General features: G+C 45.6%; 10 non-coding genes across 10 annotated transcripts; 3 read left to right on the forward strand and 7 right to left on the reverse strand.

Moving 5' to 3' along the window:
• The first annotated feature begins 2,440 nt into the window (after nt 1–2,440).
• Nucleotides 2,441–2,512, forward strand: trnam-cau (transfer RNA methionine (anticodon CAU)). The gene has a single exon. It is a non-coding gene; the product is annotated as a tRNA-Met (tRNA).
• Nucleotides 2,513–6,204: 3,692 nt separating this feature from the next.
• Nucleotides 6,205–6,287, reverse strand: trnal-cag (transfer RNA leucine (anticodon CAG)). Its single transcript has one exon. It is a non-coding gene; the product is annotated as a tRNA-Leu (tRNA).
• A 277-nt stretch (nt 6,288–6,564) lies between these two features.
• On the forward strand, nt 6,565–6,636 carry trnam-cau (transfer RNA methionine (anticodon CAU)). Its single transcript has one exon. It is a non-coding gene; the product is annotated as a tRNA-Met (tRNA).
• A 3,692-nt stretch (nt 6,637–10,328) lies between these two features.
• Nucleotides 10,329–10,411, reverse strand: trnal-cag (transfer RNA leucine (anticodon CAG)). Its single transcript has one exon. It is a non-coding gene; the product is annotated as a tRNA-Leu (tRNA).
• A 4,041-nt stretch (nt 10,412–14,452) lies between these two features.
• trnal-cag (transfer RNA leucine (anticodon CAG)) lies at nt 14,453–14,535 on the reverse strand. Its single transcript has one exon. It is a non-coding gene; the product is annotated as a tRNA-Leu (tRNA).
• Nucleotides 14,536–22,700: 8,165 nt separating this feature from the next.
• On the reverse strand, nt 22,701–22,783 carry trnal-cag (transfer RNA leucine (anticodon CAG)). The gene has a single exon. It is a non-coding gene; the product is annotated as a tRNA-Leu (tRNA).
• Nucleotides 22,784–26,779: 3,996 nt separating this feature from the next.
• trnal-cag (transfer RNA leucine (anticodon CAG)) lies at nt 26,780–26,862 on the reverse strand. Its single transcript has one exon. It is a non-coding gene; the product is annotated as a tRNA-Leu (tRNA).
• Nucleotides 26,863–28,034: 1,172 nt separating this feature from the next.
• On the forward strand, nt 28,035–28,107 carry trnak-cuu (transfer RNA lysine (anticodon CUU)). Its single transcript has one exon. It is a non-coding gene; the product is annotated as a tRNA-Lys (tRNA).
• A 2,763-nt stretch (nt 28,108–30,870) lies between these two features.
• On the reverse strand, nt 30,871–30,953 carry trnal-cag (transfer RNA leucine (anticodon CAG)). Its single transcript has one exon. It is a non-coding gene; the product is annotated as a tRNA-Leu (tRNA).
• Nucleotides 30,954–34,961: 4,008 nt separating this feature from the next.
• On the reverse strand, nt 34,962–35,044 carry trnal-cag (transfer RNA leucine (anticodon CAG)). The gene has a single exon. It is a non-coding gene; the product is annotated as a tRNA-Leu (tRNA).
• Between the last annotated feature and the right edge of the window lie 36,410 nt (nt 35,045–71,454).

Raw genomic sequence — 71,454 nt, forward strand, 5'->3', positions numbered from 1 at the left:
GCTGGACAATCTTCTGAAGTTGCAGATTCAGCTTTGGGGAAATGGACATTTTATGTATGCAGATGCTTTTCAAGCGCTGGTTTAGAACGTCGCTGTGCTTCCAGCATCCTTTTCAGCCTTCTAACTGGCTACCGAGGTGCCGATCACATTGTAAAGCGGTTGAGAGGCCGGAGCTGCTCAAACCGCTCTTGCCGTTTCCCATCAATCAAAAGCACTATGTTGTTTCTTTGTATGGAAAGCTTTTCAAGTCTGGCATCGACACGCACCTTTCTGAAACGTCCAAAAGGTGAATGCTTCGCAAAGAAATCCCAGTCTACCTTCAGGGGGCATGATGTTGAAATCGGAATGAGCCCTGGGGTGGGCTTGAAGCAGCAGCTGTTCAGTTAACAGCTGCACAGAAACGCACCCCGCTTGCTTTGTATCATTCGCAAGTTTCTGGTAAAGAGTAAAAAAGGCTGGAATTCTTCTGCCAGCCGGCAGGATTTCTTCTGCACTCACCAGAAAAGCCAAGAATTGTATTTCATCTTTCCGCAAGCTGTATTTTCCAGGAGGAGAATGAATACTTGCATTAAACTGAATCAAGCCGACAGAGACGCACAGCCGTTGTTTTTCTCCATGGGAAGTTTTTCGTTAAGGAAAAACACCGTTGTCATTTTCTTGCCAGCCGGCGGTATTTCTGTGCAGCGATGAGCCAGATTTGTATTTCGTATTTCGCAAGTTGTGTGAATTTCTTGAAGTTGAAAGTGAATTCGCTCAGAAAAGAAATGTCCAGTCGCATGAAAGCCGTGGCTGTTTGTTAAACCGCAGGACCTGAGCTTGCGTTCTGTTTCTCATGGCGTTCGCAAAGGCGATTCCTGCCTTTAAAACTGCTGTGTCTGCGACTGAAAGTGGCGTGTGGCGCAGCTTCTAAAGTCTTGTTGACGCTCCTCGAGTTGCTTTCTCTCTGCCTAAGGAAGTTCGATTGTCGCGTCGGAACGGGGAGACCTAATCCTTCCAGCTTTAAGCCACCCTTCAGTCTTCTGAAGGGTGTCCGAGTGCTAGCATGTCATTTGGCTTTTTTTCTGGGGAAACGGAGAGCGACATGAAAAAGGTTACCTCCGCCGCCTCGCCCTCCGTGTTAAATGATCGCAAGCCGGCGGCGCGGCGGCCTCCCTGTAGTCGTGGCCGAGCGGTTAAGGCGATGGGCTAGAAAGCCATTGGGGTCTCCCCGCGTCGGCTCGAATCCTGCCGACTACGGCGCCCTTCTCCTGTCCGCTTCGGCCTGCCCAGAAAAAGGCGGAGTGCTGTTTCTCTCTTCCTGCTTCTTGTACAAACGCTAAATCGCTTGGACCTGCTGCCTTGGAAGTAATGTCTTCAACATCCACCAGTGACATTTCACAGCTGGAAGCACACAGCCACGCTTTTGGCATTGGCATGTCTTGCGCCCTACTTCCAGCCTTGAAGACCTAATTATTCAAACTGAAAGAACCGGCTGAATGAGTGTTTGCAGTGCACCAGGAGGAGCAGGGACCATAGCATTTGGAGGGGGTGAGGATGGCGCAGATGGAAACGTTTTTCATGCGCTCCTCTGGGAGGAATGAAAAGAAAAGACGAAACCGGAAACAGTAGTAGCCGCAAGAGGAAGTGTCTTCAAGCGCCAAGCAAGCGCTCCTCGTTAGTATAGTGGTGCGTATCCCCGCCTGTCACGTGGGAGACCAGGGATGGATTGCTTGACGGCGAGCCAGGTTGCTTTTCCTCCATCAGATTCCAACCGCTAATGCTAACGCAGTGTGTGGGAGCTTACATGCTTTTCCTTTCCCGTCTTTTTCGGACGACTGTTCCAAAGGGGGAAACCTGAAGGAATAGGGGCCTGAAGACACGAGGCATTCTTAAACCAGCACTGGGCTGCACGGCCTTCTGTTGTGATCAGGTTATATTCGAGTCAAAAAGCCAGAGCATCCGCTTCTATCCTATGGAGCACGAGCTAAATCGGAAGAGGCAGGGGATACACCTACGCCTATCGGCGCACGTTCCCTGCGTCAGGCTGCCTCACCCATTTGCACCCATTTGCACCCGACTGGAGACGGCACTGAGCAAGCTTTTTGTCAGGAGTGGGATTCGAACCCACGCCTCAGGGGAGACTGCGACCTGAACGCAGCGCCTTAGACCGCTCGGCCATCCTGACGCGGACCCCCTGTCCCGGGCGGTCTGATGAGCCACCGCGATCCCACTACGCTCCTCGAGTATCGCACTGTTATTAATACTACAGTGTGACTCCAGCATTAAAATGTTTGGAAAATGTGTCGGCTTTTATAATCCAGTGTAGAGCAGCATGTGATGATTTGTGCTACAACACCAAGCGCTCAAAGTGACGTCTGCGTTTGTCGTTGAAACTTTCAACTTTCATCACTTATGTAGGAAATAAAAAGAGCAGTTGTGCGCCACACGCAGAGAGGCCGTCAGCAGAGTGGCGCAGCGGAAGCGTGCTGGGCCCATAACCCAGAGGTCGATGGATCGAAACCATCCTCTGCTACATGTGTCCTATGCACGATTCCTAAGCATGCCATTGGGTTAGCAAAGTGCCTTCAAATAGTCTGCATCTCCCTTTCTTTAAATTCTGTCCTGAGTTTCTCTCTCGTGTGTGTTTGTGCAAGCTTGACACTTGCGGGACTCTTTAATCTTCACCAATACGGAGATGACCAAATGTGTCTTCGGTTGTTCTGAGGTCTTTGATAGTTTCTTTGAAAGCTTCAACTGAACCTCGAAATCGAAGCAGTTATGTTTATATTGATTTCTCGCGTTAATCATTACGAACCAGGAACAGCCAGCACACTCGGTCGCATTAGTAATTATGTCACGTCTCTACTTAGCAGAGCATTCAAAGGCCCACTGGAAGTAGTAAAGCACTAAAACACTGCAAAACTGAACTCGGGAAAATCATACTGGGAGCTCTGAGCGATGTCTGCATCCAAGCCATCCAATACGGACTCTGAAACCTTGGAATATCAACACTATGATGCGCTACCTTTTACCTGGAGCAAAACGATGGAATTAGAAGAATGCTTACCGCAGGATACAACTGTGCCGCTGTTATTTGGAGCACGGTTTTCACTTGCATGAAAACTACAGCAGAACGTAGAAGGATGATCACTGAGGAGTCCACGCGGGCATGCTGAGGAGATTGTAGGTCGTACATTTCAATGATTACTGACATTTGCGCTGCTGGAGGTACAGTAATCAACAAAGAACAGGGTGTGCTACTCTCGAATCCGGTCAGCACATGATGAAAAGCCAGGAAGTATACCTTGTCAAATTGCCGTCAACAGGGACAAGTTAACCACCAGCTCCACCGGCGCCTGGCTAGCTCAGTCGGTAGAGCATGAGACTCTTAATCTCAGGGTCGTGGGTTCGAGCCCCACGTTGGGCGGTGCCCGTCTCCTTATTAACAAAGTTTCCCGCTCATCCTTGAACCTCTTACACCTCGATGGTACCGAGCACTGCGTTTTAATGCACAGGTGCGATCAAACCGAGATGAAAAGGGCGTATCTAGCTCCTTGCCCGAGAGATAAATCAGAGGTTCCGCAGATAATCCCTTGGCTCCGGTCACCCGGACGCAGATAGGAGCTGCAGCCATCATAACTTGTATGAAAACTAAGAAGAGCTCCTGTCTATTTACAGTTTCATTTACTCTAGCGTTTCCTTAAACATTGCGTGTACGAAGGCTAAGAAATTGGAGAGCTATTCTAATACAATAACTATTAGGAATCTTTTCGCCATAACAGTTTCACTGTGATTTTGCAGGTAACACGTACGTTGGGAAAACATTTTGAACGCGATCAATAACCGCACTGGAAAAATGTGGGAAAGAAAGGGCGAAAAGCGACTCTTCAACATGTGGAAATATCTTCCTGAGCGGAGCCCTCTTCTCGAAGCTCAACACTCTGCAAGAGTCACTTCTCCCAACTTGCGCCCGCAGGTTTCCGTAGTGTGCCTGCAAAGAGCCATCCGCTTGAGACAGGTGCACCTCCCGATTTCATTGAACTAAGCTAGATGCACAATTTCTAATGCAGCCTTCATCACAATAGACAGTTCATTTCTCGAAAGCTTGTCGTAAAAAAAGGAAACAAAGAACGAAAACGTATAGCTGACAATCTTCTGAAGATGCAGATTCAGCTTTGGGGAAATGGACATTTTATGTATGCAGATGCTTTTCAAGCGCTGGTTTTAGAACGTCGCTGTGCTTCCAGCATCCTTTTCAGCCTTCTAAACTGGCTACCGAGGTGCCGATCACATTGTAAAGCGGTTGAGAGGCCGGAGCTGCTCAAACCGCTCTTGCCGTTTCCCATCAATCAAAAGCACTATGTTGTTTCTTTGTATGGAAAGCTTTTCAAGTCTGGCATCGACACGCACCTTTCCTGAAACGTCCAAAAGGTGAATGCTTCGCAAAGAAATCCAGTCTACCTTCAGGGGGCATGATGTTGAAATCGGAATGAGCCCTGGGTGGGCTTGAAGCAGCAGCTGTTCAGTTAACAGCTGCACAGAAACGCACCCCGCTTGCTTTGTATCATTCGCAAGTTTCTGGTTAAAGAGTAAAAAAGGCTGGAATTCTTCTGCCAGCCGGCAGGATTTCTTCTGCACTCACCCAGAAAAGCCAAGAATTGTATTTCATCTTTCGCAAGCTGTATTTTCCAGGAGGAGAATGAATACTTGCATTAAACTGAATCAAGCCGACAGAGACGCACAGCCGTTGTTTTTCTCCATGGGAAGTTTTTCGTTAAGGAAAAACACCGTTGTCATTTTCTTGCCAGCCGGCGGTATTTCTTGTGCAGCGATGAGCCAGATTTGTATTTCGTATTTCGCAAGTTGTGTGAATTTCTTGAAGTTGAAAGTGAATTCGCTCCAGAAAAGAAATGTCCAGTCGCATGAAAGCCGTGGCTGTTTGTTAAACCGCAGGACCTGAGCTTGCGTTCTGTTTCTCATGGCGTTCGCAAAGGCGATTCCTGCCTTTAAAACTGCTGTGTCTGCGACTGAAAGTGGCGTGTGGCGCAGCTTCTAAAGTCTTGTTGACGCTCCTCGATGTTGCTTTCTCTCTGCCTAAGGAAGTTCGATTGTCGCGTCGGAACGGGGAGACCTAATCCTTCCAGCTTTAAGCCACCCTTCAGTCTTCTGAAGGGTGTCCGAGTGCTAGCATGTCATTTGGCTTTTTTTCTGGGGAAACGGAGAGCGACATTGAAAAAGGTTACCTCCGCCGCCTCGCCCTCCGTGTTAAATGATCGCAAGCCGGCGGCGGCGGCGCTCCCTGTAGTCGTGGCCGAGCGGTTAAGGCGATGGGCTAGAAAGCCATTGGGGTCTCCCCGCGTCGGCTCGAATCCTGCCGACTACGGCGCCCTTCTCCTGTCGCTTCGGCCTGCCCAGAAAAAGGCGGAGTGCTGTTTCTCTCTTCCTGCTTCTTGTACAAACGCTAAATCGCTTGGACCTGCTGCCTTGGAAGTAATGTCTTCAACATCCACCAGTGACATTTCACAGCTGGAAGCACACAGCCACGCTTTTGGCATTGGCATGTCTTGCGCCCTACTTCCAGCCTTTGAAGACCTAATTATTCAAACTGAAAGAACCGGCTGAATGAGTGTTTGCAGTGCACCAGGAGGAGCAGGGACCATAGCATTGGAGGGGTGAGGATGGCGCAGATGGAAACGTTTTCATGCGCTCCTCTGGGAGGAATGAAAAGAAAAGACGAAACCGGAAACAGTAGTAGCCGCAAGAGGAAGTGTCTTCAAGCGCCAAGCAAGCGCTCCTCGTTAGTATAGTGGTGCGTATCCCCGCCTGTCACGTGGGAGACCAGGGATGGATTGCTTGACGGCGAGCCAGGTTGCTTTTCTCCCATCAGATTCCAACCGCTAATGCTAACGCAGTGTGTGGGAGCTTACATGCTTTTCCTTTCCCGTCTTTTTCGGACGACTGTTCCAAAGGGGAAACCTGAAGGAATAGGGGCCTGAAGACACGAGGCATTCTTAAACCAGCACTGGGCTGCACGGCCTTCTGTTGTGATCAGGTTATATTCGAGTCAAAAAGCCAGAGCATCCGCTTCTATCCTATGGAGCACGAGCTAAATCGGAAGAGGCAGGGGATACACCTACGCCTATCGGCGCACGTTCCCTGCGTCAGGCTGCTTCACCCATTTGCACCCATTTGCACCCGACTGGAGACGGCACTGAGCAAGCTTTTTGTCAGGAGTGGGATTCGAACCCACGCCTCCAGGGGAGACTGCGACCTGAACGCAGCGCCTTAGACCGCTCGGCCATCCTGACGCGGACCCCCTGTCCCGGGGCGGTCTGATGAGCCACCGCGATCCCACTACGCTCCTCGAGTATCGCACTGTTATTAATACTACAGTGTGACTCCAGCATTAAAATGTTTGGAAAATGTGTCGGCTTTTATAATCCAGTGTAGAGCAGCATGTGATGATTTGTGCTACAACACCAAGCGCTCAAAGTGACGTCTGCGTTTGTCGTTGAAACTTTCAACTTTCATCACTTATGTAGGAAATAAAAAGAGCAGTTGTGCGCCACACGCAGAGAGGCCGTCAGCAGAGTGGCGCAGCGGAAGCGTGCTGGGCCCATAACCCAGAGGTCGATGGATCGAAACCATCCTCTGCTACATGTGTCCTATGCACGATTCCTAAGCATGCCATTGGGTTAGCAAAGTGCCTTCAAATAGTCTGCATCTCCCTTTCTTTAAATTCTGTCCTGAGTTTCTCTCTCGTGTGTGTTTGTGCAAGCTTGACACTTGCGGGACTCTTTAATCTTCACCAATACGGAGATGACCAAATGTGTCTTCGGTTGTTCTGAGGTCTTTGATAGTTTCTTTGAAAGCTTCAACTGAACCTCGAAATCGAAGCAGTTATGTTTATATTGATTTCTCGCGTTAATCATTACGAACCAGGAACAGCCAGCACACTCGGTCGCATTAGTAATTATGTCACGTCTCTACTTAGCAGAGCATTCAAAGGCCCACTGGAAGTAGTAAAGCACTAAAACACTGCAAAACTGAACTCGGGAAAATCATACTGGGAGCTCTGAGCGATGTCTGCATCCAAGCCATCCAATACGGACTCTGAAACCTTGGAATATCAACACTATGATGCGCTACCTTTTACCTGGAGCAAAACGATGGAATTAGAAGAATGCTTACCGCAGGATACAACTGTGCCGCTGTTATTTGGAGCACGGTTTTCACTTGCATGAAAACTACAGCAGAACGTAGAAGGATGATCACTGAGGAGTCCACGCGGGCATGCTGAGGAGATTGTAGGTCGTACATTTCAATGATTACTGACATTTGCGCTGCTGGAGGTACAGTAATCAACAAAGAACAGGGTGTGCTACTCTCGAATCCGGTCAGCACATGATGAAAAGCCAGGAAGTATACCTTGTCAAATTGCCGTCAACAGGGACAAGTTAACCACCAGCTCCACCGGCGCCTGGCTAGCTCAGTCGGTAGAGCATGAGACTCTTAATCTCAGGGTCGTGGGTTCGAGCCCCACGTTGGGCGGTGCCCGTCTCCTTATTAACAAAGTTTCCCGCTCATCCTTGAACCTCTTACACCTCGATGGTACCGAGCACTGCGTTTTAATGCACAGGTGCGATCAAACCGAGATGAAAAGGGCGTATCTAGCTCCTTGCCCGAGAGATAAATCAGAGGTTCCGCAGATAATCCCTTGGCTCCGGTCACCCGGACGCAGATAGGAGCTGCAGCCATCATAACTTGTATGAAAACTAAGAAGAGCTCCTGTCTATTTACAGTTTCATTTACTCTAGCGTTTCCTTAAACATTGCGTGTACGAAGGCTAAGAAATTGGAGAGCTATTCTAATACAATAACTATTAGGAATCTTTTCGCCATAACAGTTTCACTGTGATTTTGCAGGTAACACGTACGTTGGGAAAACATTTTGAACGCGATCAATAACCGCACTGGAAAAATGTGGGAAAGAAAGGGCGAAAAGCGACTCTTCAACATGTGGAAATATCTTCCTGAGCGGAGCCCTCTTCTCGAAGCTCAACACTCTGCAAGAGTCACTTCTCCCAACTTGCGCCCGCAGGTTTCCGTAGTGTGCCTGCAAAGAGCCATCCGCTTGAGACAGGTGCACCTCCCGATTTCATTGAACTAAGCTAGATGCACAATTTCTAATGCAGCCTTCATCACAATAGACAGTTCATTTCTCGAAAGCTTGTCGTAAAAAAAGGAAACAAAGAACGAAAACGTATAGCTGACAATCTTCTGAAGATGCAGATTCAGCTTTGGGGAAATGGACATTTTATGTATGCAGATGCTTTTCAAGCGCTGGTTTTAGAACGTCGCTGTGCTTCCAGCATCCTTTTCAGCCTTCTAAACTGGCTACCGAGGTGCCGATCACATTGTAAAGCGGTTGAGAGGCCGGAGCTGCTCAAACCGCTCTTGCCGTTTCCCATCAATCAAAAGCACTATGTTGTTTCTTTGTATGGAAAGCTTTTCAAGTCTGGCATCGACACGCACCTTTCCTGAAACGTCCAAAAGGTGAATGCTTCGCAAAGAAATCCAGTCTACCTTCAGGGGGCATGATGTTGAAATCGGAATGAGCCCTGGGTGGGCTTGAAGCAGCAGCTGTTCAGTTAACAGCTGCACAGAAACGCACCCCGCTTGCTTTGTATCATTCGCAAGTTTCTGGTTAAAGAGTAAAAAAGGCTGGAATTCTTCTGCCAGCCGGCAGGATTTCTTCTGCACTCACCCAGAAAAGCCAAGAATTGTATTTCATCTTTCGCAAGCTGTATTTTCCAGGAGGAGAATGAATACTTGCATTAAACTGAATCAAGCCGACAGAGACGCACAGCCGTTGTTTTTCTCCATGGGAAGTTTTTCGTTAAGGAAAAACACCGTTGTCATTTTCTTGCCAGCCGGCGGTATTTCTTGTGCAGCGATGAGCCAGATTTGTATTTCGTATTTCGCAAGTTGTGTGAATTTCTTGAAGTTGAAAGTGAATTCGCTCCAGAAAAGAAATGTCCAGTCGCATGAAAGCCGTGGCTGTTTGTTAAACCGCAGGACCTGAGCTTGCGTTCTGTTTCTCATGGCGTTCGCAAAGGCGATTCCTGCCTTTAAAACTGCTGTGTCTGCGACTGAAAGTGGCGTGTGGCGCAGCTTCTAAAGTCTTGTTGACGCTCCTCGATGTTGCTTTCTCTCTGCCTAAGGAAGTTCGATTGTCGCGTCGGAACGGGGAGACCTAATCCTTCCAGCTTTAAGCCACCCTTCAGTCTTCTGAAGGGTGTCCGAGTGCTAGCATGTCATTTGGCTTTTTTTCTGGGGAAACGGAGAGCGACATTGAAAAAGGTTACCTCCGCCGCCTCGCCCTCCGTGTTAAATGATCGCAAGCCGGCGGCGGCGGCGCTCCCTGTAGTCGTGGCCGAGCGGTTAAGGCGATGGGCTAGAAAGCCATTGGGGTCTCCCCGCGTCGGCTCGAATCCTGCCGACTACGGCGCCCTTCTCCTGTCGCTTCGGCCTGCCCAGAAAAAGGCGGAGTGCTGTTTCTCTCTTCCTGCTTCTTGTACAAACGCTAAATCGCTTGGACCTGCTGCCTTGGAAGTAATGTCTTCAACATCCACCAGTGACATTTCACAGCTGGAAGCACACAGCCACGCTTTTGGCATTGGCATGTCTTGCGCCCTACTTCCAGCCTTTGAAGACCTAATTATTCAAACTGAAAGAACCGGCTGAATGAGTGTTTGCAGTGCACCAGGAGGAGCAGGGACCATAGCATTGGAGGGGTGAGGATGGCGCAGATGGAAACGTTTTCATGCGCTCCTCTGGGAGGAATGAAAAGAAAAGACGAAACCGGAAACAGTAGTAGCCGCAAGAGGAAGTGTCTTCAAGCGCCAAGCAAGCGCTCCTCGTTAGTATAGTGGTGCGTATCCCCGCCTGTCACGTGGGAGACCAGGGATGGATTGCTTGACGGCGAGCCAGGTTGCTTTTCTCCCATCAGATTCCAACCGCTAATGCTAACGCAGTGTGTGGGAGCTTACATGCTTTTCCTTTCCCGTCTTTTTCGGACGACTGTTCCAAAGGGGAAACCTGAAGGAATAGGGGCCTGAAGACACGAGGCATTCTTAAACCAGCACTGGGCTGCACGGCCTTCTGTTGTGATCAGGTTATATTCGAGTCAAAAAGCCAGAGCATCCGCTTCTATCCTATGGAGCACGAGCTAAATCGGAAGAGGCAGGGGATACACCTACGCCTATCGGCGCACGTTCCCTGCGTCAGGCTGCTTCACCCATTTGCACCCATTTGCACCCGACTGGAGACGGCACTGAGCAAGCTTTTTGTCAGGAGTGGGATTCGAACCCACGCCTCCAGGGGAGACTGCGACCTGAACGCAGCGCCTTAGACCGCTCGGCCATCCTGACGCGGACCCCCTGTCCCGGGGCGGTCTGATGAGCCACCGCGATCCCACTACGCTCCTCGAGTATCGCACTGTTATTAATACTACAGTGTGACTCCAGCATTAAAATGTTTGGAAAATGTGTCGGCTTTTATAATCCAGTGTAGAGCAGCATGTGATGATTTGTGCTACAACACCAAGCGCTCAAAGTGACGTCTGCGTTTGTCGTTGAAACTTTCAACTTTCATCACTTATGTAGGAAATAAAAAGAGCAGTTGTGCGCCACACGCAGAGAGGCCGTCAGCAGAGTGGCGCAGCGGAAGCGTGCTGGGCCCATAACCCAGAGGTCGATGGATCGAAACCATCCTCTGCTACATGTGTCCTATGCACGATTCCTAAGCATGCCATTGGGTTAGCAAAGTGCCTTCAAATAGTCTGCATCTCCCTTTCTTTAAATTCTGTCCTGAGTTTCTCTCTCGTGTGTGTTTGTGCAAGCTTGACACTTGCGGGACTCTTTAATCTTCACCAATACGGAGATGACCAAATGTGTCTTCGGTTGTTCTGAGGTCTTTGATAGTTTCTTTGAAAGCTTCAACTGAACCTCGAAATCGAAGCAGTTATGTTTATATTGATTTCTCGCGTTAATCATTACGAACCAGGAACAGCCAGCACACTCGGTCGCATTAGTAATTATGTCACGTCTCTACTTAGCAGAGCATTCAAAGGCCCACTGGAAGTAGTAAAGCACTAAAACACTGCAAAACTGAACTCGGGAAAATCATACTGGGAGCTCTGAGCGATGTCTGCATCCAAGCCATCCAATACGGACTCTGAAACCTTGGAATATCAACACTATGATGCGCTACCTTTTACCTGGAGCAAAACGATGGAATTAGAAGAATGCTTACCGCAGGATACAACTGTGCCGCTGTTATTTGGAGCACGGTTTTCACTTGCATGAAAACTACAGCAGAACGTAGAAGGATGATCACTGAGGAGTCCACGCGGGCATGCTGAGGAGATTGTAGGTCGTACATTTCAATGATTACTGACATTTGCGCTGCTGGAGGTACAGTAATCAACAAAGAACAGGGTGTGCTACTCTCGAATCCGGTCAGCACATGATGAAAAGCCAGGAAGTATACCTTGTCAAATTGCCGTCAACAGGGACAAGTTAACCACCAGCTCCACCGGCGCCTGGCTAGCTCAGTCGGTAGAGCATGAGACTCTTAATCTCAGGGTCGTGGGTTCGAGCCCCACGTTGGGCGGTGCCCGTCTCCTTATTAACAAAGTTTCCCGCTCATCCTTGAACCTCTTACACCTCGATGGTACCGAGCACTGCGTTTTAATGCACAGGTGCGATCAAACCGAGATGAAAAGGGCGTATCTAGCTCCTTGCCCGAGAGATAAATCAGAGGTTCCGCAGATAATCCCTTGGCTCCGGTCACCCGGACGCAGATAGGAGCTGCAGCCATCATAACTTGTATGAAAACTAAGAAGAGCTCCTGTCTATTTACAGTTTCATTTACTCTAGCGTTTCCTTAAACATTGCGTGTACGAAGGCTAAGAAATTGGAGAGCTATTCTAATACAATAACTATTAGGAATCTTTTCGCCATAACAGTTTCACTGTGATTTTGCAGGTAACACGTACGTTGGGAAAACATTTTGAACGCGATCAATAACCGCACTGGAAAAATGTGGGAAAGAAAGGGCGAAAAGCGACTCTTCAACATGTGGAAATATCTTCCTGAGCGGAGCCCTCTTCTCGAAGCTCAACACTCTGCAAGAGTCACTTCTCCCAACTTGCGCCCGCAGGTTTCCGTAGTGTGCCTGCAAAGAGCCATCCGCTTGAGACAGGTGCACCTCCCGATTTCATTGAACTAAGCTAGATGCACAATTTCTAATGCAGCCTTCATCACAATAGACAGTTCATTTCTCGAAAGCTTGTCGTAAAAAAAGGAAACAAAGAACGAAAACGTATAGCTGACAATCTTCTGAAGATGCAGATTCAGCTTTGGGGAAATGGACATTTTATGTATGCAGATGCTTTTCAAGCGCTGGTTTTAGAACGTCGCTGTGCTTCCAGCATCCTTTTCAGCCTTCTAAACTGGCTACCGAGGTGCCGATCACATTGTAAAGCGGTTGAGAGGCCGGAGCTGCTCAAACCGCTCTTGCCGTTTCCCATCAATCAAAAGCACTATGTTGTTTCTTTGTATGGAAAGCTTTTCAAGTCTGGCATCGACACGCACCTTTCCTGAAACGTCCAAAAGGTGAATGCTTCGCAAAGAAATCCAGTCTACCTTCAGGGGGCATGATGTTGAAATCGGAATGAGCCCTGGGTGGGCTTGAAGCAGCAGCTGTTCAGTTAACAGCTGCACAGAAACGCACCCCGCTTGCTTTGTATCATTCGCAAGTTTCTGGTTAAAGAGTAAAAAAGGCTGGAATTCTTCTGCCAGCCGGCAGGATTTCTTCTGCACTCACCCAGAAAAGCCAAGAATTGTATTTCATCTTTCGCAAGCTGTATTTTCCAGGAGGAGAATGAATACTTGCATTAAACTGAATCAAGCCGACAGAGACGCACAGCCGTTGTTTTTCTCCATGGGAAGTTTTTCGTTAAGGAAAAACACCGTTGTCATTTTCTTGCCAGCCGGCGGTATTTCTTGTGCAGCGATGAGCCAGATTTGTATTTCGTATTTCGCAAGTTGTGTGAATTTCTTGAAGTTGAAAGTGAATTCGCTCCAGAAAAGAAATGTCCAGTCGCATGAAAGCCGTGGCTGTTTGTTAAACCGCAGGACCTGAGCTTGCGTTCTGTTTCTCATGGCGTTCGCAAAGGCGATTCCTGCCTTTAAAACTGCTGTGTCTGCGACTGAAAGTGGCGTGTGGCGCAGCTTCTAAAGTCTTGTTGACGCTCCTCGATGTTGCTTTCTCTCTGCCTAAGGAAGTTCGATTGTCGCGTCGGAACGGGGAGACCTAATCCTTCCAGCTTTAAGCCACCCTTCAGTCTTCTGAAGGGTGTCCGAGTGCTAGCATGTCATTTGGCTTTTTTTCTGGGGAAACGGAGAGCGACATTGAAAAAGGTTACCTCCGCCGCCTCGCCCTCCGTGTTAAATGATCGCAAGCCGGCGGCGGCGGCGCTCCCTGTAGTCGTGGCCGAGCGGTTAAGGCGATGGGCTAGAAAGCCATTGGGGTCTCCCCGCGTCGGCTCGAATCCTGCCGACTACGGCGCCCTTCTCCTGTCGCTTCGGCCTGCCCAGAAAAAGGCGGAGTGCTGTTTCTCTCTTCCTGCTTCTTGTACAAACGCTAAATCGCTTGGACCTGCTGCCTTGGAAGTAATGTCTTCAACATCCACCAGTGACATTTCACAGCTGGAAGCACACAGCCACGCTTTTGGCATTGGCATGTCTTGCGCCCTACTTCCAGCCTTTGAAGACCTAATTATTCAAACTGAAAGAACCGGCTGAATGAGTGTTTGCAGTGCACCAGGAGGAGCAGGGACCATAGCATTGGAGGGGTGAGGATGGCGCAGATGGAAACGTTTTCATGCGCTCCTCTGGGAGGAATGAAAAGAAAAGACGAAACCGGAAACAGTAGTAGCCGCAAGAGGAAGTGTCTTCAAGCGCCAAGCAAGCGCTCCTCGTTAGTATAGTGGTGCGTATCCCCGCCTGTCACGTGGGAGACCAGGGATGGATTGCTTGACGGCGAGCCAGGTTGCTTTTCTCCCATCAGATTCCAACCGCTAATGCTAACGCAGTGTGTGGGAGCTTACATGCTTTTCCTTTCCCGTCTTTTTCGGACGACTGTTCCAAAGGGGAAACCTGAAGGAATAGGGGCCTGAAGACACGAGGCATTCTTAAACCAGCACTGGGCTGCACGGCCTTCTGTTGTGATCAGGTTATATTCGAGTCAAAAAGCCAGAGCATCCGCTTCTATCCTATGGAGCACGAGCTAAATCGGAAGAGGCAGGGGATACACCTACGCCTATCGGCGCACGTTCCCTGCGTCAGGCTGCTTCACCCATTTGCACCCATTTGCACCCGACTGGAGACGGCACTGAGCAAGCTTTTTGTCAGGAGTGGGATTCGAACCCACGCCTCCAGGGGAGACTGCGACCTGAACGCAGCGCCTTAGACCGCTCGGCCATCCTGACGCGGACCCCCTGTCCCGGGGCGGTCTGATGAGCCACCGCGATCCCACTACGCTCCTCGAGTATCGCACTGTTATTAATACTACAGTGTGACTCCAGCATTAAAATGTTTGGAAAATGTGTCGGCTTTTATAATCCAGTGTAGAGCAGCATGTGATGATTTGTGCTACAACACCAAGCGCTCAAAGTGACGTCTGCGTTTGTCGTTGAAACTTTCAACTTTCATCACTTATGTAGGAAATAAAAAGAGCAGTTGTGCGCCACACGCAGAGAGGCCGTCAGCAGAGTGGCGCAGCGGAAGCGTGCTGGGCCCATAACCCAGAGGTCGATGGATCGAAACCATCCTCTGCTACATGTGTCCTATGCACGATTCCTAAGCATGCCATTGGGTTAGCAAAGTGCCTTCAAATAGTCTGCATCTCCCTTTCTTTAAATTCTGTCCTGAGTTTCTCTCTCGTGTGTGTTTGTGCAAGCTTGACACTTGCGGGACTCTTTAATCTTCACCAATACGGAGATGACCAAATGTGTCTTCGGTTGTTCTGAGGTCTTTGATAGTTTCTTTGAAAGCTTCAACTGAACCTCGAAATCGAAGCAGTTATGTTTATATTGATTTCTCGCGTTAATCATTACGAACCAGGAACAGCCAGCACACTCGGTCGCATTAGTAATTATGTCACGTCTCTACTTAGCAGAGCATTCAAAGGCCCACTGGAAGTAGTAAAGCACTAAAACACTGCAAAACTGAACTCGGGAAAATCATACTGGGAGCTCTGAGCGATGTCTGCATCCAAGCCATCCAATACGGACTCTGAAACCTTGGAATATCAACACTATGATGCGCTACCTTTTACCTGGAGCAAAACGATGGAATTAGAAGAATGCTTACCGCAGGATACAACTGTGCCGCTGTTATTTGGAGCACGGTTTTCACTTGCATGAAAACTACAGCAGAACGTAGAAGGATGATCACTGAGGAGTCCACGCGGGCATGCTGAGGAGATTGTAGGTCGTACATTTCAATGATTACTGACATTTGCGCTGCTGGAGGTACAGTAATCAACAAAGAACAGGGTGTGCTACTCTCGAATCCGGTCAGCACATGATGAAAAGCCAGGAAGTATACCTTGTCAAATTGCCGTCAACAGGGACAAGTTAACCACCAGCTCCACCGGCGCCTGGCTAGCTCAGTCGGTAGAGCATGAGACTCTTAATCTCAGGGTCGTGGGTTCGAGCCCCACGTTGGGCGGTGCCCGTCTCCTTATTAACAAAGTTTCCCGCTCATCCTTGAACCTCTTACACCTCGATGGTACCGAGCACTGCGTTTTAATGCACAGGTGCGATCAAACCGAGATGAAAAGGGCGTATCTAGCTCCTTGCCCGAGAGATAAATCAGAGGTTCCGCAGATAATCCCTTGGCTCCGGTCACCCGGACGCAGATAGGAGCTGCAGCCATCATAACTTGTATGAAAACTAAGAAGAGCTCCTGTCTATTTACAGTTTCATTTACTCTAGCGTTTCCTTAAACATTGCGTGTACGAAGGCTAAGAAATTGGAGAGCTATTCTAATACAATAACTATTAGGAATCTTTTCGCCATAACAGTTTCACTGTGATTTTGCAGGTAACACGTACGTTGGGAAAACATTTTGAACGCGATCAATAACCGCACTGGAAAAATGTGGGAAAGAAAGGGCGAAAAGCGACTCTTCAACATGTGGAAATATCTTCCTGAGCGGAGCCCTCTTCTCGAAGCTCAACACTCTGCAAGAGTCACTTCTCCCAACTTGCGCCCGCAGGTTTCCGTAGTGTGCCTGCAAAGAGCCATCCGCTTGAGACAGGTGCACCTCCCGATTTCATTGAACTAAGCTAGATGCACAATTTCTAATGCAGCCTTCATCACAATAGACAGTTCATTTCTCGAAAGCTTGTCGTAAAAAAAGGAAACAAAGAACGAAAACGTATAGCTGACAATCTTCTGAAGATGCAGATTCAGCTTTGGGGAAATGGACATTTTATGTATGCAGATGCTTTTCAAGCGCTGGTTTTAGAACGTCGCTGTGCTTCCAGCATCCTTTTCAGCCTTCTAAACTGGCTACCGAGGTGCCGATCACATTGTAAAGCGGTTGAGAGGCCGGAGCTGCTCAAACCGCTCTTGCCGTTTCCCATCAATCAAAAGCACTATGTTGTTTCTTTGTATGGAAAGCTTTTCAAGTCTGGCATCGACACGCACCTTTCCTGAAACGTCCAAAAGGTGAATGCTTCGCAAAGAAATCCAGTCTACCTTCAGGGGGCATGATGTTGAAATCGGAATGAGCCCTGGGTGGGCTTGAAGCAGCAGCTGTTCAGTTAACAGCTGCACAGAAACGCACCCCGCTTGCTTTGTATCATTCGCAAGTTTCTGGTTAAAGAGTAAAAAAGGCTGGAATTCTTCTGCCAGCCGGCAGGATTTCTTCTGCACTCACCCAGAAAAGCCAAGAATTGTATTTCATCTTTCGCAAGCTGTATTTTCCAGGAGGAGAATGAATACTTGCATTAAACTGAATCAAGCCGACAGAGACGCACAGCCGTTGTTTTTCTCCATGGGAAGTTTTTCGTTAAGGAAAAACACCGTTGTCATTTTCTTGCCAGCCGGCGGTATTTCTTGTGCAGCGATGAGCCAGATTTGTATTTCGTATTTCGCAAGTTGTGTGAATTTCTTGAAGTTGAAAGTGAATTCGCTCCAGAAAAGAAATGTCCAGTCGCATGAAAGCCGTGGCTGTTTGTTAAACCGCAGGACCTGAGCTTGCGTTCTGTTTCTCATGGCGTTCGCAAAGGCGATTCCTGCCTTTAAAACTGCTGTGTCTGCGACTGAAAGTGGCGTGTGGCGCAGCTTCTAAAGTCTTGTTGACGCTCCTCGATGTTGCTTTCTCTCTGCCTAAGGAAGTTCGATTGTCGCGTCGGAACGGGGAGACCTAATCCTTCCAGCTTTAAGCCACCCTTCAGTCTTCTGAAGGGTGTCCGAGTGCTAGCATGTCATTTGGCTTTTTTTCTGGGGAAACGGAGAGCGACATTGAAAAAGGTTACCTCCGCCGCCTCGCCCTCCGTGTTAAATGATCGCAAGCCGGCGGCGGCGGCGCTCCCTGTAGTCGTGGCCGAGCGGTTAAGGCGATGGGCTAGAAAGCCATTGGGGTCTCCCCGCGTCGGCTCGAATCCTGCCGACTACGGCGCCCTTCTCCTGTCGCTTCGGCCTGCCCAGAAAAAGGCGGAGTGCTGTTTCTCTCTTCCTGCTTCTTGTACAAACGCTAAATCGCTTGGACCTGCTGCCTTGGAAGTAATGTCTTCAACATCCACCAGTGACATTTCACAGCTGGAAGCACACAGCCACGCTTTTGGCATTGGCATGTCTTGCGCCCTACTTCCAGCCTTTGAAGACCTAATTATTCAAACTGAAAGAACCGGCTGAATGAGTGTTTGCAGTGCACCAGGAGGAGCAGGGACCATAGCATTGGAGGGGTGAGGATGGCGCAGATGGAAACGTTTTCATGCGCTCCTCTGGGAGGAATGAAAAGAAAAGACGAAACCGGAAACAGTAGTAGCCGCAAGAGGAAGTGTCTTCAAGCGCCAAGCAAGCGCTCCTCGTTAGTATAGTGGTGCGTATCCCCGCCTGTCACGTGGGAGACCAGGGATGGATTGCTTGACGGCGAGCCAGGTTGCTTTTCTCCCATCAGATTCCAACCGCTAATGCTAACGCAGTGTGTGGGAGCTTACATGCTTTTCCTTTCCCGTCTTTTTCGGACGACTGTTCCAAAGGGGAAACCTGAAGGAATAGGGGCCTGAAGACACGAGGCATTCTTAAACCAGCACTGGGCTGCACGGCCTTCTGTTGTGATCAGGTTATATTCGAGTCAAAAAGCCAGAGCATCCGCTTCTATCCTATGGAGCACGAGCTAAATCGGAAGAGGCAGGGGATACACCTACGCCTATCGGCGCACGTTCCCTGCGTCAGGCTGCTTCACCCATTTGCACCCATTTGCACCCGACTGGAGACGGCACTGAGCAAGCTTTTTGTCAGGAGTGGGATTCGAACCCACGCCTCCAGGGGAGACTGCAACCTGAACGCAGCGCCTTAGACCGCTCGGCCATCCTGACGCGGACCCCCTGTCCCGGGGCGGTCTGATGAGCCACCGCGATCCCACTACGCTCCTCGAGTATCGCACTGTTATTAATACTACAGTGTGACTCCAGCATTAAAATGTTTGGAAAATGTGTCGGCTTTTATAATCCAGTGTAGAGCAGCATGTGATGATTTGTGCTACAACACCAAGCGCTCAAAGTGACGTCTGCGTTTGTCGTTGAAACTTTCAACTTTCATCACTTATGTAGGAAATAAAAAGAGCAGTTGTGCGCCACACGCAGAGAGGCCGTCAGCAGAGTGGCGCAGCGGAAGCGTGCTGGGCCCATAACCCAGAGGTCGATGGATCGAAACCATCCTCTGCTACATGTGTCCTATGCACGATTCCTAAGCATGCCATTGGGTTAGCAAAGTGCCTTCAAATAGTCTGCATCTCCCTTTCTTTAAATTCTGTCCTGAGTTTCTCTCTCGTGTGTGTTTGTGCAAGCTTGACACTTGCGGGACTCTTTAATCTTCACCAATACGGAGATGACCAAATGTGTCTTCGGTTGTTCTGAGGTCTTTGATAGTTTCTTTGAAAGCTTCAACTGAACCTCGAAATCGAAGCAGTTATGTTTATATTGATTTCTCGCGTTAATCATTACGAACCAGGAACAGCCAGCACACTCGGTCGCATTAGTAATTATGTCACGTCTCTACTTAGCAGAGCATTCAAAGGCCCACTGGAAGTAGTAAAGCACTAAAACACTGCAAAACTGAACTCGGGAAAATCATACTGGGAGCTCTGAGCGATGTCTGCATCCAAGCCATCCAATACGGACTCTGAAACCTTGGAATATCAACACTATGATGCGCTACCTTTTACCTGGAGCAAAACGATGGAATTAGAAGAATGCTTACCGCAGGATACAACTGTGCCGCTGTTATTTGGAGCACGGTTTTCACTTGCATGAAAACTACAGCAGAACGTAGAAGGATGATCACTGAGGAGTCCACGCGGGCATGCTGAGGAGATTGTAGGTCGTACATTTCAATGATTACTGACATTTGCGCTGCTGGAGGTACAGTAATCAACAAAGAACAGGGTGTGCTACTCTCGAATCCGGTCAGCACATGATGAAAAGCCAGGAAGTATACCTTGTCAAATTGCCGTCAACAGGGACAAGTTAACCACCAGCTCCACCGGCGCCTGGCTAGCTCAGTCGGTAGAGCATGAGACTCTTAATCTCAGGGTCGTGGGTTCGAGCCCCACGTTGGGCGGTGCCCGTCTCCTTATTAACAAAGTTTCCCGCTCATCCTTGAACCTCTTACACCTCGATGGTACCGAGCACTGCGTTTTAATGCACAGGTGCGATCAAACCGAGATGAAAAGGGCGTATCTAGCTCCTTGCCCGAGAGATAAATCAGAGGTTCCGCAGATAATCCCTTGGCTCCGGTCACCCGGACGCAGATAGGAGCTGCAGCCATCATAACTTGTATGAAAACTAAGAAGAGCTCCTGTCTATTTACAGTTTCATTTACTCTAGCGTTTCCTTAAACATTGCGTGTACGAAGGCTAAGAAATTGGAGAGCTATTCTAATACAATAACTATTAGGAATCTTTTCGCCATAACAGTTTCACTGTGATTTTGCAGGTAACACGTACGTTGGGAAAACATTTTGAACGCGATCAATAACCGCACTGGAAAAATGTGGGAAAGAAAGGGCGAAAAGCGACTCTTCAACATGTGGAAATATCTTCCTGAGCGGAGCCCTCTTCTCGAAGCTCAACACTCTGCAAGAGTCACTTCTCCCAACTTGCGCCCGCAGGTTTCCGTAGTGTGCCTGCAAAGAGCCATCCGCTTGAGACAGGTGCACCTCCCGATTTCATTGAACTAAGCTAGATGCACAATTTCTAATGCAGCCTTCATCACAATAGACAGTTCATTTCTCGAAAGCTTGTCGTAAAAAAAGGAAACAAAGAACGAAAACGTATAGCTGACAATCTTCTGAAGATGCAGATTCAGCTTTGGGGAAATGGACATTTTATGTATGCAGATGCTTTTCAAGCGCTGGTTTTAGAACGTCGCTGTGCTTCCAGCATCCTTTTCAGCCTTCTAAACTGGCTACCGAGGTGCCGATCACATTGTAAAGCGGTTGAGAGGCCGGAGCTGCTCAAACCGCTCTTGCCGTTTCCCATCAATCAAAAGCACTATGTTGTTTCTTTGTATGGAAAGCTTTTCAAGTCTGGCATCGACACGCACCTTTCCTGAAACGTCCAAAAGGTGAATGCTTCGCAAAGAAATCCAGTCTACCTTCAGGGGGCATGATGTTGAAATCGGAATGAGCCCTGGGTGGGCTTGAAGCAGCAGCTGTTCAGTTAACAGCTGCACAGAAACGCACCCCGCTTGCTTTGTATCATTCGCAAGTTTCTGGTTAAAGAGTAAAAAAGGCTGGAATTCTTCTGCCAGCCGGCAGGATTTCTTCTGCACTCACCCAGAAAAGCCAAGAATTGTATTTCATCTTTCGCAAGCTGTATTTTCCAGGAGGAGAATGAATACTTGCATTAAACTGAATCAAGCCGACAGAGACGCACAGCCGTTGTTTTTCTCCATGGGAAGTTTTTCGTTAAGGAAAAACACCGTTGTCATTTTCTTGCCAGCCGGCGGTATTTCTTGTGCAGCGATGAGCCAGATTTGTATTTCGTATTTCGCAAGTTGTGTGAATTTCTTGAAGTTGAAAGTGAATTCGCTCCAGAAAAGAAATGTCCAGTCGCATGAAAGCCGTGGCTGTTTGTTAAACCGCAGGACCTGAGCTTGCGTTCTGTTTCTCATGGCGTTCGCAAAGGCGATTCCTGCCTTTAAAACTGCTGTGTCTGCGACTGAAAGTGGCGTGTGGCGCAGCTTCTAAAGTCTTGTTGACGCTCCTCGATGTTGCTTTCTCTCTGCCTAAGGAAGTTCGATTGTCGCGTCGGAACGGGGAGACCTAATCCTTCCAGCTTTAAGCCACCCTTCAGTCTTCTGAAGGGTGTCCGAGTGCTAGCATGTCATTTGGCTTTTTTTCTGGGGAAACGGAGAGCGACATTGAAAAAGGTTACCTCCGCCGCCTCGCCCTCCGTGTTAAATGATCGCAAGCCGGCGGCGGCGGCGCTCCCTGTAGTCGTGGCCGAGCGGTTAAGGCGATGGGCTAGAAAGCCATTGGGGTCTCCCCGCGTCGGCTCGAATCCTGCCGACTACGGCGCCCTTCTCCTGTCGCTTCGGCCTGCCCAGAAAAAGGCGGAGTGCTGTTTCTCTCTTCCTGCTTCTTGTACAAACGCTAAATCGCTTGGACCTGCTGCCTTGGAAGTAATGTCTTCAACATCCACCAGTGACATTTCACAGCTGGAAGCACACAGCCACGCTTTTGGCATTGGCATGTCTTGCGCCCTACTTCCAGCCTTTGAAGACCTAATTATTCAAACTGAAAGAACCGGCTGAATGAGTGTTTGCAGTGCACCAGGAGGAGCAGGGACCATAGCATTGGAGGGGTGAGGATGGCGCAGATGGAAACGTTTTCATGCGCTCCTCTGGGAGGAATGAAAAGAAAAGACGAAACCGGAAACAGTAGTAGCCGCAAGAGGAAGTGTCTTCAAGCGCCAAGCAAGCGCTCCTCGTTAGTATAGTGGTGCGTATCCCCGCCTGTCACGTGGGAGACCAGGGATGGATTGCTTGACGGCGAGCCAGGTTGCTTTTCTCCCATCAGATTCCAACCGCTAATGCTAACGCAGTGTGTGGGAGCTTACATGCTTTTCCTTTCCCGTCTTTTTCGGACGACTGTTCCAAAGGGGAAACCTGAAGGAATAGGGGCCTGAAGACACGAGGCATTCTTAAACCAGCACTGGGCTGCACGGCCTTCTGTTGTGATCAGGTTATATTCGAGTCAAAAAGCCAGAGCATCCGCTTCTATCCTATGGAGCACGAGCTAAATCGGAAGAGGCAGGGGATACACCTACGCCTATCGGCGCACGTTCCCTGCGTCAGGCTGCTTCACCCATTTGCACCCATTTGCACCCGACTGGAGACGGCACTGAGCAAGCTTTTTGTCAGGAGTGGGATTCGAACCCACGCCTCCAGGGGAGACTGCGACCTGAACGCAGCGCCTTAGACCGCTCGGCCATCCTGACGCGGACCCCCTGTCCCGGGGCGGTCTGATGAGCCACCGCGATCCCACTACGCTCCTCGAGTATCGCACTGTTATTAATACTACAGTGTGACTCCAGCATTAAAATGTTTGGAAAATGTGTCGGCTTTTATAATCCAGTGTAGAGCAGCATGTGATGATTTGTGCTACAACACCAAGCGCTCAAAGTGACGTCTGCGTTTGTCGTTGAAACTTTCAACTTTCATCACTTATGTAGGAAATAAAAAGAGCAGTTGTGCGCCACACGCAGAGAGGCCGTCAGCAGAGTGGCGCAGCGGAAGCGTGCTGGGCCCATAACCCAGAGGTCGATGGATCGAAACCATCCTCTGCTACATGTGTCCTATGCACGATTCCTAAGCATGCCATTGGGTTAGCAAAGTGCCTTCAAATAGTCTGCATCTCCCTTTCTTTAAATTCTGTCCTGAGTTTCTCTCTCGTGTGTGTTTGTGCAAGCTTGACACTTGCGGGACTCTTTAATCTTCACCAATACGGAGATGACCAAATGTGTCTTCGGTTGTTCTGAGGTCTTTGATAGTTTCTTTGAAAGCTTCAACTGAACCTCGAAATCGAAGCAGTTATGTTTATATTGATTTCTCGCGTTAATCATTACGAACCAGGAACAGCCAGCACACTCGGTCGCATTAGTAATTATGTCACGTCTCTACTTAGCAGAGCATTCAAAGGCCCACTGGAAGTAGTAAAGCACTAAAACACTGCAAAACTGAACTCGGGAAAATCATACTGGGAGCTCTGAGCGATGTCTGCATCCAAGCCATCCAATACGGACTCTGAAACCTTGGAATATCAACACTATGATGCGCTACCTTTTACCTGGAGCAAAACGATGGAATTAGAAGAATGCTTACCGCAGGATACAACTGTGCCGCTGTTATTTGGAGCACGGTTTTCACTTGCATGAAAACTACAGCAGAACGTAGAAGGATGATCACTGAGGAGTCCACGCGGGCATGCTGAGGAGATTGTAGGTCGTACATTTCAATGATTACTGACATTTGCGCTGCTGGAGGTACAGTAATCAACAAAGAACAGGGTGTGCTACTCTCGAATCCGGTCAGCACATGATGAAAAGCCAGGAAGTATACCTTGTCAAATTGCCGTCAACAGGGACAAGTTAACCACCAGCTCCACCGGCGCCTGGCTAGCTCAGTCGGTAGAGCATGAGACTCTTAATCTCAGGGTCGTGGGTTCGAGCCCCACGTTGGGCGGTGCCCGTCTCCTTATTAACAAAGTTTCCCGCTCATCCTTGAACCTCTTACACCTCGATGGTACCGAGCACTGCGTTTTAATGCACAGGTGCGATCAAACCGAGATGAAAAGGGCGTATCTAGCTCCTTGCCCGAGAGATAAATCAGAGGTTCCGCAGATAATCCCTTGGCTCCGGTCACCCGGACGCAGATAGGAGCTGCAGCCATCATAACTTGTATGAAAACTAAGAAGAGCTCCTGTCTATTTACAGTTTCATTTACTCTAGCGTTTCCTTAAACATTGCGTGTACGAAGGCTAAGAAATTGGAGAGCTATTCTAATACAATAACTATTAGGAATCTTTTCGCCATAACAGTTTCACTGTGATTTTGCAGGTAACACGTACGTTGGGAAAACATTTTGAACGCGATCAATAACCGCACTGGAAAAATGTGGGAAAGAAAGGGCGAAAAGCGACTCTTCAACATGTGGAAATATCTTCCTGAGCGGAGCCCTCTTCTCGAAGCTCAACACTCTGCAAGAGTCACTTCTCCCAACTTGCGCCCGCAGGTTTCCGTAGTGTGCCTGCAAAGAGCCATCCGCTTGAGACAGGTGCACCTCCCGATTTCATTGAACTAAGCTAGATGCACAATTTCTAATGCAGCCTTCATCACAATAGACAGTTCATTTCTCGAAAGCTTGTCGTAAAAAAAGGAAACAAAGAACGAAAACGTATAGCTGACAATCTTCTGAAGATGCAGATTCAGCTTTGGGGAAATGGACATTTTATGTATGCAGATGCTTTTCAAGCGCTGGTTTTAGAACGTCGCTGTGCTTCCAGCATCCTTTTCAGCCTTCTAAACTGGCTACCGAGGTGCCGATCACATTGTAAAGCGGTTGAGAGGCCGGAGCTGCTCAAACCGCTCTTGCCGTTTCCCATCAATCAAAAGCACTATGTTGTTTCTTTGTATGGAAAGCTTTTCAAGTCTGGCATCGACACGCACCTTTCCTGAAACGTCCAAAAGGTGAATGCTTTGCAAAGAAATCCAGTCTACCTTCAGGGGGCATGATGTTGAAATCGGAATGAGCCCTGGGTGGGCTTGAAGCAGCAGCTGTTCAGTTAACAGCTGCACAGAAACGCACCCCGCTTGCTTTGTATCATTCGCAAGTTTCTGGTTAAAGAGTAAAAAAGGCTGGAATTCTTCTGCCAGCCGGCAGGATTTCTTCTGCACTCACCCAGAAAAGCCAAGAATTGTATTTCATCTTTCGCAAGCTGTATTTTCCAGGAGGAGAATGAATACTTGCATTAAACTGAATCAAGCCGACAGAGACGCACAGCCGTTGTTTTTCTCCATGGGAAGTTTTTCGTTAAGGAAAAACACCGTTGTCATTTTCTTGCCAGCCGGCGGTATTTCTTGTGCAGCGATGAGCCAGATTTGTATTTCGTATTTCGCAAGTTGTGTGAATTTCTTGAAGTTGAAAGTGAATTCGCTCCAGAAAAGAAATGTCCAGTCGCATGAAAGCCGTGGCTGTTTGTTAAACCGCAGGACCTGAGCTTGCGTTCTGTTTCTCATGGCGTTCGCAAAGGCGATTCCTGCCTTTAAAACTGCTGTGTCTGCGACTGAAAGTGGCGTGTGGCGCAGCTTCTAAAGTCTTGTTGACGCTCCTCGATGTTGCTTTCTCTCTGCCTAAGGAAGTTCGATTGTCGCGTCGGAACGGGGAGACCTAATCCTTCCAGCTTTAAGCCACCCTTCAGTCTTCTGAAGGGTGTCCGAGTGCTAGCATGTCATTTGGCTTTTTTTCTGGGGAAACGGAGAGCGACATTGAAAAAGGTTACCTCCGCCGCCTCGCCCTCCGTGTTAAATGATCGCAAGCCGGCGGCGGCGGCGCTCCCTGTAGTCGTGGCCGAGCGGTTAAGGCGATGGGCTAGAAAGCCATTGGGGTCTCCCCGCGTCGGCTCGAATCCTGCCGACTACGGCGCCCTTCTCCTGTCGCTTCGGCCTGCCCAGAAAAAGGCGGAGTGCCGTTTCTCTCTTCCTGCTTCTTGTACAAACGCTAAATCGCTTGGACCTGCTGCCTTGGAAGTAATGTCTTCAACATCCACCAGTGACATTTCACAGCTGGAAGCACACAGCCACGCTTTTGGCATTGGCATGTCTTGCGCCCTACTTCCAGCCTTTGAAGACCTAATTATTCAAACTGAAAGAACCGGCTGAATGAGTGTTTGCAGTGCACCAGGAGGAGCAGGGACCATAGCATTGGAGGGGTGAGGATGGCGCAGATGGAAACGTTTTCATGCGCTCCTCTGGGAGGAATGAAAAGAAAAGACGAAACCGGAAACAGTAGTAGCCGCAAGAGGAAGTGTCTTCAAGCGCCAAGCAAGCGCTCCTCGTTAGTATAGTGGTGCGTATCCCCGCCTGTCACGTGGGAGACCAGGGATGGATTGCTTGACGGCGAGCCAGGTTGCTTTTCTCCCATCAGATTCCAACCGCTAATGCTAACGCAGTGTGTGGGAGCTTACATGCTTTTCCTTTCCCGTCTTTTTCGGACGACAATTCCAAAGGGGTAACCTGAACCAGCACTGGGCTGCACGGCCTTCTGTTGTGATCAGGTTATATTCGAGTCAAAAAGCCAGAGCATCCGCTTCCATCCTATGGAGCACGAGCTAAATCGGAAGAGGCAGGGGATACACCTACGCCTATCGGCGCACGTTCCCTGCGTCAGGCTGCTTCACCCATTTGCACCCGACTGGAGACGGCACTGAGCAAGCTTTTTGTCAGGAGTGGGATTCGAACCCACGCCTCCAGGGGAGACTGCGACCTGAACGCAGCGCCTTAGACCGCTCGGCCATCCTGACGCGGGCCCCCTGTCCCGGGGCGGTCTGATGAGCCACCGCGATCCCACTACGCTCCTCGAGTATCGCACTGTTATTAATACTACAGTGTGACTCCAGCATTAAAATGTTTGGAAAATGTGTCGGCTTTTATAATCCAGTGTAGAGCAGCATGTGATGATTTGTGCTACAACACCAAGCGCTCAAAGTGACGTCTGCGTTTGTCGTTGAAACTTTCAACTCTTTCATCACTTATGTAGGAAATAAAAAGAGCAGTTGTGCGCCACACGCAGAGAGGCCGTCAGCAGAGTGGCGCAGCGGAAGCGTGCTGGGCCCATAACCCAGAGGTCGATGGATCGAAACCATCCTCTGCTACATGTGTCCTATGCACGATTCCTAAGCATGCCATTGGGTTAGCAAAGTGCCTTCAAATAGTCTGCATCTCCCTTTCTTTAAATTCTGTCCTGAGTTTCTCTCTCGTGTGTGTTTGTGCAAGCTTGACACTTGCGGGACTCTTTAATCTTCACCAATACGGAGATGACCAAATGTGTCTTCGGTTGTTCTGAGGTCTTTGATAGTTTCTTTGAAAGCTTCAACTGAACCTCGAAATCGAAGCAGTTATGTTTATATTGATTTCTCGCGTTAATCATTACGAACCAGGAACAGCCAGCACACTCGGTCGCATTAGTAATTATGTCACGTCTCTACTTAGCAGAGCATTCAAAGGCCCACTGGAAGTAGTAAAGCACTAAAACACTGCAAAACTGAACTCGGGAAAATCATACTGGGAGCTCTGAGCGATGTCTGCATCCAAGCCATCCAATACGGACTCTGAAACCTTGGAATATCAACACTATGATGCGCTACCTTTTACCTGGAGCAAAACGATGGAATTAGAAGAATGCTTACCGCAGGATACAACTGTGCCGCTGTTATTTGGAGCACGGTTTTCACTTGCATGAAAACTACAGCAGAACGTAGAAGGATGATCACTGAGGAGTCCACGCGGGCATGCTGAGGAGATTGTAGGTCGTACATTTCAATGATTACTGACATTTGCGCTGCTGGAGGTACAGTAATCAACAAAGAACAGGGTGTGCTACTCTCGAATCCGGTCAGCACATGATGAAAAGCCAGGAAGTATACCTTGTCAAATTGCCGTCAACAGGGACAAGTTAACCACCAGCTCCACCGGCGCCCGGCTAGCTCAGTCGGTAGAGCATGAGACTCTTAATCTCAGGGTCGTGGGTTCGAGCCCCACGTTGGGCGGTGCCCGTCTCCTTATTAACAAAGTTTCCCGCTCATCCTTGAACCTCTTACACCTCGATGGTACCGAGCACTGCGTTTTAATGCACAGGTGTGATCAAACCGAGATGAAAAGGGCGTATCTAGCTCCTTGCCCGAGAGATAAATCAGAGGTTCCGCAGATAATCCCTTGGCTCCGGTCACCCGGACGCAGATAGGAGCTGCAGCCATCATAACTTGTATGAAAACTAAGAAGAGCTCCTGTCTATTTACAGTTTCATTTACTCTAGCGTTTCCTTAAACATTGCGTGTACGAAGGCTAAGAAATTGGAGAGCTATTCTAATACAATAACTATTAGGAATCTTTTCGCCATAACAGTTTCACTGTGATTTTGCAGGTAACACGTACGTTGGGAAAACATTTTGAACGCGATCAATAACCGCACTGGAAAAATGTGGGAAAGAAAGGGCGAAAAGCGACTCTTCAACATGTGGAAATATCTTCCTGAGCGGAGCCCTCTTCTCGAAGCTCAACACTCTGCAAGAGTCACTTCTCCCAACTTGCGCCCGCAGGTTTCCGTAGTGTGCCTGCAAAGAGCCATCCGCTTGAGACAGGTGCACCTCCCGATTTCATTGAACTAAGCTAGATGCACAATTTCTAATGCAGCCTTCATCACAATAGACAGTTCATTTCTCGAAAGCTTGTCGTAAAAAAAGGAAACAAAGAACGAAAACGTATAGCTGACAATCTTCTGAAGATGCAGATTCAGCTTTGGGGAAATGGACATTTTATGTATGCAGATGCTTTTCAAGCGCTGGTTTTAGAACGTCGCTGTGCTTCCAGCATCCTTTTCAGCCTTCTAAACTGGCTACCGAGGTGCCGATCACATTGTAAAGCGGTTGAGAGGCCGGAGCTGCTCAAACCGCTCTTGCCGTTTCCCATCAATCAAAAGCACTATGTTGTTTCTTTGTATGGAAAGCTTTTCAAGTCTGGCATCGACACGCACCTTTCCTGAAACGTCCAAAAGGTGAATGCTTTGCAAAGAAATCCAGTCTACCTTCAGGGGGCATGATGTTGAAATCGGAATGAGCCCTGGGTGGGCTTGAAGCAGCAGCTGTTCAGTTAACAGCTGCACAGAAACGCACCCCGCTTGCTTTGTATCATTCGCAAGTTTCTGGTTAAAGAGTAAAAAAGGCTGGAATTCTTCTGCCAGCCGGCAGGATTTCTTCTGCACTCACCCAGAAAAGCCAAGAATTGTATTTCATCTTTCGCAAGCTGTATTTTCCAGGAGGAGAATGAATACTTGCATTAAACTGAATCAAGCCGACAGAGACGCACAGCCGTTGTTTTTCTCCATGGGAAGTTTTTCGTTAAGGAAAAACACCGTTGTCATTTTCTTGCCAGCCGGCGGTATTTCTTGTGCAGCGATGAGCCAGATTTGTATTTCGTATTTCGCAAGTTGTGTGAATTTCTTGAAGTTGAAAGTGAATTCGCTCCAGAAAAGAAATGTCCAGTCGCATGAAAGCCGTGGCTGTTTGTTAAACCGCAGGACCTGAGCTTGCGTTCTGTTTCTCATGGCGTTCGCAAAGGCGATTCCTGCCTTTAAAACTGCTGTGTCTGCGACTGAAAGTGGCGTGTGGCGCAGCTTCTAAAGTCTTGTTGACGCTCCTCGATGTTGCTTTCTCTCTGCCTAAGGAAGTTCGATTGTCGCGTCGGAACGGGGAGACCTAATCCTTCCAGCTTTAAGCCACCCTTCAGTCTTCTGAAGGGTGTCCGAGTGCTAGCATGTCATTTGGCTTTTTTTCTGGGGAAACGGAGAGCGACATTGAAAAAGGTTACCTCCGCCGCCTCGCCCTCCGTGTTAAATGATCGCAAGCCGGCGGCGGCGGCGCTCCCTGTAGTCGTGGCCGAGCGGTTAAGGCGATGGGCTAGAAAGCCATTGGGGTCTCCCCGCGTCGGCTCGAATCCTGCCGACTACGGCGCCCTTCTCCTGTCGCTTCGGCCTGCCCAGAAAAAGGCGGAGTGCCGTTTCTCTCTTCCTGCTTCTTGTACAAACGCTAAATCGCTTGGACCTGCTGCCTTGGAAGTAATGTCTTCAACATCCACCAGTGACATTTCACAGCTGGAAGCACACAGCCACGCTTTTGGCATTGGCATGTCTTGCGCCCTACTTCCAGCCTTTGAAGACCTAATTATTCAAACTGAAAGAACCGGCTGAATGAGTGTTTGCAGTGCACCAGGAGGAGCAGGGACCATAGCATTGGAGGGGTGAGGATGGCGCAGATGGAAACGTTTTCATGCGCTCCTCTGGGAGGAATGAAAAGAAAAGACGAAACCGGAAACAGTAGTAGCCGCAAGAGGAAGTGTCTTCAAGCGCCAAGCAAGCGCTCCTCGTTAGTATAGTGGTGCGTATCCCCGCCTGTCACGTGGGAGACCAGGGATGGATTGCTTGACGGCGAGCCAGGTTGCTTTTCTCCCATCAGATTCCAACCGCTAATGCTAACGCAGTGTGTGGGAGCTTACATGCTTTTCCTTTCCCGTCTTTTTCGGACGACAATTCCAAAGGGGTAACCTGAACCAGCACTGGGCTGCACGGCCTTCTGTTGTGATCAGGTTATATTCGAGTCAAAAAGCCAGAGCATCCGCTTCCATCCTATGGAGCACGAGCTAAATCGGAAGAGGCAGGGGATACACCTACGCCTATCGGCGCACGTTCCCTGCGTCAGGCTGCTTCACCCATTTGCACCCATTTGCACCCGACTGGAGACGGCACTGAGCAAGCTTTTTGTCAGGAGTGGGATTCGAACCCACGCCTCCAGGGGAGACTGCGACCTGAACGCAGCGCCTTAGACCGCTCGGCCATCCTGACGCGGGCCCCCTGTCCCGGGGCGGTCTGATGAGCCACCGCGATCCCACTACGCTCCTCGAGTATCGCACTGTTATTAATACTACAGTGTGACTCCAGCATTAAAATGTTTGGAAAATGTGTCGGCTTTTATAATCCAGTGTAGAGCAGCATGTGATGATTTGTGCTACAACACCAAGCGCTCAAAGTGACGTCTGCGTTTGTCGTTGAAACTTTCAACTCTTTCATCACTTATGTAGGAAATAAAAAGAGCAGTTGTGCGCCACACGCAGAGAGGCCGTCAGCAGAGTGGCGCAGCGGAAGCGTGCTGGGCCCATAACCCAGAGGTCGATGGATCGAAACCATCCTCTGCTACATGTGTCCTATGCACGATTCCTAAGCATGCCATTGGGTTAGCAAAGTGCCTTCAAATAGTCTGCATCTCCCTTTCTTTAAATTCTGTCCTGAGTTTCTCTCTCGTGTGTGTTTGTGCAAGCTTGACACTTGCGGGACTCTTTAATCTTCACCAATACGGAGATGACCAAATGTGTCTTCGGTTGTTCTGAGGTCTTTGATAGTTTCTTTGAAAGCTTCAACTGAACCTCGAAATCGAAGCAGTTATGTTTATATTGATTTCTCGCGTTAATCATTACGAACCAGGAACAGCCAGCACACTCGGTCGCATTAGTAATTATGTCACGTCTCTACTTAGCAGAGCATTCAAAGGCCCACTGGAAGTAGTAAAGCACTAAAACACTGCAAAACTGAACTCGGGAAAATCATACTGGGAGCTCTGAGCGATGTCTGCATCCAAGCCATCCAATACGGACTCTGAAACCTTGGAATATCAACACTATGATGCGCTACCTTTTACCTGGAGCAAAACGATGGAATTAGAAGAATGCTTACCGCAGGATACAACTGTGCCGCTGTTATTTGGAGCACGGTTTTCACTTGCATGAAAACTACAGCAGAACGTAGAAGGATGATCACTGAGGAGTCCACGCGGGCATGCTGAGGAGATTGTAGGTCGTACATTTCAATGATTACTGACATTTGCGCTGCTGGAGGTACAGTAATCAACAAAGAACAGGGTGTGCTACTCTCGAATCCGGTCAGCACATGATGAAAAGCCAGGAAGTATACCTTGTCAAATTGCCGTCAACAGGGACAAGTTAACCACCAGCTCCACCGGCGCCCGGCTAGCTCAGTCGGTAGAGCATGAGACTCTTGATCTCAGGGTCGTGGGTTCGAGCCCCACGTTGGGCGGTGCCCGTCTCCTTATTAACAAAGTTTCCCGCTCATCCTTGAACCTCTTACACCTCGATGGTACCGAGCACTGCGTTTTAATGCACAGGTGTGATCAAACCGAGATGAAAAGGGCGTATCTAGCTCCTTGCCCGAGAGATAAATCAGAGGTTCCGCAGATAATCCCTTGGCTCCGGTCACCCGGACGCAGATAGGAGCTGCAGCCATCATAACTTGTATGAAAACTAAGAAGAGCTCCTGTCTATTTACAGTTTCATTTACTCTAGCGTTTCCTTAAACATTGCGTGTACGAAGGCTAAGAAATTGGAGAGCTATTCTAATACAATAACTATTAGGAATCTTTTCGCCATAACAGTTTCACTGTGATTTTGCAGGTAACACGTACGTTGGGAAAACATTTTGAACGCGATCAATAACCGCACTGGAAAAATGTGGGAAAGAAAGGGCGAAAAGCGACTCTTCAACATGTGGAAATATCTTCCTGAGCGGAGCCCTCTTCTCGAAGCTCAACACTCTGCAAGAGTCACTTCTCCCAACTTGCGCCCGCAGGTTTCCGTAGTGTGCCTGCAAAGAGCCATCCGCTTGAGACAGGTGCACCTCCCGATTTCATTGAACTAAGCTAGATGCACAATTTCTAATGCAGCCTTCATCACAATAGACAGTTCATTTCTCGAAAGCTTGTCGTAAAAAAAGGAAACAAAGAACGAAAACGTATAGCTGACAATCTTCTGAAGATGCAGATTCAGCTTTGGGGAAATGGACATTTTATGTATGCAGATGCTTTTCAAGCGCTGGTTTTAGAACGTCGCTGTGCTTCCAGCATCCTTTTCAGCCTTCTAAACTGGCTACCGAGGTGCCGATCACATTGTAAAGCGGTTGAGAGGCCGGAGCTGCTCAAACCGCTCTTGCCGTTTCCCATCAATCAAAAGCACTATGTTGTTTCTTTGTATGGAAAGCTTTTCAAGTCTGGCATCGACACGCACCTTTCCTGAAACGTCCAAAAGGTGAATGCTTTGCAAAGAAATCCAGTCTACCTTCAGGGGGCATGATGTTGAAATCGGAATGAGCCCTGGGTGGGCTTGAAGCAGCAGCTGTTCAGTTAACAGCTGCACAGAAACGCACCCCGCTTGCTTTGTATCATTCGCAAGTTTCTGGTTAAAGAGTAAAAAAGGCTGGAATTCTTCTGCCAGCCGGCAGGATTTCTTCTGCACTCACCCAGAAAAGCCAAGAATTGTATTTCATCTTTCGCAAGCTGTATTTTCCAGGAGGAGAATGAATACTTGCATTAAACTGAATCAAGCCGACAGAGACGCACAGCCGTTGTTTTTCTCCATGGGAAGTTTTTCGTTAAGGAAAAACACCGTTGTCATTTTCTTGCCAGCCGGCGGTATTTCTTGTGCAGCGATGAGCCAGATTTGTATTTCGTATTTCGCAAGTTGTGTGAATTTCTTGAAGTTGAAAGTGAATTCGCTCCAGAAAAGAAATGTCCAGTCGCATGAAAGCCGTGGCTGTTTGTTAAACCGCAGGACCTGAGCTTGCGTTCTGTTTCTCATGGCGTTCGCAAAGGCGATTCCTGCCTTTAAAACTGCTGTGTCTGCGACTGAAAGTGGCGTGTGGCGCAGCTTCTAAAGTCTTGTTGACGCTCCTCGATGTTGCTTTCTCTCTGCCTAAGGAAGTTCGATTGTCGCGTCGGAACGGGGAGACCTAATCCTTCCAGCTTTAAGCCACCCTTCAGTCTTCTGAAGGGTGTCCGAGTGCTAGCATGTCATTTGGCTTTTTTTCTGGGGAAACGGAGAGCGACATTGAAAAAGGTTACCTCCGCCGCCTCGCCCTCCGTGTTAAATGATCGCAAGCCGGCGGCGGCGGCGCTCCCTGTAGTCGTGGCCGAGCGGTTAAGGCGATGGGCTAGAAAGCCATTGGGGTCTCCCCGCGTCGGCTCGAATCCTGCCGACTACGGCGCCCTTCTCCTGTCGCTTCGGCCTGCCCAGAAAAAGGCGGAGTGCCGTTTCTCTCTTCCTGCTTCTTGTACAAACGCTAAATCGCTTGGACCTGCTGCCTTGGAAGTAATGTCTTCAACATCCACCAGTGACATTTCACAGCTGGAAGCACACAGCCACGCTTTTGGCATTGGCATGTCTTGCGCCCTACTTCCAGCCTTTGAAGACCTAATTATTCAAACTGAAAGAACCGGCTGAATGAGTGTTTGCAGTGCACCAGGAGGAGCAGGGACCATAGCATTGGAGGGGTGAGGATGGCGCAGATGGAAACGTTTTCATGCGCTCCTCTGGGAGGAATGAAAAGAAAAGACGAAACCGGAAACAGTAGTAGCCGCAAGAGGAAGTGTCTTCAAGCGCCAAGCAAGCGCTCCTCGTTAGTATAGTGGTGCGTATCCCCGCCTGTCACGTGGGAGACCAGGGATGGATTGCTTGACGGCGAGCCAGGTTGCTTTTCTCCCATCAGATTCCAACCGCTAATGCTAACGCAGTGTGTGGGAGCTTACATGCTTTTCCTTTCCCGTCTTTTTCGGACGACAATTCCAAAGGGGTAACCTGAACCAGCACTGGGCTGCACGGCCTTCTGTTGTGATCAGGTTATATTCGAGTCAAAAAGCCAGAGCATCCGCTTCCATCCTATGGAGCACGAGCTAAATCGGAAGAGGCAGGGGATACACCTACGCCTATCGGCGCACGTTCCCTGCGTCAGGCTGCTTCACCCATTTGCACCCATTTGCACCCGACTGGAGACGGCACTGAGCAAGCTTTTTGTCAGGAGTGGGATTCGAACCCACGCCTCCAGGGGAGACTGCGACCTGAACGCAGCGCCTTAGACCGCTCGGCCATCCTGACGCGGGCCCCCTGTCCCGGGGCGGTCTGATGAGCCACCGCGATCCCACTACGCTCCTCGAGTATCGCACTGTTATTAATACTACAGTGTGACTCCAGCATTAAAATGTTTGGAAAATGTGTCGGCTTTTATAATCCAGTGTAGAGCAGCATGTGATGATTTGTGCTACAACACCAAGCGCTCAAAGTGACGTCTGCGTTTGTCGTTGAAACTTTCAACTCTTTCATCACTTATGTAGGAAATAAAAAGAGCAGTTGTGCGCCACACGCAGAGAGGCCGTCAGCAGAGTGGCGCAGCGGAAGCGTGCTGGGCCCATAACCCAGAGGTCGATGGATCGAAACCATCCTCTGCTACATGTGTCCTATGCACGATTCCTAAGCATGCCATTGGGTTAGCAAAGTGCCTTCAAATAGTCTGCATCTCCCTTTCTTTAAATTCTGTCCTGAGTTTCTCTCTCGTGTGTGTTTGTGCAAGCTTGACACTTGCGGGACTCTTTAATCTTCACCAATACGGAGATGACCAAATGTGTCTTCGGTTGTTCTGAGGTCTTTGATAGTTTCTTTGAAAGCTTCAACTGAACCTCGAAATCGAAGCAGTTATGTTTATATTGATTTCTCGCGTTAATCATTACGAACCAGGAACAGCCAGCACACTCGGTCGCATTAGTAATTATGTCACGTCTCTACTTAGCAGAGCATTCAAAGGCCCACTGGAAGTAGTAAAGCACTAAAACACTGCAAAACTGAACTCGGGAAAATCATACTGGGAGCTCTGAGCGATGTCTGCATCCAAGCCATCCAATACGGACTCTGAAACCTTGGAATATCAACACTATGATGCGCTACCTTTTACCTGGAGCAAAACGATGGAATTAGAAGAATGCTTACCGCAGGATACAACTGTGCCGCTGTTATTTGGAGCACGGTTTTCACTTGCATGAAAACTACAGCAGAACGTAGAAGGATGATCACTGAGGAGTCCACGCGGGCATGCTGAGGAGATTGTAGGTCGTACATTTCAATGATTACTGACATTTGCGCTGCTGGAGGTACAGTAATCAACAAAGAACAGGGTGTGCTACTCTCGAATCCGGTCAGCACATGATGAAAAGCCAGGAAGTATACCTTGTCAAATTGCCGTCAACAGGGACAAGTTAACCACCAGCTCCACCGGCGCCCGGCTAGCTCAGTCGGTAGAGCATGAGACTCTTGATCTCAGGGTCGTGGGTTCGAGCCCCACGTTGGGCGGTGCCCGTCTCCTTATTAACAAAGTTTCCCGCTCATCCTTGAACCTCTTACACCTCGATGGTACCGAGCGCTGCGTTTTAATGCACAGGTGTGATCAAACCGAGATGAAAAGGGCGTATCTAGCTCCTTGCCCGAGAGATAAATCAGAGGTTCCGCAGATAATCCCTTGGCTCCGGTCACCCGGACGCAGATAGGAGCTGCAGCCATCATAACTTGTATGAAAACTAAGAAGAGCTCCTGTCTATTTACAGTTTCATTTACTCTAGCGTTTCCTTAAACATTGCGTGTACGAAGGCTAAGAAATTGGAGAGCTATTCTAATACAATAACTATTAGGAATCTTTTCGCCATAACAGTTTCACTGTGATTTTGCAGGTAACACGTACGTTGGGAAAACATTTTGAACGCGATCAATAACCGCACTGGAAAAATGTGGGAAAGAAAGGGCGAAAAGCGACTCTTCAACATGTGGAAATATCTTCCTGAGCGGAGCCCTCTTCTCGAAGCTCAACACTCTGCAAGAGTCACTTCTCCCAACTTGCGCCCGCAGGTTTCCGTAGTGTGCCTGCAAAGAGCCATCCGCTTGAGACAGGTGCACCTCCCGATTTCATTGAACTAAGCTAGATGCACAATTTCTAATGCAGCCTTCATCACAATAGACAGTTCATTTCTCGAAAGCTTGTCGTAAAAAAAGGAAACAAAGAACGAAAACGTATAGCTGACAATCTTCTGAAGATGCAGATTCAGCTTTGGGGAAATGGACATTTTATGTATGCAGATGCTTTTCAAGCGCTGGTTTTAGAACGTCGCTGTGCTTCCAGCATCCTTTTCAGCCTTCTAAACTGGCTACCGAGGTGCCGATCACATTGTAAAGCGGTTGAGAGGCCGGAGCTGCTCAAACCGCTCTTGCCGTTTCCCATCAATCAAAAGCACTATGTTGTTTCTTTGTATGGAAAGCTTTTCAAGTCTGGCATCGACACGCACCTTTCCTGAAACGTCCAAAAGGTGAATGCTTCGCAAAGAAATCCAGTCTACCTTCAGGGGGCATGATGTTGAAATCGGAATGAGCCCTGGGTGGGCTTGAAGCAGCAGCTGTTCAGTTAACAGCTGCACAGAAACGCACCCCGCTTGCTTTGTATCATTCGCAAGTTTCTGGTTAAAGAGTAAAAAAGGCTGGAATTCTTCTGCCAGCCGGCAGGATTTCTTCTGCACTCACCCAGAAAAGCCAAGAATTGTATTTCATCTTTCGCAAGCTGTATTTTCCAGGAGGAGAATGAATACTTGCATTAAACTGAATCAAGCCGACAGAGACGCACAGCCGTTGTTTTTCTCCATGGGAAGTTTTTCGTTAAGGAAAAACACCGTTGTCATTTTCTTGCCAGCCGGCGGTATTTCTTGTGCAGCGATGAGCCAGATTTGTATTTCGTATTTCGCAAGTTGTGTGAATTTCTTGAAGTTGAAAGTGAATTCGCTCCAGAAAAGAAATGTCCAGTCGCATGAAAGCCGTGGCTGTTTGTTAAACCGCAGGACCTGAGCTTGCGTTCTGTTTCTCATGGCGTTCGCAAAGGCGATTCCTGCCTTTAAAACTGCTGTGTCTGCGACTGAAAGTGGCGTGTGGCGCAGCTTCTAAAGTCTTGTTGACGCTCCTCGATGTTGCTTTCTCTCTGCCTAAGGAAGTTCGATTGTCGCGTCGGAACGGGGAGACCTAATCCTTCCAGCTTTAAGCCACCCTTCAGTCTTCTGAAGGGTGTCCGAGTGCTAGCATGTCATTTGGCTTTTTTTCCGGGGAAACGGAGAGCGACATTGAAAAAGGTTACCTCCGCCGCCTCGCCCTCCGTGTTAAATGATCGCAAGCCGGCGGCGGCGGCGCTCCCTGTAGTCGTGGCCGAGCGGTTAAGGCGATGGGCTAGAAAGCCATTGGGGTCTCCCCGCGTCGGCTCGAATCCTGCCGACTACGGCGCCCTTCTCCTGTCGCTTCGGCCTGCCCAGAAAAAGGCGGAGTGCTGTTTCTCTCTTCCTGCTTCTTGTACAAACGCTAAATCGCTTGGACCTGCTGCCTTGGAAGTAATGTCTTCAACATCCACCAGTGACATTTCACAGCTGGAAGCACACAGCCACGCTTTTGGCATTGGCATGTCTTGCGCCCTACTTCCAGCCTTTGAAGACCTAATGATTCAAACTGAAAGAACCGGCTGAATGAGTGTTTGCAGTGCACCAGGAGGAGCAGGGACCATAGCATTGGAGGGGTGAGGATGGCGCAGATGGAAACGTTTTCATGCGCTCCTCTGGGAGGAATGAAAAGAAAAGACGAAACCGGAAACAGTAGTAGCCGCAAGACGAAGTGTCTTCAAGCGCCAAGCAAGCGCTCCTCGTTAGTATAGTGGTGCGTATCCCCGCCTGTCACGTGGGAGACCAGGGATGGATTGCTTGACGGCGAGCCAGGTTGCTTTTCTCCCATCAGATTCCAACCGCTAATGCTAACGCAGTGTGTGGGAGCTTACATGCTTTTCCTTTCCCGTCTTTTTCGGACGACTATTCTAAAGGGGTAACCTGAAGGAATAGGGGCCTGAAGACACGAGGCATTCTTAAACCAGCACTGGGCTGCACGGCCTTCTGTTGCGATCAGGTTATATTCGAGTGAAAGAGCCAGAGCATCCGCTTCCATCCTATGGAGTACGAGCTAAATCGGAAGAGGCAGGGGATACACCTACGCCTATCGGCGCACGTTCCCTACGTCAGGCTGCTTCACTCATTTGCACCAGACTGGAGTCGGCACTGAGCAAGCTTTCTGTCAGGAGTGGGATTTGAACCGAAGCCTCGCCCGAGAGATAAGTATCACAAATATCATATGTAAATACTGGCCATGTAATACTCTGCATTTTTGAATACTAGTTTATTTTAAAGGGAACTAGAGAAACTAGGAACTAGAGAAATCAAGAAATCACTGTCTTCAAAAAGGCTGAACCAGTTTTTTAACAGGTCTGATTCAGGGTCCTCTTTGGCTCGACACCCTTCCCCCCACATCTGTAATCTTTCCAGTTGTATGTCATTAGAAAGTACAACAAGTTTCTGCTTTGTCTAAGAATGGTATCAAAAAGTAGTCAAAATGGTGAGAAAACTGTGCTTAATGATAATTAAGGGACTTAAAAGTAAAAAGAGATGCTTCATATTGCTTGACTAATTTTAAAAACTAAGTTATAAATGCCGATGCAATTGATGTATTACGCGCCCCAGGCAGCAGAACTGAGCTCCGCGCCTCCTCCCTCTCTCTTTGCCGTGCCAGGTCTAAATATCTAAATATCTAAACATACAGTATGTATCTTTATAGCATGTAATGTACAGCTTTTTAGTATGGATTACACTTTTCTAAACTGTATTTAAAAAATAAAAACGATTACAATCTAATCTTTCCACGTTCGATCCCAAAATCCAAAAAAAATTAAATATAAACGGGGAAAAAGCTGTGCTGAAAGTTTATTAAGATGCTTAGAAGACAAAGATAACAATTTATGTTGCATTTGTCTGATTGTGAATCAAAAAACACATATAATTAAACACCCGTTTGTGATTTAAATCAAAACATGTTTTAAATCAATATAAATGTTTATATTGTAACGCATACTGTACAGCCTTCATTTCTCTATAAAAATTTAAAAGATCGTTTGCGCAGCCTAAGAGGGGGGTCTAGTCTCAGTGACAGCTGACAATGCTCGGTACTGGATTTCTTTGAATGCTCTGCCAAGTAGAGACGTGACAAAATTACTAATGCGACCGACTGTGCTGGCTGTTCCTGGTTCATAATGATTAATGCGAGAAATCAATATAAACATAACTGCTTCGATTTCAAGGCTCCGTTGAAGCATTCGAAGAAACTATAAAAGTTCTCAGAACAACTGAAGACAATTTTGCACTTTGCTAACCCGATGGCATGCTTATGAATCGCGCATAAGACACATGTAGTAGAGGATGGTTTCAATCCATCACTCTCTGGGTTATGAGCTCAGCTCGCTTCTGCTGCGCCACTCTGGTGACAGTTACCCTGTCTACTCGACACAACTGCTACATTATTTCCTACATTAGTAATGAAAGAGTTGAATGAACGACAAACACAGACGTCACTTTGAGCGCTTGGTGTTTTGTAGCACAAATCATCACACACTGCTCTGCACTGGATTATAAAAGGCGACACATTTTCCAAACATTTTAATGCTGGAGTCACACTGTAGTATTAATAACAGTGCGATACTCGAGGAGCGTAGTGGGATCACGGTGGCTCATCAGACCACTTTGGGGCTGGGGCCTAGTGTCAAGATGGCCGAGCGGTCTAAGGTGCTGCGTTCAGGTCATCGTCTCCCCTGGAGGTGTGGGCTTGAATCCCACTCCATAGAAGGAACTTGTTCCATGCTCTCTCTCTGTTGGGTACCAATGGGTGGAGCTCCCTGATGTAGGAAACGTGTGGCTATAGGGGCAGGTTTATCCCATTCCTCTCCTGATTTAGCTTGTCCTCCATAGGATTGTGGTTGCTCTGACTTTTTCACTCGAATATAACCTGATCGCAACAGAAGGCCGTGCAGCCCAGTACTGGTTTAAGAATGCCTCGTGTCTTCAGGCCTTTCCTGCTTTGCTCGCTGGAGATTGTTATGATCAATATTGAACTCTTGAACTCTGTTGGGAAAGAAAACAACAACAGCAATAATCAAGTGCACAGGCAGATTTTCGAAAAGCATGAAGGAGTTGACAGGTTACCCCTTTGGAATAGTCGTCCGAAAATGACGGGAAAGGAAAAGCATGTAAGCTCCCACACACTGCGTTAGCATTAGCGGTTGGAATCTGATGGGAGAAAAGCAACCTGGCTCGCCGTCAAGCAATCCATCCCTGGTCTCCCACGTGACAGGCGGGGATACGCACCACTATACTAACGAGGAGCGCCTGCTTGGCGCTTGAAGACACTTCCTCTTGCGGCTACTACTGTTTCCGGTTTTGCCTTTTATTTTCATTCCTCCCAGAGGAGCGCATGAAAACATGTTTCCATCTGTGCTATCCTCACCCCTCCAATGCTATGGTCCCTGCTCCTCCTGGTACACTGCATACACCTATTCAGTCGGTTCTTTCAGTTTGAATAATTAGGTCTTCACAGGCTGGAAGTAAGGTTGCAAGACATGCCAATGCCAGAAGCATGGATGTCAGCTTCCAGCTGTGAAATGTTGTTGATGGAGGCTGAAGACTACTTCCAAGGCAGCAGGTCCCAGCAATTTAGTGTTTGTACAAGAACCAGGAAGAGAGAAACAGCACTCCGCCTTTTTCTAGGCAGGTGCACAGTGACACGAGAAGGATGCCGTAGTCGGCAGGATTCGAACCAGTGCGGGGAGACCCCAGTGGCATTTTAGTTCATCGCCTTAACCGCTCAGCCACGACTACAGGGAGCGCCGCCACTGCCTTCTTGCGATCATTTATCATGGAGGGCGAGGCAACCGCGGTAACCTTTTTCAACGTCGCTCTCCGTTTAAAAAAAAATAGGCAAATGACATGCTAGCACTCAGACATCCCTCAGAAGATTTAAGGGTGGCTTTAGGCTGGAATGATTAGGTCTCCCCGTTCCGACATTAAAATGGAACTTTGGCACAGAGAAAGCAACATCGGAGAAGCGTGAACAAGACTTTAGAAGCTGCTCTACACGGCACTTTGAATCGCAGACATAGCAGTGTTAGAGGCAGAAATCGCCTTTGCGAATGCGATGAGAAACAGAACGCAAGCTCAGGTCCTGCAGTTTAATAAACAATCCTCCATACACTCAAGTGAAAAATTAATAATACCAATGTAAACATCGTATTTACAATTTGTTGATAATAGAAATGTTAAGTTCTCTAAATGGTTGTGATAGTTTACCCAGGCAGCAAAAGATCAGCTACACTGGGAAGATACGACACCGAAGATATGATTAATAACCTTTTAAATCTGAAGGGAGATCTAAAGGGATCCCCCCACACACACACACGATAGAAGCAGGAAGCAGAAGCAGGGACAGTTGTCAGAAGGAAAGAAGGTGACTATTAATTGTTATTAAAAATGACTTAAATTCGATCATGTTGTGATATTTAGAAATATAAAAAGTCAATTAATTGTCCATAATATTGCTATTCTATTTTTTTTAAAAAATGTTTGTTAAAAAATATGTCACAGCACCAGTTGGATTTGAACACACATCTTGTGGATTATTAGGCCAGCATGTAGACAAGCAGGGTACTGGGGAAGTCGCATGAGCAGAGGTGAAACAGCCCTACACAGCCCTGTCGCAGTACACGGATATAATTATATCGTTATTAATATCTTTAGATACACAATTCCATATTATATTAGCAGAAAAGCTTAAAACTACCACTTTTTTACATGCTATTTCACATGTTAAAGACTTCGATGCTTAAAATGTTTAGGGAGAAATGGAATACTGGTGTGTATTTTTTCTTTAAAGTACCGAGACCAGCCATATACTGTATGTTTATGTTCCAAAATTAATATCGTTTATGGCCTTCACACGTGTTACAGTATGCTCCTATTCTTTTTATGCTCAGCTACTAAGATTTCCATTCAGTGGTATAATTCCATATAAATATTCAATACTAAAACGGGCACAGTAAAGACATTTAAAACTTTCTACGACAGCCCAACGCACCACGAGTGCCCCTGTTGGTCAACTAATCACATACCGCGGTATTGAGTCAGCTCTTCGCCCCACTGTGCAGAAGTTGTCAAAACATATTTGTCAGCCTAGATAAACATGTTATTGCAGATTGGGCATCCCAATGTAACTGCTGGGGCCAGATGAGCACACTGAGTCAGCTCTTAGCCCCACCGTGCAGAAGTTGTCAAAACATGTTTTTCAGACGAAATAAATGTGTTTTTAAAACCTGAGCATCCCAATGTAACTGCTGGAGTCAAAAGAGCATACTGAGTCAGCTCTTAGCCCCACTGTGCAGAAGTTGTCAAAACATGTTTTTCAGCCGAGATAAACGCGTTTTTGCAAACTTGAGCATCCCAATGTAACTGCTGGGGCCAGAAGAGCACAGTGAGTCAGCCCATAGCCCCACTGTGCAGTAGTTGCCAAGAAGTGTTTTTCAGCCGAAATAAACGTGTTTTTACAAATGTAAGCATCCCAATGTAGAACTGTTGGGCCCAGAAGAGCAAACTGAGTCAACTCTTCGCCCCACTGTCTAGAAGTTGTCAAAACATATTTTTCAGCCTAGATAAATGTGTTTTTGCAGATTTGGGCATCCCAATGAAACTGCTGGGGCCAGAAGAGCACACTGAGTCAGCTCTTAGCCCCACTGTCTAGAAGTTGTCAAAACTTGTTTTTCAGCCGAAATAAATGTGTTTTTGCAGATTGGGCATCCCAATGTAACTGCTGGGGCCAGAAGAGCACACTAAGTCAGCTCTTAGCCCCACTATGCAGAAGTTGTCAAAAAGTGTTTTTCAGCTGAAATAAACGCGTTTTTACAATTTTGAGCATCCCAATGTAACTGTTGGTGTCACAGACGTCCAAAGGGACTAACCGTGGAGAGCAGGAGAGCGGAAAAAGACCCATATGCATAGTGGAGAGATGGGAAAAAGACCCGGGCTCGTTAGTGCAAAGAGTTCAGCAGTGCCGTATAGAAACCTATGCCCTCAGCTAGCGGACGTGGGGCGACCTGGTGCTAGGCGGGTCTCAGGACATCTGAATGTCAATGCTGAGCAAGGGCAGAGTGCAAGACCCGGAAATGTATAGCCCAAGGGAAAAAGAGGGACCGGAAGGACAGCAGGCAGGAAACTAGGGACAGGACAGAGAAGGACCGCCCTCTGGCTGCAGAGGGTGTGACAGTTGGGCCAGAAGAGCAAACTGAGTCAGCTCTTTGCCCCACTGTGCAGAAGTTGTCAAAATGTGTTTTACAGACGAGATAAACACGTTTTTGCACTCTTGAGCATCCCAATGTAACTGCTGGGGCCAGAAGAGCACACTGAGTCAGCCCATGGCCCCACTGTGCAGTAGTTGCCAAAAAGTTTTTTTCAGCCGAAATAAATGCATTTTTGCAAAATTGAGCATCCCAATGTAACTGCTAGGGCCAGAAGAGCAAACTTAGTCAGTCCTTAGACCCATTGTGCAGAAGTTGTCAAAACGTGTTTTTCAGCCTAAAGAAACGTGTTCTTGCAAAATTGAGCATACCAATGTAACTGCTGGGGCCAGAAGAGCACACTTAGTCAGCTCTTAACCCCACTGTGCAGAAGTTGTCAAAAGGTGTTTTTCTAGCCGAAATAAACGCTTTTTTGCAAACTTGAGCATCCCAATTTAACTGCTGGGGCCGGAAGAGCACACTGAGTCAGCCCTTAGCTCCATTGTGCAGAAGTTGTCAAAACATATTTTTCAGCCTAAATAAACGTGTTTTTGCAAATTTAAGCATACCAATGTAACTGCTGGGGCCAGATGAGCACACTTAGTCAGCTCTTAGCCCCACTGTGCAGAAGTAGTCAAAACGTTGTTTTCAGCTCATATTAACGCGTTTGTGCAACCTCAAGCATCCCACTGCAACTGCAGTGGCCAGAAGTGCATACGGAGTCAGCTCTTAGCACCAGTGTGCAGACCTCATCAAAACGTCGTTTTCAGCCCAAATTGACGCGTTTGTCAACATCTGGCATCCCACTGCAACTGCAGTGGCCAGAATTGTATACCTAGTCAGCTCTTAGCACCAGTGTGCAGACCATGTCAAAACGTCGTTTTCAGCCCAAATCAACACATTAGTGCAACATTTGGCAAACCACTGGAGCTGCAGTAGCCAGAAGTGTATACATAGTCAGCTCTTAGCACCAGTGTGCAGACCATGTCAAAACGTCATTTTCAGCTCAAATCAACCCGTTTGTGCAACCTCTGGCATCCCACTGCAACTGCATTGGCCAGAAGTGCGTACGAAGTAAACTCTTAGCACCAGTGTGCAGACCTCATCAAAAAGTCGTTTTCAGCCCAAATTGACGCGTTTGTTGAACATCTGTCATCCCACTGCAGCTGCAGTGGCCAGAATTGTATACAGATGCAGCCATTCAAAATGGGTGGGGCATTTCGCGGTATACCCCGGTGGGCGTGTCGCATCAAAACGCAGTATCACGCGGTAGATCGCATCATTTGACGTCATGACGGAAAGTATCCGGAATCACCTTGTAAAACCGCCAGGAGGAGCCAATAAAGCTTAACCTCTCATGTACAGCATTTGAGCTTTTAAATTTAAACTGTGTATTTCAGCATGTTAATCATCAGTCATTAAAAAGTTGGTATATTTTATGAAAGCAAGATTGCTCAGTTGGACAAAAGTACACAACCTACCTTTATCAGAAATATTTATGCATCAAAGCCTTTACCGAAGATATTACTAATAGTATTAATGATGAATGACTTTGGACAAGCTGTAAACTCAAAGTATTATGCTGGTCCACATTCTTTCTAACCGTCATTTTAGTCAAAAATACTTTTAGTTTTTTCTTTGACAAACACCACAGCATTTCGTAGATCTAACTAACGAGGACTGGACATTAGCTAGCCAATATGATAAAGGAATTACTTTTTTTTGCTAATTTCTTTAGCACATTTGTACAAGCACTTGAAATCTGTCCAAGCCCTACTTTGTCAGGCATTTTCTTTTACTGCAACGGACATAAAAACTCCCTTGCTTTTAACAGAGCATTTCATAATTTCTAACTATAAAAATTATTTAAACTCCTACACTTATCATTCAACCAGAGCTGAAAATATCACAAGGATCCTGAAGAGCATATCAAAGACTTGTATCAGATACATGAGAATCCAGGCTTTTTTATCAACGCTTTCTTTTCCGTATACCAGATATTATGGAACCACTTCAGAAGGGTGTCAGCCAGTCAGATTCCGGGAATTGGTACTTTAAAGAAAAAATACACACCAGTATTCCATTTTTCCTTAAACATTTTAAGCATCAAACTAACATGTGAAACAGCGTGTCAAAAAGTGGCAGTTTTAAGCTTTTCTGCTTATATAATATGGAATCGCATATCTAAAGAAATTAATAACGATATAATTATAGTCATGTACCGCAACACAAGCCAGAATCCAGCCGGAGCCATGACTTCTTTTTTTAACAAACATTTCTTTGAAAAAATAAAACGTTTCCCTGGGTCTGTGATTAAATAAAACTTCACTCGCACCAAACAAATTTATATTTCTAAATATCACAACATGATCGAATTTAAGTCATTTTAATAACAATAAATAGTCACCTATGTGTTACAATATAAACATTTATATTGATTTAAATCGCGTTTTGATTTAAATCGCAAACGCGTGTTTTAATATATGTGTTTTTGATTCACAATCAGACAAATGCAACATAAATTGATATCTTCGTCTTCTATCTTAATAAACTTTCAGCATAGCTTTCTCCCCGTTTAGATTTATTTTTCTTGGGATCTTGGGGTCAAATGTGGAAAGATTAGATTGTAATCATTTTTATTTTTTAAATACATTTTAGAAAAGTGTAATCTATAATAAAAAGCTGTACACCACCTGCTATAAAGATACATATTGTAATACTTTCGGGCTCGGATAGGACGGACACAAGAACTCAGACTTGCGGAGTTAAAGCAAGTTAAAGCCTTGATTTTATATATCACCTTTAAAAGTGGCATCTCAAAGCAATACAGATTACAAAGCAAATACCCAACACTGATTGTATTGAATTGAATTGAATTGATGGGGGGGGGCAGGTGAGAGAGCACAGCCAGGACAGACAGGAAAATAAGATACACTCCACAGACATTCACAACAGCGACATATCATAAAAAACGTTTGCACATACAGTATTGTTAAATTATTACTTGTTTTTCAGGAAGTTAAAAAAAAACACTTGAATTGCTTATCCAGTCTCTTAAAATAAAATTATTTTTCAAGCAATGCAACTAACGTCAGGCAACGTGTTTTTTTTTAATCCAACATTGACAGCCACATCTTAAATCTTGTCAGTCAGCTCTTTTTTCTCTATTTGAATTGTGGCGATTCAAACAACTTGGGATAACAAGTGGTCTCAAAGTCACCGAGCTCACAGAGCTTCAACAACAGATTACAATTTCCTTAGTCCTTCCTTAGTCTTCCTGAAATAGTCAGATTATGAGTGAATAAAAGCATTTTATTAAAAACACGTTTGCGTTTGTTTGGGAGCTATATTATGTATTTTTCATATGTAAGATATAATGATGTGTCCCTGCTTACACATCGCACGACTTTAAAAGCTAGAAAAACAGGTTTCGATTCACATTATCTGGCGAGCCTTGTTTTGTCAAAGGACAGCACACTCTCTCTCGCTTGCCCTAATGGACAATACACAGGGGGGAGTTCAAGGTAGAAGGGGGGCGAGATTTCCAGCGAAAGACACCCCCCCCCTCCAAAACCCGGTAAGTACAGTACTTACTAGTTAAGAAATCTAGGTGTTAGCATAAATTATAAGTAATCAATAATATTAAATTTAGCACTGCAATAAATTGTGCTAATAATAAATTCTATTCTACTCTGAGAATGTAGGGGGAGGAAGAATGCCCGTGGTCTTTTCACTTATTGCAATATTATGGACACTCAATTGACTTTAAAAAAAAATGTTTTTTTGACAGCTGGTACAGCACCCCACCACGCCCACGCGCCAGCATTATATTCTCATGTACGGGTAGAATATGTTCATTGTCTTCAAATGAAAGACGGGTTCCTTTCGCCGTAGTCGGGAGACATTAGAAGCTTGCCACGCCCAGATTGTTACACCAACGCATTAGCATGTTAAAGCAATTTCATTGAGGAGCCTAGCTTTCTTAACTAGTAAGTACTGTACTTACTGGGTTTTGGAGGGGGGGAGGTGTCGTTCACTGGAAATCTCATCCCCTTCTACTTTGAAAATACCTGTGAAATTGGTTTAATTCGTCACAGCCAGCACTCCCGCAGAGAGGGGGGTTGTATTTGCAGTGCATCGGTATAGATGGGAAAGCCAGAGCCGAGTCAAGTCTAGCCATGTGTGAGTCTAGTCTCACAGAGCTTCAACAGGAGATGACAATTTCATTTAATTAATAACGTGTTTGCTTTTGTCTGGGTGCTGACAAAGTAAAAAACAAATACTTTTTGACAATGAAGAACTGTGTGTGTGTCTCTCTCTCTGCTGGCGTGTGTAATCGTTTTTATTTTTAAATACATTTTAGAAAAGTAATGTACCATAAAAGTATTGTGAGACATATTTGGGTTAACATGTTCAGTGTTCATTGTGTGGTAATTTGTTTGGTGGGAGTGAAGTTTTAATTAATCTCTGACACAGGGAAAAGTGTGGTGTGGACGGCTGAGGAGAGAATGCAGGCTCGCTCTGTGTCCGTTATTCTTTTTGTCTTTTTGTCTTTTTGAGCCAGTGAAAGCTCTGTTGTCCTTCACATGAATGCCTGAATCATTGTACTGAACCCAGAATTTTACAGTATTTTTTCTTTAAAATACCAATAACAGCAACATACAGTTTACATAATATGTTGATGTTCCAAAATTAATATAGTTTATGACCTTCGTTATGCTCTTCGTTAATGTCTAAGCCAGAACACATCATTATATCTCATTTTGTATTTCTTTTTTGTATTTCGTTTGCCCAGCCTAACAGTATTATTGTTATTGTTTTTATCCTGTAAAGCACTATGAGGAGCCACCTTTAAAGGCGCCATATGCAATAAAGTTCATTTTTATTACTATTGTTAATTTGCTGGACAGAGAGGTGAACATTATTACGCAGAAGACAAGGATAGCGATTTACGTTGCATTGTGCATTGTGCTGCTGTAATACAGTTTTAAATAATTAAAAGTCTAAACAGTATCAGCTTTATTTATGGGTTTTAAATAAAGGCGATTTAAACGCTATTTAAATCAATCTAAATGTTTATATTGTAACGCAAAGGTGACTATTCATTGTTATTCAAATGACTTAAATTCGATAATGTTGTGATATTTAGAAATATAAATTTGTTTGGTGTGTGTGAAGTTTTATTAAATCTCTGACCCAGGGAAACGTTTTATTTTTTCAAAGAAATGTTTGCTAAAAAAAAAAGTCATGGTTATAGCTGGATTCAAACACACAACATATGATGGGGGAGTGAGGAACCTAACCCACAGCGCCACCAGCAAGGTCACACAAGGAGTGTTGAAAAAGCCCTACAAACATTATCAACAGACATCGTACAGCGTGTACTATTCTTGTGTTGCAGTACATGAATATAATTATGTCGTTATTAATTTCTTTAGATACGCGATTCCATATTATATTCCCTTTTAATCAAATTCTAAAAGTATGCTTGTTGACTCCGGTATCACATTAGTTAAAGACTTCGATGCTTAAAATGTTTAGAGAGAAATGGAATTCTGGTGTGTATTTTTTCTTTAAAGTACTGAGACCAGCAATATACTGTATGTTTATGTTCCAAAAGTAATATTGTTTATGGTTTTCACATGCGTTACAGTATGCTCCTATTCTTTTTATGCTCAGCTACTAAGATTTCCCCGCAGTGGCAAAATTCCATATAATAACGATATAATTATATTCATGTACCGCAACACAAGAATAGTACATGCTGTACATTGTCTGTTGATAATGTTTCTGTAGTGCTTTTTCAGCACTCTGCATGCGACCTTGCTGGTGGTGCTGTGGGTTAGGTTCCTGACTCCCATGTCACATGGTCTGTGATCAAATCCCACTGTGGAACCATGACGTTTTTTTAACAAACATTTCATTGAAAAAATGAAACGTTTCCCTTGGTCAGAGATTAAATAAAACCTCACTCGCACCAAACAAATGTATATTTCTAAATATCACAACATGATCGAATTTAAGTCATTTTAATAACAATGAATAGTCACCTATGCGTTACAATATAAACATTTATATTGATTTGAATTGCGTTTTGATTTAAATCGTAAATGCGTGTTTAAATATATGTGTTTTTTGATTCACAATCAGACAAATGCAACATAAATTGATATCTTTGTCTTCTAAGTATCTTAATAAACTTTCAGCATAACTTTCTCCCTGTTTAGATTTATTTTTCTTGGGATCTTGGGATCAAACGTGGAAAGATTAGATTGTAATCGTTTTTATTTTTTAAATACATTTTATAAAAGTGTAATCTATGCTAAAAAGTTGTACACCACCTGCTATAAAGATACATATTGTAATACTTTCGGGTTCGGATAGGACAGACAGGAGAACTCAGACTTGCGGAGTTAAAGCAAGTTAAAGCCTTGATTTTATATATCACCTTTAAAAGTGGAATCTCAAAGCAAAATAAATACCCAACACTGATTGTACCCATCTGTCATGCTAATAAAGCACCTTGAATTGAATTGAATTGAGGGGGGGAGCGAGAGAGCCAGGACAGACAGGCAAATAAGATACACTCCACAGACATTCACAACAGCGACATATCATAAAACGTTTGCACATATAGTTAAGTTATTACTTGGTTTTCAAAGTGCAATGAAATACAATATTGTTGTTGTTGCTGTTATTGTTTTTATCCTGTAAAGCGTTTTGAGAAGCCACCTTTAAAGGCGATATATAAAAGCGTTGATTCTTATGGAATGTGTTCCGCCGGGGATTCAAAGAACTATTTTTTTTTTAATCACGTATAGCGGTATAACTTTGTTCATGCACAAACAGTGGCATATTACATTATTAATTTGGGTGTCTCCTCTTGCCAGAAAGCTCTAAATTGCATTTTGAGTGCGGTTTTTGACTTTTTCTAAATTGCAACCCGTAAATAAAGCTGATACGGTTTAGACTTATTTTAAACTGTATTACAGCAGCACAATGGACAATGCAACGTAAATTGCAAAAAATGCACTTGCAATCTGTCCAAGCCCTACTTTGTCTGGCATTTCCGGGGCAGAGACTCTGGGGGATCATTGTGTGGTACAGAACGGAGCTCAGTCAATCCAAACAAGTTCAGTGTTGATTCAGTTTAAAAAAAACTGCAACGGACATAAAAACTCCCTTGCTTTTAACAGGGCGTTTCATAATTTCTAACTACGAAAATTGTTTAAACTGCGACACATCATTCATTCCATTCCATTCCATTATCAGTCTTCCATTTCTCCCTAAACATTTTAAGCATGAAAGTTTTATGAAACGGTACCCAAATATGCGATTGCTGTATAAAATGAATTTTAATTAAAAAAAATTATTTAACATGAAAATTAAGCTGTTTACATCTTCCGCCTGAGAACAGTCACCCGTTGCTACCCAATGCAGAAACACAGCCACTAACTAGCAAAGAGAGGACATTAGCTAGCCAATATGATAAAGAAATAAATTATTATTTTGTTTATTTCTTTTGCACATTTATTTTATCGATTGTACAAGCACTTGGAAACTGTCCAATCCCTAGTTCATCAGGCATTTTCTTTTACACTGCGGGCATTCTCCTGGTCTGGCGCCGGTCTGTGTCTTCTAGGATATAATGCCAGCGAACTCTTGTTTTTATGTCCACTATAACAATCTCCTTTGCTTTTAACCGAGCGTCTAACCCCTCTGATTGGAGAAAAAAGACGTGCTGGTTTGCTATACATACTGTACCAGGAAGATGATTTCTTTCTATTCGAAACGTGTATTTTAAAAGTTTAAGAAGTAAAAACCTTACAGCGTACACAGATTTCTAAACTGATCAGGATCGTTATCTTTGTCTTATCCATAATAATGTTCACCACTCTGTCCAGCAAATTAATAATAAACTTTATTTTATATAGCGTTTTAAACGAATAAGTAATTAGATTGCTCATAAACCTAATCACTTTTTCTACATAAACACAGCGTGATTGTTCTCTGAAAATGCTTTTTCTTTTTATTTAGGCTCAGATTTCAACTATAGATTGTATTATTATAAACTTTCTTGGAAAAATGTATTTTATGTAAACCATGTTTGCTATTAATTCATTTAGGGCTAGAATATGTTCATTGTCTTCCAAACGAGTCGAGTTGACATTAGAAGCTTGCCACGCCCGGACTGTTACACCAACGCATTAGCATGTTAAAGCGATTTCATTGAGGAGCCTAGCTTTCTTAACTAGTAAGTAGTGTACTTCCTTGGCTTTGGAGGGGGGGAGGTGTCTTTCGCTGGAAATCTCGCCCCCTTCTACTTTGAAAATACCTGTGAAACCGGTTTAATTCTTCACAGCCAGCACTCCCGCAGAGAGTGGGGTTGTACTCGTTAATGTCTTAGCCGGAACACATCATTATATCTCATTTTGTATTTTTATAAAAAATCGTTTGCCCAGCTTAACACTATTGCTGTTATTGTTTTTATCCTGTAAAGCACTTTGAGGAGCACAGCTTTCTCACCACTTAGATTACTTTTTGATACCATCCTTACACAAAGCAGAAACTTCTTGTATTTTCCGATGACATACAAGTGGAAAGATTACAGATTTTAATCGTCTTTTTTCTGAACCAGGGAAAACCTGATCATGTTTCTCTATAACAATAATAAAAAACTTTATTTTACATATCACCTTTAAAAGTGGCATCTCAAAGCAATACAGTAGATGTAAACCACAGATTACAAAGTAAATACCCAGACAAACGCAAACGCGTTTTTAATAAAATGCTTTTATTCATTCAGCAGAGAGAGAGCGTAAAACCTGGGCGTAACAGCTGTTCCTTTTTCTGATCACTCGCTCTCTGGATAAACGTCTCACCTGTCCTTTTCTTTGTTTTCCTAATTTGCTGATTATGCCTTCTGCGATCCACTCCTGCCCTCACACCTAAAGAAGACTATTTTAAATTTCTTTGCGCGGTCCATTGTGCAATTAACCCTTGTATGTGCTGTCCTTAAGGTGATATCACATAAAGGTGATATGTAAAATAATGTTTTTTATTATTGTTATAGAGAAACATGATCAGATTTTCCCCGGTTCAGAAAAAAAGGTCTAAAGTATACTAGTTTGTCACTAGTATACTTTTAATACAGTCTTTGCTGTGCTCTATCCCCTCTTTGCTAAATGGCTTTTGAATAGAGTCACATGAAGAGAGAGGTGAAACAGCCCTACACAGCCCTGTCGAAGTACACAAATATAATTATATCTTATTAATTTCTTTAGATACGCGATTCTTTTAATACAGTCTTTGCTGTGCTCTAGAGGATCCTTGTGATATTTCGAGCTCTGGTTGAATGATAAGTGTCGCAGTTTAAATAATTTTAGAAATTATGGAATGCTCTGTTAAAAGCAAGGGAGTTTTTATGTCCGTTGCAGTTTTTTGCAACATGAATATAATTATATCGTTAATAACTTCTTGAGATACGCGATTCTATATTATATTCCCTTTTAATCAAATTCTAAAAGTATGCTTGTTGACTCTGGTATCACGTTAGTTAAAGACTTCGATGCTTAAAATGTTTAGGGAGAAATGGAATACTGGTGTGTATGTTTTCTTTAAAGTACTGAGACCAGCCATATACTGTATGTTTAAGTTCCAAAATTAATATTGTTTATGGACTACACACGCGTTACAGTATGCTCCTATTCTTTTCATGCTCAGGTACTAAGATTTCCCTTCAGTGGTAAAATTCCATATAAATATTCAATACTTAAACGGGCACAGTTAAGACATTAAATATACATATACATACTGTATACAGTACAGTTTGCATACGGTAATATGTTTATGTTCCTAAATCAATCTCTGTTATGAGCATGTGAAAGGCATGGTGAATCGATTCTCAAAAAATGACTGTGCTTTGCATGATTGGAAACAAATGCGTGATTGCGAAATGCTGTGGTGTTACTTTTACAAAGAAGGTCAATGAAAAAAATAATGTGGACCAGAGTTTACAGCTTGTCCAAAGTCATTCATTACTAATACTATTAGTAATAACTTCGTTAAAGACTTTGATGGCGACAGCTCAAACATGAGAGGTTGAGCTTTATTAGCTCCACCTTGCGGAAATTCCGAATACTATTATATTGCTTGCGGTATTATAGGAGAATTTAAGGTAACTAGCGGTATTTACCGGTAACTCGCGGTAGACTGCGTAAAGCTCACCGCAAAATAATGTGGTATCGCCCGCACATGTTGAATGGCTGCATCTGTATACATAGTCAGCTCTTAGCACCAGTGTGCAGACCTTGTCAAAACATCATTTTCAGCCCAAAGTGATGCGTTTGTACAACATCTGGTATCCCACTGCAACTGCAGAGGCCAGAAGTGTATACCTAGTCAGCTCATTGCACCAGAGAGCAGACCTTGTCAAAATGTTGTTTACAGCCCAAATTAAATTAAAATAAAGTTTGTGCAACATCTGGCATCCCACTGAAACTGCAATGGCAAGAAGTGTATACCTAGTCAGCTCTTAGCACCAGTGTGCAGACCTTGTCAAAACGTCGTTTTCAGCCGAATAACATGTTTGTGCAACATCTGGCATCCCACTGCAACTGCAGTGGCCAGAATTGTATACCTAGTCAGCTCATTGCACCAAAGAGCAGATCTTGTCAAAACATCATTTTCAGCCCAAATTTTGTGCAAAAACAACGTTTTGAGAAGGTCTGCACACTGGTGCTAAAAGCTGACTCTGTATGCACTTCTAGCCACTGCAGTTGCAGTGGGATGCCAGAGGTTGCACAGACGCGTTACTTTTGACTGAAAACGAAGTGTTGACATGGTCCAAACACCGGTGCTAAGAGCTGAATCCGTATGCACTTCTGGCCACTGCAGTTGCAGTGGAGTGGGATGCCAGAGGTTGCACAAATGCGTTAATTTGGGCTGAAAACGATGTTTTGAAAAGGTCTGCAATCTGGTGCTCAGAGCTGACTCTGTATGCACTTCTGGCCACTGCAGTTGCAGTGGGATGCTAGAGTATGCACAAACGCGTTAATTTGAGCTGAAGCTGAAAACTACGTTTTTACAAGGTCCGAACTCCAGTACGAAGAGCTGACTCGGTATGCACTTCTGGCCACTGGAGTTGCAGTGGGATGCCAGAGTTTGTACAGATGCGTTACTTTGGGCTGAAAACGACGGTTTGACAAGGTCCACACACTGGTGCTAAGAGCTGACTCGGTATGCACTTCTGGCCAATGCAGTTGCATGGGGATGCCAGAGGTTGAAGGCAAGTTGTGTTGAAGGTAAAGCACCACTGTCAGCAGAGTGGTGCAGCAGAAGCGTGCTGGGTCCATAACCTATAGTTTGATGGACTGAAACCATCCTCTGCTGCTTTACATGTGTTTTACGCACGTTTTATAAGCACGAGTTGAAACTTTCAACTCTTTCATCACTTATGTAGGAAATAAAAAGAGCAGTTGTGTGCAATTGGCAGAGTGGCTGTCAGCAGAGTGCCACAGTGGAAGCGTGCTCGGCCCATAACCCAGAGGTCGATGGATCAAAACCATCCTCTGCTACATGTGTCTTATGCATGATTCATAAGCATGCCATCGGGTTAGCAAAGTGCATTCAAATAGTCTGGATCTCCTTTTCTTTAAGTTTAATCTTCACCAAACAGAGATGCCCAAATGTGTCTTCAGTTGTTCTGAGATCATTGATAGTTTAACTGAACATCGATATCGAAACAATTATGCGCTATTTTTTTTCTTTGTATGGAAAGCTTTTCAAGTCTTACATCGACACGCGCCTTCCCTGAATGTTTCGCAAAGAAATCCAGTCTACCTTTATGGAGCATGATGTTTAAATTGGAATAAGCCCTGGGTGGGCTCGAACCAGCAGCCATTCAGTTAACAGCTGCATAGAAACACACACCGGTTGCTTTTCATCATTCACAAGTTTCTGGTTATGAGTAAAAAGGACAGAATTTTTCTGTCAGCTGGCAGGATTTCTTCTGCACCCACCCAGAATAACCAAGAATTGTATTTCATCTTTCGCAAACTGTATGTTCCAGAAAGAAAATGAATACTTATATTAAACTGAATCAAGCCGACAGAGCCTTTTTTCTACATTTGGAAGTATTTCATCAAGGAAAAACATCGCTGCCATTTTCTTGCCAGCCGGTGGTATTTCTTCTGCACCGACGATCCTGTTTTGTATTTCGTATTTTGGAAGTTTTATGAATTTTTTGTCTAGAAAGTTGCTTTAAAGCCGTGCCTGTATATTAAACTGCAGGACCCGAGTTTTTGCTCTGTTTCCCATTGCAGTCGTAAAGGCGTAAATCAAAGGCAATTCCTGCGTCTAACACTACTATAAATGAAGTTCGACCCCTACAGACAGCACAAACCATGAAACACACCTCATTCGTTAGTGCTGCATTTGTGCCGGTTTGTGCTTTCGTTTCCTAGATATAGCGCCTTGTTTTTTCAGGGTCGATACGTCACTCAGCCTCCCTACAACATCGTAGGGGAACCGGACTGGTCTCACTCTTTAGTGCTACATTTGTGCCGGTTTGTGACGTTGAAAGTAACCTCCCAGCTTTTTTTTTTCCTTAGATATAACGTTATCTTTTTCCAGGGGTGGTGTCACTCAGCCCCTATACAACGTCATAGGGGAACCGGACTGGTCTCAAGTTAGTTCTGTGTTTGTGCTGGTTTGTGCCATTCAAAGTAGCGTTTGTGCTGCTTCCTGAGATATAGCACTTTGTTTTTCCGGCGATCACATGACCATGACTTTGCCCTCCAGTGACCTCAGGTGCCGAGTTCAAGCGCTCTGTTACTGGCGCGAGAGTAATAACTCTCCAACTTTGTTCCTCTGTTTGACCTGGTGAAGGTACAGCGGTGGATTTTGCATTTAATATTGTAATGCATATGGCCACTATTACAGGTTGTTCTAACTGGCTTGACAGTGTGGTGACATCATCACCCTTCCGTGTGAATAGCAGGGACCGCAGCCGTCAGGTTGACGGGAGATTTCCCCTTAGCTCAACTGGCTGGGTCCCTGTTGAGTGATGCCAGAGGCCTGGTTTCGAGTCCCTCGTGGTAGGGGGCTGACCTGAGGTGGCAGAGGCTAGGGTGCATACCCAAAAGAACCTGAGAGCTCTACATTGGCGTCAGAAGAGGGGAGGGATAGCCCTTCACTGAGGATGGTGGATTAAGCTGGGGAGAGTGTAATGCATTCGGCCACCATTGCAGGCTATTTGAGCCGGCTTACCAGCGTGGTGACATCACCGCCCTTCCCTGTGAATAGCAGCGACCGCAGCCGTCAGGCTGATAGGAGATTTCCTTTTAGCTCAACTGGCTGGGTCCCTGTTGAATGATGCTGGAGGCCTGGGTTTGAGTCCCCGACGGTGGGGGGCCGACCTGAGGTGGCAGAGGCTAGGGCGCATACCCACGTGAACCTGACAGCACTACAATATCATTATCTTCTATGCGTTTGTGTGAACAGGAAAATTTAATTTGTCTCCAATATCATACCCGAATCAGAAGAGTTGCGGGTATAGCCTTAAGAATCGAACATTAGCAAAAAATTGTATGTTCTTACAAAGAGGCTTTAATGAACAAGTCTTAATACCTCATAGCGGTGTCCTTTTTTAAAAATCTGAAGAAGTAAAAAGTTTCGCATTGTCTCCTTCTTAAAGAAACATGGACATCAAAGGACATGTGAAGATTCAACCTGTCGAGCCACGTATTTAAAAAGACTTGAATTTGCAACTTTCTGAACCATTTTTGCTCTTTTTTATGCAAAGCACATTCGCCAACATGAAAAGGAACCAGGACTTCAGTTTACACGGTTCATGACACATCCGCGAAACAAATGCTACTTTCAACGGCACAAACGTAGCACTAATCAATAAGGTAGGTTTCATCGTTTGTGCTGTCTGTAGGGCGGCCAACTTCGCAGAGCTCCTAAAGTCTTGTACACATTTCTCCAATGTTGCTTCTGTAGCCTTTGATGCTTTATGAAATCGCAAACACCACAGTTCAAGTTACGGACAGGAAGGTAAACAGGTTTCTCCGCCGTTGGCTAGAAATTCCACCTAGCTTTACTATCCTCGGTTTCTACAACAGATCCTCAAAATTACAGATTCCTATTTCATCATCAGGTCAGACTTGAAGTAGCATTATGTTACTCGAAAGATGATAAGATTAGAAAAGCAAAATTACACAGTGCTGTGGAATCCGCAGAAAGCCAACTGAAGTATCAAAAAATTATTAGACAGCCAACTGTCGGCTGTCAAGGTCTGAGTTTTGCAAGTAATTTTAAAAGGAAAATCGAGGAGAGCAGCTTAATTCAAGAAGAGATAAGAAAGAAGGAAGAAGAGGTTCGCAGTTCAAAAGCGATACAGTTGGGAAAACAAAATGCATAGACAAGATGGGAAACAACAGATAGAAAGCTAACATGGAGTAACATTTGCAAACTTAAGCCTTTGCAGATTCAGTTTCTATTACGCTCAGTTTATGATGTCTTACTCACTCCAAGTAATTTCCATAGATGGGGCCTAACTGAAAGCCCCTGCTGCACACTGTGTGGAAGAGTAGGCAACCTTGAACATGTATTATCAGCCTGCAGTGTGGCACTAGGGCAAGGCAGGTATCTGTGGTGCCACGATAAAGAACTCAGGGCACTAACCTAGAATTTGGATACATTTAGAAAAAGTATGAAACCTCAATCAGCACGATCCAACATTAGCTTTATCAAGGCTGGAGAAAAGAGCACAGCACTTGCTGAAGTTAGACCTGCCAGCATCCTTCAAGGACACTTCAGCAGAAATTGGTCAATGGAGGTCGACTTACAGAAGCAACTTGTATTTCCAGACATAATCCAGACAAACTAGCGACCAGATGTAGTCATGTCGTCCTCCCAGAGAAAGGTTATATTTCTCATTGAACTGACAGTTCCTAGGGAAGAGAGGTGCCAGGAAGCTTTAAGAGGAAAAAAGCAAGGTATGCTGAGCTTGTGGATAATATTAGAAGCAAAGGGTGGAAAGTCTGGTCATTTCCAGTTGAGGTAGGATACCATGGTTTTCCAGCCCAGTCACTTTGCAGGATGTTAGGAGAGCTGGGGATAAGCAACAAAGATAGAAAATAAGCAGTGCAACAGATGATAGAGACAGCAGAAAAACCCTCATGCTGGCTCTGGTACCGACGGGATGAACCACAGGCAAGCAGTGGCTGATCATCACTGCTGTCCCGCTATCCTGAAGAAGTAATGGGTTTAGGAGACGAAACTTCTTGTGATGGATAGACGTAGCTGGTGATGCCAAGGCAGACTGTTTCATCTCGTCTGTATTTGATACATACAAGAATGCTTTTATTGAGGAAACATCTGTCAAACATGCCGCTGTCCTTCAGATCAGTGAACAAAGATGAATTACATTGACTCCATCCTTCGGAGACGCCACCAACTTTTAATTCATTGATTCACCATGCTGGCTCCATCCAAGTAGCTGTCTGGTGTTGCCATCATCTATGTTATGGCGGAGAAACCTTTGAAAATTCCTTATGTATACATAGGACAACCTCCGAGTCTTTCTACAGCTTCCATGTAGTAGCCTTCCACAATTTTTGGATTTCTGCTGGTGGTAAATGCATTTAACCAAATAATATTTCTGAAAAACCCATCAATGCACCCACTTATACAAAGATCAAATGGCTTCAGTTTGTCATCAGAATCCAAATGCCAAATGTAGTTGGTCCTACGCCTTGTTTTTCTAAGATGAACTCCTCTTGAATCCAGGGCCTTCAATATTAAACGAATGTCTCCTTTCTTCACATGCAAACCATTTTCTTGACATTTTGCGTGCATCCATCGGTAGCCATGAAGCTGACCTGAACTTTGCAATTGGAGCTGAATAAACATGATAATTTTGTTGTAGTCCTTACGACGAAATAGACTCTTAGACTTCAAAATACATTTTAAATGTCTTTCAGTGATAATGTATCCATGATGACTGGCAAGAACAAGCGTTATGTCTTTGTGTTTGAGACCTAGCTGAAAGTATACTTCTATAAACTCAGCAATTTCCATTTTTCTAGAGTGTAACTGTGTAAGATAGAACTATTAGGCAGTATGTTCTATAAACTGGAAACAATATATGATGCACACGCAAAAGTATCTGGTGCTCACCTGAAAGCATCTGGTGTGCATGCAATAGTATCAGGTGCACACGCGATAGTATAAGGTGTGCACCAGATTGTTCCCAAAAATAAATGTCCCCTTAAGGACTCCGTACTATGCCAACCTGGTTTCTAATTATTTATTTTTAGCAGAAGTGGGGGCATCATTGATATTTACAATCTTCTTTACAATTGAAGTCCTGTTACTGTACCTCTTCCTTCTTCTTTTGAGTGTCATTGCCACAGTTTATAGACCACCCAAACCTAATGAAGCCTTTTCAGGTGAGTTTACTGATTTACTTTCATTTTTATGCCTCCAATTTAAGAGGATCTTTATTCTTGGGGACTTTTATATACACGTTGACTCATGGTCTTCCAGTTTTGCTAAGGATTTTCTAGCTCTGTTGGGATGCTTTGATCTAACTCAGTTTGTTCGTAGCCCTACACATAACAAAGGACACACCCTAGACTTAATCATTTCAAATGACTCTTTTGTTTCCCACTGCTCTTCCCTTGGTCTACGCCTCTCTGACCACTCAGCTATTCTTTTCAATCTTGAATTACCTGTGTCTAACACTTCCCCTTCATGCTCTGTAAATTTCCGCAACTGTCGATCAATTGAACAGCCTACAGTAGGTTTGCAAATTCTGTCCTATCCTCCTCATCTTGTTTCTCAACCTCTGATTCTCTAGGGGACAAAATACATTTGCTTAATAGTGGTCTTTTATCTATCATTGACACATTTGCTCCTATAAAAACTTGAACCATCTTCTTTTTCCCTGCCTCCTGGTACGCCAACCATCTGAGATCTACGAAGGCAGTCTCCTGCAAACTTGGGCATATGTGGAGCATTTCTGGCCTAAATGTACATTATCAGGCTTGGAGAGATTACTTGTCTGAATATAAGGTTACAATAGAGTCTGCTAAATCCACCTACTTCTCTCAATTACCACAGCAACCCCAGGCATCTTCTTTCCACCATCAACAGTTTGCTAAAGCCAAACTGCCCCACCATATTACCTTCTCATTGCAATTTTGCAACACATTCTTAGATTTCTTTTGCTCCAAGATCAACAACATCTGGCATCACATTCTCTCCACAATGTATTTCATACCCACACCTCCTGCCGGCTTGTCATACTTTTCTGGTTCCAATCTCTCCATCTTTTCTCTTCTTGACTTTTCATCCCTCATTAAACTAGTTTCACACATGAAATCCACCACCTCTATATTAGATCCCATTCCCACCACTTTTTTTTCAGTCCTGTTTCACTTCTCTCTGCCCCGTTGTCCTCAATATAATAAATGAATACTTGAAAACTGGTGTTGTACCAATGGTCCTCAAAACTGCTGCCATTACCCCCATGCCAAAAAAGCCTAACATGGCTCTGGACAATTTAAACAATTTTTGCCCCATCTCCAACTTTCTCCCTTTCTTGCAACAATTCTACAACGTGCTCTCACATTTCAATTACATAACCACCTCTTTGTAAATAACCTTTTCGGACCCCTACAATCTAGTTTCCGTCATTTGCAGGGATCCACGAGACCATCGGGAATCCAGGATCTTATTGACAGTGTAAGCAGGGAGTCCATCAATTACTCGAGGCGGTGGGGGTTTTTGTTGTGGTCTAAACAGGGTGGATCTGTGAAAGGGCTTAAGGAGGGAAACATGGAAAGTAGGGTGGATCCGAAGAGTAGGAGGCAAGGCCAGCCAATAAGTTACTGGGGTAAATTGGGTGAGGACACGAAAAGGACCAATGTACCTGGGAGCAAGCTTGCCAGAAGGTTGCTTTAGAGGAAGGTTAAGGGTAGACAACCAAACAAATTGACCATGTCGAAATCTGGGTGGGATTCGACGGCGCCGATCAGTCACCTTCTTCTGCTGAGCTGCGGTGCGAAGAAGGGTGGCTTTGGCCTTTCTCCAGAAGGTCTCCAGGTTCGTGATATAGTCCTGGACAGATGGGACCTCCGTGTCGGGATGGGAGTCTGGGAGAAGAGGAGGCTGATAACCTAAGGCACAGTTAAAGGGAGACATGCCAGTAGATGTAGTATACAACGAATTGTGTGCATACTCTGCCCATGGAAGCAAGGACACCCAATTATCATGGGTAGAGGAGATATAGGTCCGTAAGTAGGTCAGCAGTTCCTGATTCATGCGTTCCGTCTGACCGTTGGCCTGAGGGTGATAAGCTGAAGTAAGTGAAACTGAAGCGCCCAGTGACTTACAGAAGGCCTTACAAAATCGGGAGACAAACTGAGGGCCCCTATCTGAAACAATATCTTTAGGGATGCCATGCAGACGGAAAATATGCAGTACGAACAATTCTGCTAGTTCTCGAGCCGTAGGTAAAGAAGGCAGGGGAATAAAATGAGCAGATTTGGAGAATCGGTCTACCACTACCATAATAGTCGTATGTCCTTGGCTAGGTGGAAGGTCAGTAATAAAATCAACTGAGAGGTGGGTCCAGGGACGGTCAGGGATGGGTAAGGGTTGAAGAAGGCCTGCCGCCCTCATCCGGGAAGACTTCATTTGAGATCAGATAGAGCAGGCCTGGACATACTCCTTGACATCTTTGGCCATAGTTGGCCACCAGAAGTCTCTGGAGATGAAATCCAAGGTACGTTGGAATCCAGGGTGTCCAGCGAAACGGGAGTCATGTCCCCATTGTAAAACTGCAGATCTGACTGGATTTGAGACAAATAATTTGTCCTGAGGGCACTGAGGAGGTACTGTCTGTCCCACCAAGGCTCAATGTCCCATCTTACAGCTGCCAGGAACTTACCAGAAGGGATGATGGGTTCAGGAATTAATTCGGCCTCAGGAGGGTCGTGGATCCGTGAGAGAGCGTCTGCTTTGATGTTCTTAGAGCCTGGAGTGTAGGTGATAAGGAAATTAAACCTGGTAAAAAAAAGGGACCATCTGGCCTGGCGAGGACAAAGACGTTTGGCCGATTGCAAATACTCCAGGTTTTTGTGATCAGTGTAAATCAAAAATGGACGATGAGCACCCTCTAGCCAGTGCCTCCATTCCTCCAATGCCAGCTTAATGTCCAAGAGCTCACGGTAACCAACATCATAGTTCATCTGTGCAGGGGATAACTTCTTAGAGAAGAAGGCACAGAGGTGAAGAATCTGTTTTTCTCCATGACGTTGAGAGAGAACAGCACCTACACCATGGCCAGAAGCATCCACTTTGACCACAAAAGGCAAAGAAGGATCAGGGTGTTTTAGGATGGGGGCTGTTGTGAATAGGTGTTTCAGGCGCTGAAATGCTTCTTCTGCTTGAGGGGTCCATTTACCTTGTCTTGGTCCTTTTCGAGTTAAAGAGGTTATTGGAGTGACCACCGAGCTGAAGTTTCGAATAAACTTCCTGTAAAAGTTAGCAAAGCCGAGAAATTGTTGTATGTGTTTGAGATTCTTGGGTGTAGGCCAATCAGTAATCGCGGAGACTTTATTCGAATCCATTTCCACCCCCTCTGGAGAGATGACGTAACCTAAAAAATGGATCTTAGAAGCATGGAAGGTGCACTTCTCCAGTTTGACATAAAGTTTATTCTTAATGAGTCGGAAGAGTACTTCTCTGACATGGAGAACATGATCCTGGAAGGAATTAGAAAAAATTAGAATGTCATCCAAATAAACCAAGACAAATCTTTGTAGCAGATCACAAAAAATGTCATTAATAAAAGACTGAAACACTGCTGGGGCATTAACCAAACCAAAAGGCATGACCAAATATTCGTAATGTCCATGGGTAGTCATGAATGCCGTCTTCCATTCATCCCCTTCCCGAATGCGGATTAGATTATAGGCCCCTCGTAAATCCATTTTGGTGAAGATCTTGGCCCCATGCACAGACTCAAGTGCTGCTGGAATTAGAGGCAAAGGGTACCGATTCTTGATTGTGATCTCGTTGAGGCCACGATAATCAATGCAGGGACGGAGCCCACCATCCTTCTTTTTCACAAAAAAAAAACTGGCACATGCAGGTGAAGTGGATGGACGTATAAGTTCAGCCTTCAGAGAATCTTGTATGTAAACTTTCAGGGCCTCAGATTCAGAATTAGAGAGCGGAAATATACGACGTTTAGGAGGGATAGTACCTGGCAAAAGGTCAATTGCACAATCATATGGTCGAGGAGGTGGGAGGGCCAAGGCCTCCTGCTCATTAAATGCTACCTGTAGATCAGAATATTGAGGGGGTATGGTAAGAACACCAGAAGGGGATGTCGCCGTGAGTGCAATTCTTACGGGTAGATGACAGCAATTCCTAATACATCTGGGTCCCCAAGTTAAAATTTATTTACGGGACCATGAAATGTTAGGGTCATGCTGTTGTAGCCAAGGAAAGCCTAGTACAAGGGGATGTGTTGGGGTCTCAAGGAGATAAAACCAGATGTCTTCCACATGGGTGGCACCAATCTGCAAGCTTATAGTTTCTGTTTGCCACCTTATAAGTCCTGGAGATACTGGGGAACCATCAATAGATTGAACACGAAGAGGTGGAGCCACCAGGGTCAAGGGTAAGTTCCAAGTTCGAGTGATGGAGGCGTCTATAAAGTTTCCTGCTGCCCCTGAGTCAATAAAAGCAAGAAGAGGCTTCTGTTGATTACCCCAGAATAGTGTAGATAGAATAGAAAATCCTGAGGAAAACTGAGGGGATTGATTTATCTCACACACGGGCGGCGGCGCCTCAAGGGTGAGTATGAAGCAGGACAGTCAGCTTTAAAGTGTCCTACTTTTCCACAGTACATGCAGCGACCCTCTCGGTGGCGTCTCTCTCTTTCTTCAGGGGTTAACCGGGTGCGGGCAATTTCCATAGGTTGTTCTGAGTCTAAAGTTCTGGTAGGTGATGGCCGAGGAGCTTCTAGTATTGGTGTCCGAGATCTTTCTGTCCTCCTCTGACGAATTCTAAGCTCTAATTCCAACACCTGGGAAATTACTTCCTCCAAGGTTCTGCCCAATTGTGGCATATTCACCAGGTGGTCCTTTATTTCTTCACTAAGTCCTTGACGAAAAAGAAAAATAAGGACCTCATCATCCCAGTGAGTCTCCGCTGCTGCTACTCGAAAATCTATGGCATAATCTTGTGCAGACCTGCGGCCCTGGTGGATGGACGAGAGGCGGAAGGCGGAGGCTTGCCCAACTAAGGGACGACAAAAAACTCCCTTAAATTTTCCTAAAAAGAGATCATAATCCTGAACTTCGGGGGCCCCACGATCTAGCAGGGCAGTAGCCCATTCCAAAGCACGGCCAGTTAATAGTGATACTATGAAGGCAATCTTGTCCTGAGGAGAAAAAAAAGTTTCCGGATGGAGCCTGAAAACCAGTGCACACTGTACTAAGATGCCCCGACATTTCGTAGGGTTGGAGTAAGTGGAAGAGGTCGAGGGGCAGGTTTAGGAGCTGGCGGGGGCGGAGCCAAAGCGGCAGCTCCAGCGTTGCTTTCTCGATTGCCCGTGGGCGGCATTGCTGACAGGTGAGCGGAAATCTGTTGGACGGAAGCCTGCAACCGGAGTAAGGCTTGCCAGTGCTGATCCAAAACCGAGCGAATCTCCTCTTGCTCCGCTGGGTCCATGTTAAGGGGCTCAGTATTCTGTTATGGATTCGGTAAGAGAAACCGAAACCAGTGAATGAACCCACTTGCAGGAGCTGATAAAGCCTAGCCGTGATCCAAAGAAAGCCGTAGTCGAAGAAACGAGCCGAGGGTCCAGGGGAAGCCAGAGATCCAAATAGGGAACGAGTTACCAAAGCCAAAGCGTGATCCGAAACCGTAGACAATAGAGCAATCCGAGAGTCCAGGGGAAACCAGAGATCCAAAACAAAGCGTGAGTACCGAAGGCAAGCCGTGATCCGAAAAACCGTCGTCAAAGGGGGAAAATCCGTAATCCGAAAACCGAGAATGATACAAGACAGAAGAAGGAGTAGCGCAACCAGGAAGCTCGAAAGGAAAACCAATACTGAGCAAGGAGGTAGGGAAAGACAGGTGTTTAAGTACAGGATGAGACGGGGGTGTGGTGGTGAATAAGAAAACTGATAGGTAAACTGATGGAGTAAGGCTACGCCTTCTTCTGCCTCTTCCGTTGCCGGGAGGCAGGGATCGTAACAAGTTACTAATGTTTTCCTAATAGCTTCTGATTCTGGTTCTCTCTTTCCCCATTCTTCTTGATCTCAGTGCTGCTTTTGACACTGTTAACTATGACATCTTTCTCGTCTTGAGACTGTTTGGACACTGCTCTCAAATGTTATGCCTTCTGTTATGCCCCGAAGCTCTGGAACTCTCTCCCCAAGGATATCAGAGAGTCACCTTTTCTAAACTCCTTCAAATCCAGACTCAAAACTTTCTTCTTTAAAGGAGCCTTTACTTAACTGGTTCCATTCTTTACCCCTCTGCTCCTACTATTCTATACTATATAGTACCATACCTACTGTACTATATAGTACCACCATCCATGATCTTGTAGCGGCAATGCTTGTTAATAAGACAGAATTAAGCATTGGTGTGCTTTCCTAAATGAGGCCCCATCTCACCCTCCATCTCTGTGGTGCAGCCACAGAGAAAGTATTCATGCAGGCTGATTTAAGATGTTTTCTTTTGATAAGGGACAGCTCCCAAACGGGGATGCACTTAGCTAAGCCTGGCTATCATGATCAATGGTCATCCATTGGCGCCTATCTGTCTAGGGAGTGCCAAATGGACATCTGGACTGCATTCCTAAGTATCAAGAGTAAGTGACTCATATCTCACCTTGATCAACCAATCAGGGACTGGCAGGGCATGGTAATACCACGTGGGTCTCCAATGCCCGCCAAACTCTCAACCAATCAGCACACATCTGTGTCTTGGTCAAAAAGGGAGCATCCTCAGAGACAATCACGTGACAACTGCTGTTGTCTGCAAAGGGACTTGGACTTTGTTCTAAGCGCGAGGCCGAGGATCCCGTACGTACTCAGAATTCTACCAACGCGAACGCTCCACTTGATCAACGGCAGCCTACAGTTGGACCCTCGTCGACAACCTGAATAGCTTGTTCAGAAGCAGCGCTGGACCGGGAACGAACCAGCTTCTTCCCGGGCAAAAGAGTGACTTGTGAGGACTCGCGGTCACACTCTGTGCATAGAAACTTTCTACTAGCCAGCCGGACTGCTGGTAGATCCCCTCGGAGCAACGACTGCCCTGCGTGCCGCAGTCAGATTCCTCCGCCCGTCCTACTCCGAGGTGCACCTCGACTGGTTGGCCGGTAGCCAGAGGACGCCGGGACAACACCCATTGGACAACCGCTGGAACAGAGGCTGCAACAGAGCCTGTCAGCTGGTTTGGTGTTGGTACCGGGAAATTCCAAGTCCATACACAGTGGATAAGTAAACCCCATGTTCTACATTGCGTCTCGAGAATTCAATTGTACCTCAAGTTGTTATCAATTTAGTTCATGAGTAATGTATTTACTCCCGAGTTTAGAGTAACAGTGGGTAATAACACTGATTACCGATTTGGTAACCGAATGATATATATTGACGTATATTCTCTGTTGTGTATCTCTTTGTGTTTGCATCTCTTCGAGATTATATACCTTGTATATTGATAACCCTCACAGTAAGGTCTGCCGCTTGTATCCAGGCAGACTAGTTTATGTTTGGTGCACAATTTATATTAATAAATGTATCTCGTGTATTGAACCCGTGTGTGTACGTTGTTAGCTGTTCTGACGATTGATTTTCTAAAAGCCAAAACGAACAACCTCGTGATTACTGCTACAATTAATAATTGTCTCAGTAAACCCATCAAACCTCTACAGTCTCCTCTGTGTATTGTAATTGTGTTTTATTTTGTGGATTGTTTTTATTTATTGTAGTTGTCATTCTGTAAAGTGCTTTGAGAAGCCACCTTTAAAGGCACTATATAAAATAAAGTTTATTATTATGGTCCAGTGGCAATTCTTGATAAATTTGCCAGATATTTACAATCCTTTTGAAGTGATGTGGATTTGGCATGACTTTGTTGGACTCTTATTGTAATGGTATGATCCATTCATACTGATGTGGTAATAGTATGACTCTTTTGTACTGTTGTGATAATGGTATGATACACTTTAACTGATTTGTTAATGATACAACCCAGTTGTACGTTTGTAATAATGTAATCATCTATTTGTACTAATGTGGTAATAGTATGACCCTTTTGTACTGCAGTGATAATGGTACCATCTATTTGTACTGATGAGGTAATGGTATGATCCATTTGTACTGCTTATGGCAGGGATGGGAGTCAACTGATAAGAGATTCCAAGTGCAAGATAGAGACTCCCTAACTAAGGAAAGATAAGACTGGCTATTCAAAGTGTTCAAGGTCTAGGGAATGTCCAAACACAGGTGACCTCCCCCAATTACCATGATACAAATTTGCGTCAGAAATGGCTGAAGTTTGCTATATAAACTGGAGTTTTGTACCTATATTTCAGAACAATTCTTTGATCTTATTGTTCCTTGCATGCAATAAACTCAGTTGTTTAAACTTCATCTTGGGGTCCAGAACTTATTTGCCTGTTACAACAATCCATTTGAACTGATGTGGAAATGATATGATCCATTTCTACTGAAGTGATAACACCCAGTTGTACTTCTGTGATAATGGCATGTTCCATTTGTACCTGTGTGTTAATGGAATGACCTAGTTGTACTGCTGTGATGGTATGATCCATTTGTATTAATTTGGTAATGGCATGATCCAATTGTACTGCTATAATAATGGTATCACCATTTGCAATGAATGATCCATTCACCCTAATGTGGTAATTGTATGACCCAGTTGTACTCCTGTAATAATGGTATGATACATTTGTAGTAATGTGGTGATGGTATGACCCAATTATATTGCTATGATAAAGATGTGATCCATTTGAACTCTTGTTGTAATGGTATGATCCATTTGTACTGTACTAGTACTGGTATGATCCATTTGAATTGACGTGGTAATGGTATGACCCAGTTGCACTGCTGTGATGATGATATGATGCATGTGAAATGATGAGGTAATGATATGATCCATTTGTTCTGAAGTGGTAATAATGTCTTTAATTAATGTTTTTAATGTCTTTCTGCTATAAGAATTAGGAAACCCTACTTTGAGAACGCAGATGGAGAGATCAGTGTGATCAGGGCCATAAGAGGTGAAATGAGAAACTATGGGTTTGGAGAAATGTTTAATCTTCACAGCCCTAACATATTCTCTGAAGCTATCTCTGGTCTCATTCCTGTTTCCCCAATGTAGATGGCTGGGTATTTACTGCAAGAGATACAGTAAATAAGGTTGCTGGAGGTACAAGATGTCATCGGAGTGATCCGGAATTGTCCTGGGAGGCCTTGAATGAGTGTGGTGTTAGATATCTACTTGCAGGTGATACAGCGAGCTCTGTTACAGGGGATGGATGGTGTGTAATAGATGATTGCTGAGGGCAGTAAAGGGAGCTGTGAACAAGAAGGTTACGCAGATCAGGTGGTCTTTGCTGACAGCCCTATCTTTCTTACACCTGAAGAAAGCTCCACGGTCGAAACGTTGTGTAGTAATGTGGTAATGGGTAAGTTGACATTTGTCTGTGAGAAAGAGACATTGAGGCAGTGAAGAATATAGAGCTAATATTTGGCTTAATAATAATAATAATAATAATTGCTTACACTTATATAGCGCTTTTCTGGACACTCCACTTAAAGCGCTTTACAGGTAATGGGGACTCCCCTCCACCACCACCAATGTGCAGCATACACCTGGATGATGCGACGGCAGCCATACTGCGCCAGAACGCTCACCACACACCAGCTATCAGTAGGGAGGAGAGCAGAGTAATGTAGCCAATTCATAGAGGGGGATTATTAGGAGGCCATGATTGGTAAAGGCCAATTGGAAATTTGGCCAGTTACACAACTACTCTTTTCAAGAAATGCCCTGGGATTTTTAATGACCACAGAGAGTCAGGACCTCGGTTTTATGTCTCATCCGAAGAACGACGCCTGTTTACAGTATAGTGTCCCCGTTACTATACTGGGGCATTAGGACCCACATGGACCGCAGGGTGAGCACCCCCTGCTGGCCCCACTAACACCTTTAGGCTTGGGCCTAAAGGCTGTACTGATGTTTTGGATCTGACACCACACTGTGGTAAGGAGAGACAAAGTCAGTGATGATGGGCATGGGTGGTTTGGCGCCAGCACTTATCTGGAACGGAATTTGTAATTCTGTACATAAAGGATTTGGATTTGGAATTCACAGTTCTAGCTGTTCCAACTCAGTGTCATACACAACCTGCTCATACAAAGTACTGCCTTTGTATATCATTCCCCCCTGGCAGTGTGAGCCCCAAACCTTTCATTTAAATCACTATTACGTTTGTGTCTCTCTGTAAGTCTGAGTCTGAGCTTCAAATCCACTCTGTTTTATTTCTCTCAAAACTAGTGTCAGCTCAAAACCCTTGATTTCCACGAGTTCTGCCTGTGTGTATCTCCCTAAGACAAATGTCAGCTCTATATCTTTCATATACCTTTACATTGTTACTACTCAAATGTCTCTTGCTGTTACCCAGCCCAACTTTAAACCCTTCATTTCCATAAGTAATCCTTCATTAGTAATGCTTCTAAAGAGGTCTTCGCTTCCCCAAACAATAGTGAGCTCAAATATTTCATACCTATCAGTATAACCTCTGTCTTTCCCTCAGACCAGTGAGTTCAAAACCTTTCCTTCCCCTCAGTATTTCCTCTGCGTCTCTCTCCCCTGTAGCAGTGTGAGCTCTAACCACTACATTTCCATGAGTTCTGTCTGTCTCTCTCTCCTAAAGCCAAATGCACCGTTAATAGTACTTCCTCACATTTTCTCTCTGCACAGTACCAGCTTCAAAATCTTAATTTCCATTAATATGGCTCTGATGTCTCATTCTCTCCCCTAAACCAGATTGAGCAAAACCATTAATGCTCATCTTTACTGCCTTTGAGTCTCTCACTCTCTCTCGCTCCCAGTCCAGTGTCAGCTCCAAACCCTTCATTTCATTCTTTACAACCACTGTTATTCAATCTCTCCCAGTTGCTCTTAACTCCAAACCCTACATATTCATAAGTACTCTGTGTTTGTCTGCGTCTCA

Source organism: Lepisosteus oculatus, chromosome 27 (assembly GCF_040954835.1).
Source record: "Lepisosteus oculatus isolate fLepOcu1 chromosome 27, fLepOcu1.hap2, whole genome shotgun sequence".
Lineage (NCBI taxonomy): Eukaryota > Metazoa > Chordata > Actinopteri > Semionotiformes > Lepisosteidae > Lepisosteus > Lepisosteus oculatus.